General features: G+C 41.3%; 3 protein-coding genes and 1 long non-coding RNA gene across 5 annotated transcripts in view; 3 read left to right on the plus strand and 1 right to left on the minus strand.

Moving 5' to 3' along the window:
* Positions 1–3,091: 3,091 nt before the first annotated feature.
* Positions 3,092–33,138, plus strand: slc41a1 (solute carrier family 41 member 1). Its single transcript, XM_085455699.1, has 11 exons — positions 3,092–3,398; positions 4,864–5,994; positions 12,310–12,417; positions 18,938–19,009; positions 22,300–22,444; positions 24,321–24,467; positions 25,397–25,544; positions 26,083–26,162; positions 26,494–26,628; positions 28,171–28,319; positions 28,464–33,138. Exons 2-11 carry the CDS (start codon positions 5,509–5,511, stop codon positions 28,647–28,649), a joined length of 1,656 nt encoding a protein of 551 aa, XP_085311825.1. The 5' UTR covers positions 3,092–3,398; positions 4,864–5,508; the 3' UTR covers positions 28,650–33,138.
* Positions 33,139–34,356: 1,218 nt separating this feature from the next.
* LOC146708844 (EF-hand and coiled-coil domain-containing protein 1) lies at positions 34,357–41,138 on the minus strand. 2 transcript variants are annotated; one of them, XM_085455698.1, is made up of 9 exons: positions 40,205–41,138; positions 38,226–38,667; positions 37,988–38,122; positions 37,539–37,609; positions 37,100–37,241; positions 36,158–36,245; positions 35,610–35,723; positions 35,094–35,163; positions 34,357–34,989 (listed from the first exon to the last, which is right to left on the minus strand). In XM_085455698.1, the coding sequence occupies exons 1-9, from the start codon at positions 40,809–40,811 to the stop codon at positions 34,973–34,975; spliced, it is 1,686 nt and encodes a 561-aa protein (XP_085311824.1). In that variant the 5' UTR covers positions 40,812–41,138; the 3' UTR covers positions 34,357–34,972. The 2 variants fall into 2 exon arrangements, with proteins under 2 accessions (XP_085311824.1, XP_085311822.1); XM_085455696.1 differs by having other exon boundaries at positions 34,357–35,163.
* On the plus strand, positions 36,470–38,338 carry LOC146708845 (uncharacterized). The gene is made up of 3 exons (XR_014920382.1): positions 36,470–36,518; positions 37,531–37,656; positions 38,002–38,338. It is a non-coding gene; the product is annotated as an uncharacterized LOC146708845 (long non-coding RNA).
* Positions 41,139–58,507: 17,369 nt separating the features above from the next.
* etnk2 (ethanolamine kinase 2) overlaps positions 58,508–72,089 on the plus strand; it is an 18,837-nt gene continuing 5,255 nt past the window's right edge. Inside the window, exons 1-5 of the mRNA XM_085455700.1 lie at positions 58,508–59,007; positions 63,881–64,018; positions 64,106–64,227; positions 64,694–64,834; positions 68,291–68,433. Coding sequence (XP_085311826.1) covers positions 58,861–59,007; positions 63,881–64,018; positions 64,106–64,227; positions 64,694–64,834; positions 68,291–68,433 — 691 coding nt within the window. The 5' untranslated portion in view covers positions 58,508–58,860. The remainder of the gene's footprint in view (positions 59,008–63,880; positions 64,019–64,105; positions 64,228–64,693; positions 64,835–68,290; positions 68,434–72,089) is intronic.

The following is a 72,089-nucleotide window of genomic DNA, read 5'->3' on the forward strand; positions in this document are numbered from 1 at the left end:
CGGAGATCTCTGTCCAGAAGAGCGCAGTCCTGGGAACAGCTAAGATACTGCGCAGGACCCTCAAGCTCCCAGGCCTCTGGTAGAGGACCCGAGCTTGAAGGATAAACCGCCCGCAGGGGCGTGCTGGGTGTTAAAAAAAAATATATATATATATATATATATATATATATACACACAGTAAAACTGCGCTAGGTTAATATAACAGAAACAAGAACTGGGACATTTGTTGTCTTATCTGTTTTCTGATGATTCTGAGGAGAAAAAAATGAGCATTTTTGTGAAACCGTGACCAGAAACATACAAAATGTCCTGTATTTCAAAAGAGTTCTTTGACATTTTAATTTTCCTGTTTTCATCACCAGATTGTGGACAATGGCAATGGTGTATAATATTGGTAATCAAGGGAAATGATCGTGAAGGACCTTCCAGTTTTATGAAATCTACTGAGTAACTGCAATATTTTCATGGACTGGCCTTCCCTTAAAAAAAACCCAACCTCCTCAGGATGGCAGTGAACATCGCTCCGAAACCAGTCAGCATTAATGGTGCCTACACAGAAGTGCAGGTTACTCGTGGAATCTGCATTAATGTGCTTCTCTAAAATAAACTGTATTCTCCATGGAATTCATGTAAACTGAAACTAATGCCTTTAAGTTTAAGTTAATTTCAGATAAAAACATAAATGCTGGAAAAACTCAGTGACAGCAACAGAGGAGTGGGTCCACCTACAACGCAGATTGCAACACGCGCACCAGTCATAGCAGAGACATCAAAAAATGTCAGTGTGTATGTTGCATGTACACATTAAAGCACTAGCAATGAATAGATGAAAAATGCAGAAAATAGTAATGTGAATTGTGCTTAAATGCAATTTCTGCAGCTGCCTTATTTACACTGGCACAATATTGTGGTGCAAACTGTAAAAAGTGATCTGTTCCAGGAAGCCGCTCTGCCAAGTTATCTGAAAACCCCTCATATCTAGATCACAGAGCTGTTCCTAGTTGCACTGATTTGCTTCCTGGAAACCCCCACCCCGCCTTTAGACATCTTAAGATAATGCTCAGTAATTTCAGTCAGTTTTTTATCTTTCATATCCAGAACAAAAGCAAATAGTCATTCATGTAAACAAGGTTAAATTCAGCTTTGAGCCATGAAAGGTGACAACATCTGGCCTTTTACAGACAAAAGTAAAACAAAGCAACAACAAATGACTTAATAAAATCTTAATAACATCTTTAAGTTTAAGAAAGAATTCCTGCAAGAGCTGTAAGACTAATGTCGCTCATGTATTTGTGCACTAAGTCCAAAACTAATCACACATCCTGACGCTCATGGAAAACAATATGCAATCAGTATGCATGAATGAATAAAATTGTAATTGCCAAATTGCTACAGCATGAGTAATCTGACCGCAGAGTGAAAGTGCAGCTTCCTGTTCACCTGCAAACCTGCGTAAGTACACATCCACTGGATGTTTCTGCTGTGTGCAAACAGGCTCAGCTCAGAGGGGCAGGGTGTGGATGAATTGCAGCTTTTGCCTGCTGGGTGATCCTGGTGCTGCTGAGCTGAACTCCTGCTGTAAAGCAACAGGCAAACAGCACAACAAAGCTGCTGCTTCTCCGGGGACATTATTAGAGATGTTGTTCTACAGGAACATCAGGAAGAGGCAGATAACATAAACACACATCCACACATACTGTACAAGCACTTGTTTTGTTTTTTGTTTTTTTCTTAAAGTGTATTGGTATTTCTGTAGTACATAGCATTTCAAAAACTAACAAAAACTAATAACAGTAGCAAAACAGTGCAATTAATCCTTATAAGTAGAAAAAATGCCTCCAAAGTGAGTGTAGTTTAAACGGGCAAACTAGTGTAATCCTGTTAGTACAATAGCAGCTTTCAGTTTATTGTTTTGGTGTTGAGGAGCTACAGCTTTATGTTTCCTTTCTGTGTTGCAACACTTATAAACAGCAGCTGCTGCCTTCAACAACAAGCCTGCTGTACACTACCTTCTGAATGACAGGAGGAAAGCAGAACCATTAAACATTATTTCTTAACATTTTAACTTTGTTGAACTGGCAGGTCTGTGTACTGACAAGAGACCAAAAAGGTTATCTGATATAAATTTACATTTCAGGTCACAAACCTATTAGAGCAGTTTGGCTTCTTCTAATGGGGATTAGTGTTACATAAAAGAGGCCCAAAGATGGAGCCTTGCGGAACTCCACAGGTGAGCTTAGAAACTTTGTTCAACACATCTCTGTTTCAGGGCTGTGGACCAAAGGCACAAATCTTGAAAGGACACTTGTTTTTCTTGAGACCTAAGATCTTTTTTTCCTTTTTATTAGGCTATCAGTCATGTGTGTAGATAGTTCATTACATGTGAATCTTTTCAGAATGTACATTCGTCCTCCCCACCATCACCAAGTGCTTGCTGATAACAGTGAAATTGTTGGGGTTCTCTCTCTAATGTTACACTGTTGTTGTGAAGTGATACATTAATATAACTGAACCGAAGCCCACTTGAAATGAAATTGGCCCACAAATAAAATGAGTTGTCTACATTTTTTTTGTTTTGTTTTACTCATTACAGGTTTTAAAATAAATATTGTAGTAGTATCATAATAATGATGCAGTACTCTGTCTATTTTTAAATAATGTGGGGTTTTGTGTCACCTTTACACATTTTACAGCCATATCAGTTCTAACCGTTCCTGCTTTAGGTCACATTGGTGACATTTCAAAACTTTCACTTATGCAAGCTGTCCTTTCCATGGTGGTGGATCAGTGACTAAATTTGCCCCAGATTGGTCAGACTCATACAGACCGTACTCATACCTCTGCCAGCCCATTCATTGAGAAATCAAGCTCTACTGTTAAACTAAAACTGCAGTAGTAAATTAGTGGCTTGTGGAAGAGACTGGCACGGCATGGGCACACACTGGGTAGAGGTTGTGGGGGGCTTGTGCGCAATGGAAACCAGAGGGGTGGAAGGTCGGTAATGGAGGGGAGGGAGGTAAAGGTGGGGCGGGGGTCTATATCGACTATCCAGATTGTGGAGGGAGGGCCCGCCTAGTGGCTTCCTGGCCCCCTGCACCGTGCGGGTGTATTATAGATGCGCATCCAGGCAGCCGGGCGGCACTGCATGTTTACAATGTAACAGGCAGACTGGAGCCGCACAGAGGGCAGGGCTTAACCATTAACTAACATTAACCATTAAATCAGCTGTGCAGAGCCGGTACCGCACATAAGGCGTGCGTACCGGCTTCCACGCCTCACAAGCCTGAGCGCGTTAACAAGAGGTGGAGGATAAATTCAGCCGGGCACACGGAGTCCCTGTACTCATACAGATCATCACTCCGGTCTGTCCTCACACCGAGGACCACTGGCACTCAGAGGTAAGCACCCGTGAGCTTTTTTATGTATGTATTTATTTTTACATTACTTATTTTAATGTGCACATTTCTACCGGGATGTGTCATTCGAGACTCAAACTGCAAAGCCGCAACTTGTACCTCAGCTATGGTGATGGTGAAGAATGATTACTTTTTTTCTCTTTTTTAGGGGGGTGGGGGGGGACACAATTTTTCACGAGTTTAACACTCGTGGTTACAGTGGCAGTGACATGGGCTCCAGCCCGGCGATGGAACAGAGAGCCCTCTGCCCTCGTTTAAATGAGAAGCAGAACAGAATAGCAGGGCTCGTCTATTCAGCCCTGACCAGGGGAGCACTAATTTACGCCTTTGCCATGTTGGGTTCGGGTGGTGTTGGTCCTGACTACTAAGCAGAGGATTGTTTGAGCCGGGAAAGTCCGTGCGGATGTCGCAACTTGCAGTCAGAGGAAAGCTGCTTCAAGTCAGCAGCAGCAACACTGGAAGGTAAAAGAAAGGCCTTCAGAGTAAAAGCTGCTTTATTATGTGAAGTAAAAACGGGTGGACCGTGACCTGATCTCACCAAGGATCGCGTCATAGATTGGTGATGGTATTTTTTCAACAGGCTTCATCACCACACTGAGTTGAATAATACAGCAGTTTATGTCAGTAGCTGACATTACTGTTTTAATTAAAGCAGCACTGAATGCTTTGCTTTACCTGCTGCTTACTTCTGTTGATACAAGTAGTTCATGTCGGTGTGAATGACTAACCATGTGTGTCCACGCTCGGTACTTGACTGCAGTGAGGTTGTTTCTGATGTGTGAAGGGGACCTCTGTTGTGTTACTGTTTGCTACACTCCTGTCTGCTGCAGTGAGTTTAAGAGTTGGGGGGTTTAAGCTGACGGCACTCTGGGCTCACGGGTAAAGTGAGGGGTGTTTTTTACTTTGAAAATTGTGACAGTGGTCGTTGTTGCGCTGCTGTGGTTGGAAGCTGTGCTTGCAGAGGATGTGCGCAGCGCCTCTGTTAATGGTGGAATATTTTTAGCCACCGGGAGGAAATTTGGCGCTGGATGAAACTGTTTTTAAACTCACTGTTGGGATCTGCTCAGCACTGCTGTAATGGAGGGGAGAGCAAACAATTGTCTGGGGCTATACTAATCTATTAGTAGGGCTGACGGGGCATTTGTGGTACCCACGGTGAAGTTAGTGCCTAACAGTGATTTTCTGTCCTCTTTATTTATTTTAACATCTGAATATGACGAGCTGCAACATCCAAGCCTAAACACCACCGCACAGTGTCTCTGTCCTCTCACCAGTTAGATCTGAATGTTGGTTTGTAACTTTTTGGAATTTTTGATTTATGAATATTTTGATCAGGGCAGTAAAAGCTGCCCTGCTACTTAGAGATTTTTGGAAATAGATGTGGGGTACTGCTGGAAAATGATTTTATTTAAGACTGAATAATTAATGATATTCATTCTTTCCCCAGGTGACGGTCCACTCTGGTTGGAGAGATACTTTTCCACTGTTGGTAATTCAATCCTCATACTGAGACCTTTAAATATCACATTTGAAAACTGTCCAGCGGCCACGTGGTGTAAAGTGAGACGTTTGGAGCCCTGTGCAGCGACCAGTCTCACATGGACAGCAGACTGACAGCATGACCGGTGCCACTGCAGGTCTCTGATTTACATATTTTTCCAGCTTGTACTGAACTGCAAAGGACTGTTTGCAGCTGACTGCAGGGGATTTCTGTGGTGAGTCCCCTCCCTGTTGTTTTCTATCCTTTTCTATGTTGAACCAGTATGTCTTCTGTTTTTTGCCGGCCTAACCTGAGCACCTTGCAGTGAATGGAGAACATACTGGTTCTGCTCCCGAAGCACCGACAGGAACACAGGCTTTGCAGACGCACGGCTGCATGTGCCTCGCTGCAGGTTTTTTCTGGCAGAGTGTTTTTCTCCCAGTCTTTATGACCGACCTCCACACCTTGTCGGCCTCTTTAATGGGATAAATCAGTTGGACTGATCAGGTTCAAAACCAGATCCGGTGGTCAGTTCTGACTTTCCCATAAAACCGTTAGGCTGAGGCACGCTGACCTTTTCTTATCAAGCCCACTGTCTTCAAAGGCTTCCGCATGGTACTTTGGTCGAAAGAACAAGAAAAGCTCCCCGACATCGACATGTCTTCTGGGGCCATTGAGATGAAGAAGGAGGGAGGCCCCCTCACTTCGGCCTTCCTCAACTCCAACTGCACCGTCCACCCGGTGATCCTGACAAAGGGCCCCGAAGAAGTGAGCCCGGTGACCGGGGATGAGTTTGAGCTCACCGAGGTCACATCTTTCCCCGAGCGAGTGAATGAGACTGGGGAGAACGACGAGAGGTCGGAGATTGTGGTGGCCATGGACTGTCGGGCCAATGCCAAAGGTCAGCGAGAGGAGGATGCGCTCCTGGAGAATGCAAGCCAGAGCAACGAGAGTGATGACACCAGCACCGATCAGAGCCCCGAACCAACAGCACCCCTCAAGGAGACCTCCTTTTCCATCGGACTGCAGGTGGTCTTCCCCTTCTTGCTGGCCGGGTTCGGGACGGTGGCAGCAGGGATGGTGCTAGACATCGTCCAGGTGAGTGAGATTTCTTACACAATGTAATTGGCAACTCAGAATAAAGAACTCAGGCTGGTTAATCCTGTGTTGTCTACTCTTTAAAAAGTTTTTGTTTTGTTTTTTGCATTGACAGGGGTTCGGCTGTTGGAACTTGCAAAAAGTCTGGTGTCAATGCACAACCCCAACTTTTCCTCGCAGGCATTTACATTTCATTTCACAGCTGTTTTTCTAAGCAGATCCACTGCACCAAGCAGGCCATGTGTAGTCACACTTACGGGATAGGCTCGTGAAACATTTGAATGATCTAGTGCACCGAGGCCGGTTTGCCTTGGCGTGTGTCAGTCATCGTGCTGGTGGCCTATCTGGTTGCCTGTCTTTGGGGATGTGTGTATGGGGCAGTTATCAGACACCATGGGGGTATTTACATAACATTTTCTCCTCAGCGGCTGGGCTGACTGTCCCTGTGGCTGGCGCATACTGGTACACACTGGTGTGTCTTCTAACGAGTCATCACACACACACACACACACACACCTCTTTTCAAAATCTCACATAAAGTACAAGAAACAATAGACGGTATTTGCATAGCAGTGCATAGCCAGGGAGCTATATGATCCACTTGGCCTTTAAAGGAGAATAGGACTTGATTTCCTGATGAGTCACTGCCTTTGCTCTGAGAGGATCCAAGTGTGCTCTGTAGAAATGTTATATATTTATTTGAAGTCCGCTTGGAATGCAGATAAAGCCGGCCATGTCAGTCCGCCAGGTCTGGGCAAACTGTGTGCACATACGCTGATGCCAACATGGTGGACCCCAGAAACTCAGAACAGACAGGAGGGGGGAGGCGGGGGAATAAGTTTACTTTCTTTGAGCACCTGAAATGGCAGCGTACTACAGCTGAGCTAGAGTCGGAGTAAAAACAAAATACAATTCAGCGCCAAGGCCTCTATTGCCATGTGGTTAGGTATCCTCGCTAAACCAGGAATGCAGAGGTTTGAGGTCAAAAAAGTTTTCATGCTGCCTCAACTTAGGCACCATGCTGCTGCGTTCTCTTTAATTTCCAAAACACTCAGTGCACCATTCTTTCAGAGGTGTGACTGGAAACAAGCTCACACAGAAGGTAGAGGGCCGTATCCCTCCCTGCTGGTCTAGCACTCTTGTACCTGAGAGTAAATAGCTGAAAGAAATGGCTGCAGTAAGATGCGAGGCTTCTTACTGCAGTTCCATTGAGGTCGGCTGAGCATCCAGCAGGTCGTCTGGCTGCCTAATTCCCCCCGTGACACCATGAAACGCTAACTCAGCTAATCCCCCCTGTCCTTGCAGGAAGGTAGTTGTCTAACTCGATCTTACTCTCTCTCTCTCTCCCGTTGGGACTGCAGTTGATCCTTGGCTATAAGTGAGCATAACTTTCTGAGGTCACGTGCTTAGGGTTAGGTCGAGCCCCAATACCTAATGTATATGAAGCTGATGAAAAGGTAGATGTAGTTTCTCGTGTTGGAAAACTCTATTTTTTTTTTTTTTGTCTCCTGATTGCCAAAACGTGAATAGAACAAGTTTTAACTTGATGCTAAAACACGAGGCAGGTCTGTTTTCTTGCTGCACTGATCTTTATTTGTCTCGCTAAATAAGGAGCTAATTTATGCAGACAAGTAAAGCACAGATCTTTATTTGATTATCAGATGAGATAAAGTGATCCAGGAGAACTTAACTAGCTCTCCTGAGTTCAGAAGTTTCTCTCTATGGATAAAATTCAAAGTCATTTGGGTCTTGCTGTTCTTGTGTTTCTTGGATTGTTCTCAAATTAGACAGAATTATTTGTTTGTTCTTTTGGTTCATTTGTTTACCCCTTATTTCTCCTGGAGGTTAGAATAAAAAGGTCAGGACTCAGTAATCTCCAGTTCCAAAGATGATATGTTGGTTATGAGACAAAGAAAGCACTATAGCCAGTAGCAAGCTTTTCTTCTGGGATGCCTGAACCTTTAGTTAATGTGTCTGCCTGGCCTGAGTTTAAAAGCTGTGGTTTGGACACTTGTGTACTCGACTTTCTGTGTCACTTTCTATATTGGCTCTTTGACCTCTTAAATCCTGGTCACTTTGACCATCTACCACACACGCACAGAGTTTTCTGGCCTTTTTCCCTCACAAGGTTGGCCCAGAAAGGATTGTCCAACTGGTATAGAGGAGTGAGACGTCTGCATAGTTGTGCTTAGTGACTTGGCAGGCAAATGACCTAAAACTGTCAGTCTCTCATTGGCAGGGCCGGGAACCCAGGACTGACCTGCTCAGTTGGACTGAAGGTTACGTGTGGTTTGGAAAGGTCACGCAGTGCTAGTTTTCTTGGGGATGTCGGAGTCCAAGGCCAAATGGGTGATTTTTGTTATTTTGAAACACACGCACACTTACTCACAGTCACATAAGATTTCATCATTTGTGCAATCAATCTACAAACAAAAAGCTGAAAAAAGACAAAAGCAAATATGCGTGTCCAGTGTTGTATGTTATGATAATCATCCGCGTGTGTTTGTCTGCCTCAGAGTTAGCCGTCTGGCCTGGTGTGTGGTGTCTGTAGACTGAAACACCAAAAAAGAGGAAAAAGAATAGAACACAGCTTCAGCCTCAAAGACACACGGTCTAAAAATACAGCAACCGGTAAACAGGAAATCATAGTCCACACAAAGGTTTAACTGTGGCCAAGCCTTCACTACCCACCAGATACCATTTTGGTCCAACCACATCCACGTGCTTGGTTTTCACTCAGGAGTCACTTTCAAACCAGAACGTGGGCTTAATTCCCTCAAACTGCATTGTCTCTTCAGCTTCTAGCTTCATACCCAGACTTTGGTTTCCATAGCTTAATCAGACACTACTTAAATTCACACCACAGTATGCTATTTTTCCATGTTTTCCAGAATTTGTCTGAACAAAATCACCAAAATCTTAAAAATCACAATTTAATAACCCCATGTAAGGATAAGTTTCTAAACTTCTGCCCTCCCTATTGCAGTGACTGACTGCTTGTTATGAGTAGTTGTTTTATTTTGGTGACTTCTGCTTGTAACGTTGATGACGTGACGGTCATTAACAATGTTATCACCTCGCAGCTCTTAAAACGTGACCATATCTCAGATAGCTGCTTGGTTAGGATGTGAGTGATAGGGATGGACAGGATTAGTGGGTTAGAGTGCCTTTGTGTTGCCCCATGCTCTGATTAATCTTTCACAGTGTGAAAGATCCTGAGGAACCTTTGATCCTAGGCTGCCCCCTCATCACAGAGTTCAGGCTTTCCACCCCAGCCCTTCTTATCTGGTCCCAAACAATTCAGTTCAGTTCAGTTTTATTGATATGGCACCATATCCCAACATTACCAGCCTCAAGTCACTTTGTATCATAAGGCAAAGCCTCCACAATAGTAGATAGAAAACCCCAGCAATCATACAAGCCTGTATGAGCAGCAAACTCCCTTCATAACAGGAAGAAACCTCCAGCAGAACCAGGCTCAGGCCTGCGAACGCATTATCTAGGTTGCCGACTTGAACTGTGGGGACAGTGTTTGATTTTCCTTATAAATTCATAGAAATCTAAAAAGAGGTAAATTACCATGTGACGATAGCTGATGGTTTTGAGATGGAGTTTTGACTTTCTTTAGCTCCCCACTTGGACTCTTTCCATTCATGCAGCCAAAACCTGCTCGGTAAAACTACATATAGACTACAGATTCCTCTGGTAGCTTGCCCTACATATTCTTCTTATCTAAATGCAGATATTAGTTTATACAGATAAACTAGACCCTGACTGTACCATCCATGCTGCAGCAACAGAAAAATGAAACAGACACCACCTGCTGTAGTGTCTGTGACGCTGCTGGAGTTGCGTTGACATTGCATGCCATCGGGGTTCGGCGTCCCGCTCAACACAGCAAGTGCAATTATCACAAATAAAATAAAAGGTCACGTTTCTCAACTGGGCATCCTGACCCTTGCGGGGCTTGCATACCAGAGCTCCTATAGGTCTGTACACAGAGGTACTGCAGTTCTCCAGTCGAGTTCTTAGAAGCGAGGAGGGAGGGTTTGTTTGGCTCCGAGCCAGCGTTCCATGGAGACAACAACATATATCACCACAGGGGAGGCAAAGAGGAAGATAGGCCAGTGAGACAGAAGGAAAGCTTGAAAACATACAGCTATGAAAGAAGAGAGAAGTGCTCACAAGGCTGTCGGGTTGGCAGAGGGCAGTGAGCCAAGCTGAGAGGCTGGTTGTTGGAAACGAGCTCTGCTTGGCTTAACGACAGCTAAAGGGATAGGCAGAAAGAGTTCAACCACCACCTCTAAAGACAACACGAGTGTAGCCGACACTCCTTATCAGTGCTGTACATCTGGTGGGAGCAACCTAGCAAGCACACACATTAGACCTCTGTGTGAGAAATGCAGGCCAGCAGTGTTGTCTTGTAGCTTCAGCATCTGTTTTCCCCTCTTTCTTTTCTGCTCGGTGCCAGCCTCAGTGAATATTGATTCCGCTCGGGTTAGACTGGACTGTAAGTGCTGGGGGCCAGTGGGACCGGCACCTATGATAAGCACTTTGACTGGAGATAAATCGATGGCCTTAGCTTCAGCAATAGCTTTGTTTCTGGCCACAGTAGACCGCAAATCTGCTATCGCTGCACGAAGTCTAATGGAGGGAGAAGTTCACAGAGGGAGTTACAGGGAACCCACCTCTCGAGGACTGGCCAGCAGCCAGGGACCAGGTTATCGAAGGTCAGGCCTAATAATACTAGCTGTAAATGTAATTTCAGACCATCTACTGGATACACAGCTGAGCAGTCTTGTTCCCTTACTTGTTCCCTTATTTGTGGCTCTGTCCAGCTAGGCCACTACCTTCAAAGCTGATTTAGATAGATGAGCTGCTGGCTGACTTTCTCGGAGTAGTGTGTAAAATGTAGCTTTTTTTATGCTGCGGTAAGAGCTGAGCAAGCAAGCGCACCCCTGGCAATGAATGATCAGATGCTGAAGCACTAAAGTAGGCAAGAGTAATATCAAACTATTTTTTCTATGGTACATGATGCATTGGGCTTTGGCTTTACTCTATTAATTCAGTCGGATGTTTTGTACACTCATGCTGTGTTATGTGTCACAGAGGGTCCCCATGAGGAGGGCAGAGCACTGAGAAATATTTTGCTTTTCCTTATTTTCTATCGTATGCATACTATATAATAGATTACAGTGGTGGATGCTCATATTAAACATGGGCAAAGTTTCAGATAATCAGAGTACCATATGTACAAGTAATCCTATAAGCCATAACAAAGTTCAGGTTTAGCATTTGCTTGATGATATCAATGAGATTGGGTATCTTTAACCAATGAGAAGAGAGTTGGCTTAGGTGTGAGGGAGCTAAAACGACTTGTTTCAGACATTGAACTGGAAATTAACATAATGCTTTGTCTTTAAGAGTTGCTAATCATCTAGTTCACTTGGCTTCTAAATATTCAGTCCCATCTATCTTACTGATGCTGTTTAGCTGTGCCGTATTTCCATTTGTGTGGCACTGGATGGGGAAACGGCCGTGTGGAGAACAAGATCTGGTTCCGCCCATCAAAAACTATTCAGTTCAATTCGGTTTTATTTATATAGCGCCAAATCACAACAACAGTCGCCTCAAGGTGCTTTATATTGCACAGTAGATCGTACAATAATAGATGCAGAGAAAAACCCAACAATTATATGACCCCCTATGAGTAAGCACTTTGGTGACAGTGGGAAGGAAAAACTCCCTTTTAACAGGAAGAAACCTCCGGCAGAACCAGGCTGAGGGAGGGGCGGGGCCATCTGCTGCGACCGGTTGGGGTGAAAGAATACCGAGATTGCAGTCTGCTTTTATTCTGGAATATCTTGTACAGTACAGATTTCGATATAAATATAAATGTGTATAGTATTATGATTACACAGAGACATGAGACGGTCCCTGTGTTTACACTACAGGAGATGGTGGGTAAAGGTGATAGAGAAGGAAAACAGAATGCAAGCTAAAGTAGGAGAGTGATCAATCATTTCAGCTTTAGGTTTTACTGCCCTTGTTCTTGTTAAGAGGGAGCTGGCATGATACATAGTGTGAAAGGTCTATAGAGGCAGATTTTCTGCTCTTTAATGCAGGAGTGGTTTCACCTCTAAATCAATATTAAAGGTTGCACAGACCCAGAGACAGTCTGCTCCGAACTGCAGCTAACCTCTATCTATGCGGGTGACAGCATTCTGTGTGGCTGTGAACCAGTTTCAGTATGGCAGAGTGTGCGCTCTGTTAATGTTGTGGTGCTGATAATAATGTTTTGCTATGTCATTGCAGCACTGGACGGTGTTCACCGATGTGTCTGAGGTGTTCATCCTAGTTCCTGCACTGCTGGGGCTTAAAGGCAACTTGGAGATGACGCTGGCCTCCAGACTTTCTACAGCGGTAAGAAACTTGTCAGACTACTAGCCTGTTACAGGTTACACGTCTTCCATGACCTTTTATCTTATATTGAAAGGCTGTCCTAGCAGTGATGAGTAACTGAGGTATAAATTTTGGATTTGTTTACTTTAAGTTGCATTGAATTTTCTTTAATAGTTTTTCAATCTATTGCCAGACCTATGGTCACTGTCAGACCCCTCAAAGCTGATTGTGCGTAGGTTCAGAGGTTATATTGCCTATGTGACATAGGTTTCAGACAAACTGATTCCTCACATTCCTCACTAAATATTTCCACTGACCCCATCTAGCTTGTTCACCTGGGTTAGCAGGTTGTTTAAAGGTGAATGGAAGTTTTTTTTTTACCTCTGCCTGAAGACGTGAACTCCAAATATCAAGTAATTTGAACTAAAAGTGTTTTCCTTTGATCTAGTAGCTAAAATTGATTGAATTCTCAGAATATGCTGGTATAGCTCAACCCAGTGTCACATCACTGTTGGAGCTGGGAGATAATTTAAGAGCTTTCTTGCATAATGCGACATGAACTTTCTGTCATATTGGACTTCATAAAACCACCAGTTGTGAGGGAAAAATGAGTATTTCCAATTGTCTGAGGAGTTATTGCTGGAGGTTGCTGCCTTTCGCTAGGTGAAATTAAGCTGAAGGCAAATGGTCTTCATTTCCTGTTTGTGTCGCAATTTTCACAGAGTCAGTACTAGAGATGGCACGATACCACTTTTTTATGACCGATACCGATATCATAAATTTGGATATCTGCCGATACCGATATGAATCCGATATAGTGTTTTTTTTAAATCAATAAAACAGTTTTTTTTTAATATCTTGCTGCTTTTTGTATAAGTTCATACTCAAGTTAAAAAAAACAAAACACTAAAGCCATTCTGTTATACCTGTATGTAAAAAATACACTGCACCCAAAATATTTCATAGTTCAGCAATACTGATCAATCTAATAAACTTAAACCTACACCATCCTCCCTATTCTGGTATTTTAAAGAGTACTTAGCAGAAATATTAAGCAACCTAACTAATAGGGTTCTAAAACTCCCAGCAAAACAATAAATAAATAAAACAAAATAGGGAACCACCCACCCTCCACCTCATGATGCTTAATTGACATAATCAACTATAATTTGATGCAGTGTGAAAAACAAATACACAGAAATCAGTTATTTTTCAAGAATAATTAAATAGATTCAACATCTTTCTTCAACAGAATTGCAGACTGCACAGATCGTATCTTCCCAAAGGAAAAAGTACTATAGCTTACTAGGGTATATTGGACTTAATAGTTACTATATAGTTACTATATAGGGCAGCACGGTGGTTAGCACTGTTGCCTCACAGCAAGAAGGTCCTGAGTTCAATTCCACCATCAGGCCGGGGTCTTTCTGTGTGGAGTTTGCATGTTCTCCCCGTGTTTGCGTGGGTTCTCTCCGGGCCCTATCGGCCCCCCTGGCTAAACTTGCTTGATCCGCCCCTGCACAGTTACCAGCCGTCAGCTACGTAGAAAAGGATCCTGGTGTAGAATGTAAATAAATTCTAACAACAGCTTATCAAGCTTAAACGTGCTGCTGTTGTTCAGCCGCTGGTTTCCTCTTTCTGGCGCGAAGTGAGCGATAAACAAACAAGAGAGACGGACTCGCGACAGAAAAGCTGATCATTGATCAGTTTCGATTGAAGTAGCAGCAGGAGAGGGAGGGAGAGAGAAGAGGCAGTTGCTCCATATATCGGTTGTTAAGCTTAACGCTGGAATGCTTTACAAACATTCAGAGATGAATTTACACACTTGCTTTACTTCTCTCTGGGATAACTTCCTTGGAGATGAAATGCCGGATTGCTAGCGAGGCTACAAATACACACAGCCGCTCTATCACGTGACCCGTACTGCTGGATGTGCTACGGTTATGAGCCGAGTTACGCCATGTCGCAAGTTTTGTGAGGTGCTTTTTTGATATTTAATGGATCGGATTACATTTTTTTTATTTTTCTCCAATATCCGATCCAGTAATTTACGTCAGTATCGGACCGATACCGATACGTAATATCGGATCGGTCCATCTCTAGTCAGTACCACGGAAATCGATAGCAACTGTAAGAAGTTTTCACCAACCGGTCAGGAATACACACTGATTGTTCTGCAACCACTTTCCAACTGGTTGCAGAACACTTATTTGCTCCTTGTAACCAGCAGTTGCTGGAGGGTGATGGGCTGCTCTCTAGGCCTGTGTGACTGCTACTTTATTTGCTCGACAGTTAACGTCACATTGTTAGGAGTCACATAACATGAAACCTTAATAACATATTGTCATATAACATTTGGTTAACTATTAGCTGCTTATAGTGTTTCACAGATACCAAAGTTCTTAGTAGCTCGAATTTCAGCTAGTTACCCATCTAGCCATTCATAGCCAAATGTATACAGTCACATGCTTTTGTTTGTGAAGGTGCAGTGATTCTATGACTGCAGTTTGATACTAGAGGCAATTCTTACGGCTTTGCTATCTGTGAGCTAACAATACCATTTCACATTGTACATAGCTAGCAGGGTCGATGACCTGACAGCACAGGTAACCAGGGGTTAGCAACAAAACTTACATTTTTTTAATTAGTCCAGTAGTGCTCTTAATTGCACCAATCCTCACATTCTTTCCACTAGCCTGTGTGAAACCAGTGACTCCTCATCCGTGCTGCAAAAAAAAGTCATATGTTTGCAAATTTGTTCTGGAAAATTGCTCCAGTGTACCAACTCATTCTGCTCCAAGCTAAAGGTAAATCTTTAAATCTTGTTTATGTCATCACCTCCTAAATACACCAGTTGGTTTAACCTGTGAATTGGTGGCTACAGCAAAGGTTTCAGATGCAGAATTGAATGTTGAATATGATTTTCAGGTGCACTACTTAAAACTGCACTTTGCAGAGGTTTTATATATTTATAATTTCCATATTTTCTCAGTAAGAGCCCAACGATAGAGGAAAACAAACGGGAAAAGTTGAATATTTGAGGAAACACCGTTGATGCTGATTTAAGGTTCAAACTTCAACAGATTTTTGTAATGATTTGCTTTACTTTCTATTTTATTTCTGTTTTAATTCAGAGCCCAGTGTATAATGGTTAATAACTGTCAGATTGGGAAGTGGAAGTAGTAATGATTTGTCAGAGCTTCAGCACTGATTGAACCAACGTTGTGTAGTTCGATTGGCTGTATTCAAAGGAATGAAAACACAAAATGCATTAGTCATAATAACGTTACATGCATCTACGTGGAAATATGGAAATAAATAAAACAGACTTTTGCATCAATTCTTTCTTTAGTCTGCAAAGTTTTCACTTTTCTCACAACCATCTTCACAAAGTAGGCCCGACCCTGGTGCTTGTCCTGAGACATTACTGTTAGCTCTCTGCTGGCTGGCCTCAGCAGGACCACGTTTCTTTCCACGCCGCCGCTAATTATGAGCAGATTAAGACCACTGTAAGTTTCCTAATGCGCTTATAACTGAAAAAAATCATGTAATCCCCAGTACTGGCTGGCTGTCGGAGTTTTCAGTTCACATGACTGTGGTTCCTTTTTGATTTTTTTCCCCTTGGACTTTTTTAACCTATTTACTGAGGCGTTTAAGGAATGAGGAAATAAGCAGCTGTTTTCTCAGTTCTGTTGAATATAATTGGGCCTAATTGATTATGTATGATTGTTGATGGATTGCCAGCACCACCTGCATTGCAAAGAAAGTTGGGAAAAATAGCAAAGTGTTATCAGAGATTACAATGGCAACAACAGTCGCTGTTTCCCTGTATACTCAACTCATGTATGTTCAGGATTCAGAGCTGGAAACTGCAGACTTGCTCTGTATTTATTAAATAAGAGTGAATGCCAGCAGCTGAAAAACATGGTGCTGCTTTTGAATTTTAGGATATCCATGTTATGTCATCTATGAATCACTTTAACAACATCTCTCTGATGATCCCAACGCCATTAATCCAGCCTCCTACACACACACACACACACACACACACACACACACACACACACACAGAGCTAAGGATTTGGCATCATTATCACACATCATCACATAACGCCAGGCTATGTTTCTGAGAATTTCTGTGTGTCGTCTGTGTACTCAGTTTACATGTTGTTCTAAAGGGAAATGTGGTTAGGAAATTCAAAAGCCTTTTTATTGCATCAAGATATATTCTTTGAAACTGAGGCTCTTATATTACGCTCCAAGGTTTTAAAGAAAGTCATATGTGGAGTTGCACAGCTGTTTGGCTCAGTATTATCCGTTTCCCTTAAACCTTCTTATCAGCATTCGTGGCAATCTTCCCACTCTGAGTGACAGCACGGCTGTCGTAGCAGCAGGTGTGCACGCACATACTTACTGATGGGCGTGGCGTGACTCTAATGCTTTGTATCTGGCAGATGCACGAGTTATATTGACGTACATTGCTGCACACTTGATTGTCATGTAAGACTAGTTGTTTTAGTGCCAGATTAACTGGATGCTGCTAGACTACGTGAAATGTAAGAGGATGAGTAATGCTTCACACGTACGCACTGAGGCATAGAGACCATCCTGCTGTTTCTCAATGCTGTTTTGTTTTGTTTTTTCATTTAAATACTTTGGTATGTGGGTTTGCCTTTGATAGGCAGAGCGGGTGAATTCCAGTCTGTGTTTTGTTAGGTCAAATAATCTAGCAGCCACAAACACGAGAGTTGTTCCGGTGTTTGGAACTTTTAGTTGCCTGATCTCAACCAAAAGTTGTGAGGTGTTTTGTGGATCATTAGCCAAAGACAGACACCAATCGCGCAAATGCTTTTGATAAAACAGTGCTTTGTTGTCTGCAACACCAGAATAACACCACCAGCCACTGGACAATGCTATTTTCTGTTAAAAAACATTTTGAGTAGCTCTTCGAAAATGTTCTTTTTTTAGATTTATTACAGCTAGCGTCTATTTAAATCTCCGAGCTCTGATTTGTTCTCACAAGTTCGCACTCGGGACACAAAGAAAGTAGAACAGATTGCACTTATAAAGGAAATACCTGACAACTCTAACAACTAGAGGTGGGAATCACCATACATCCCACGATATGATATTATTGCAATTTTTTAAAATATTTTGCTATATTCAAATTCTGTACATAAAGGTAAACTTTATCAATATTCATTTTATCTAATATCAAAGTCTCACACTCAGTCTTTCTCTCATTTCAGTTTTATTGTTGACAAACTGAACGGTTTGTATTACAGTCTAGTCCAACTTAACTGAATGCAACCATCTGGTACAATTATAGTTATTCTGAACTATGCAATTTATGAAAACTATGCAGCCCCTTCAGCAACTGAAGAATTTGAAAGTAAAATAAAACAAAATATAATTTTACATTAAATAAAAAAGTTTTAAACTTAATTAAAATAAAACATGTCTTAAATTAAAATAAGTAAACTGTCATGTTTATTGCTGCCAAAAAAAAAAGTTAAACACATTTGGACAGTGAAGGAATGTCAGGATTCTTGCTCAGAAAAAGGATCAACATGCTCTGAAGTCAGAGTTCCAGTCCACAAAAACTTTTGTAACAAAATATCGATTTCTGCTGTCCCTGTATCGATACATTATTAGCAAACAAAATATCACGATGCTACACAGTATCGATTTTTTTCCCCCACCCCTACTAACAACCCTAAAAGTTAATCAGTCAGTTAGAAGAGCATACACAGGCGCTTTGTGAAGCTATGTTGTCTGAATCAAACCACCACAATACCAACCACACACACGCCTACTGGTGAAAGCATCTCTATGGGTTCGGCTGTGGATCTTCACCAATCATTTAACTATATTCATGTAGAAACGTTAGTACAAGTTCAGGGAAAATCACTTTAACGAGTGATTAACAAACACTCTAGCAGAGGATAAACGTTAGAGACAAAATTAAAGGTGAAAGCCGTATCTCACGTGGCATTACACTAAATTCACAGATTAGGTAACACAAAATATTTAAAGCTCTGGAAGCTGTCTTGAGTCATGCAGTGGGATCATGCAGTTCATACACTTTTCAATGAAGAACCAAGGATGAAGTGATATCCTCACGGGCGATTTTCATGTATCCAGCTGTCTCCCTTCCTTCTGCATATGCAAACGAGCGAGGACAAAGAGGAAGAGGAGATTGTCTGTTTGTGTCCTCTCACTGTGGATGGGCATTAGGATCATTGATCTGGGTTCACAGTAGCCCACTGTAGCCACTTGATACACAAGACCATCAGTGTGTGCGTGTGTGTGTGTTTTTAAGGGTGTGTATGTGAAAGAGCAGAGATGAGATAAGTGGAGTCGGCCGCAGGGTGGGGGATCAGATCAGAGTGTCTTTGTCCAGAGAACTGACGCCCTATTGTTCTGATGGGACCAAGAGGCAACAGACTGTGAACACTCTGTATCCCCCCACGCACCCACAAACACACACAGCTACTTACACATGGTCATGATAACGTTTTCGTTCTTATGTGTTTTTCAGGCTAATATTGGGCACATGGACACAGCCAAGGACATGTGGAAGATGATCATGGGGAACTTGGCCCTCATCCAGGTACAGGAAACACAATGAAGACTGCTGTCACGGAGCATCTTCAACCATGTTTACATCCATTAAACAGACCAGTCTCATAACGAGACCACTGAAATGCATTATAGTACTAGTGGAATCATGTCGTAATACTCAAAGCAGCAGCAAAGTTTTAAAAAATCTCAAACTGAAATCAAAATATTTTGAAACAGAATATAAAAGATGGGTTTAAAATTAGGTCAGTGCACTGCCTTAACAGCTTAACATTCATCAGGTCCCTGCTGAACCACTTCGCGGTAGGACTAGGATTAGCTTGCATTTTAGCTACATGCTAAACAAGCACCAAAACTAGCTGTAACTTTTAAAATCAACCCTTTTGCATGCACCTAAACTAAGTTGTAGGATTACCACTGACTAATGCCATGCAGGAAAAAAAAATCTATATAAGCATCTAGATGAGAACAGGTCACAGGTGACTGGTAGATGTTAACAGGTTAAGCTTGCAGTGTTTCTGATGGCCACCAGGGGGTAGATTTCTCTGCTTGAAGGTCAAAAAAAAATTTATTTATTTTTTTATTATTATTATTTATTTATTTTTAAGAACTTTATTTACAAACAACAGTATAACATACAAGGCACCATCATTAATCTGAATATGTAATATCCTCGGTTGAGCATTATAGTAAGAAAAAACAAAACAAAACAAAAACCAATAAACACAAAGCCAAAAGAGTTAGCACAAAAAGAAAGAACAGTCATTGAAGAATTTGAGCCAAAGGCAAAAAATAACATGAACAAAAAAGGGCAGTCATGATTATAAAATAGGGAGGTTTCTTTTTTAACATAGATTAAACTCGTTAAATAAAACAACAAGTTTATGAGCTTTCTTGTTATTCACAAGTTTCAGCGATTTAGCCCAGAGTTTAAAGTCATTCAGCCATCTGTTTATACATGGTTTAGCTTTAAAGTATCTGCATTTGTGAATAAAAAATTTTCCCATTAACAAAAACGTCCTAATCAACAAGTCAAAATCTGCATTCTCAGCAAGTATTCCAAATTTTATTACTGTCACCGTCAAGTTTGAAAGTCAAATTATTTGGGAGTTCAGAGGAAAAAGGCTCCTAGGTACTTTGCTCTGCTACCTCAGTAAACCCTTTTCTGATGTGTTTATGGTCCCTATCACTGATTTAAAGCCTTACTGTATAAAGCAAGATGATCGTTTTGTAAATTGTGGTCCCCATAATACAGTCTGTCCTTTAACCCTCTCAGGCTCAAATTAAGTTTTTGTTGCTAATGCACAAAAGAATACCTGCAGTGGTACGTCTGAGTAAAAAAAACCTCATAAAATATGTATGTGGGGTAATCAGGTTGTTAGCTTTTACTTGTTGCCAATCTGCATCGTCTGCCGTGAGAGGGTTAGCCCAAATGTACAGTGTTTCACATTTATGTCGCATTTCAGGAAGCCAGTTACCAGCCTGTCTGGAAAAGCTTGTTGCACGAGTTATTGCACACAGTAAACACACTGACCAGTCACTACAGAGCACAGTAACATTTGTAAAAGAGATAGGGGCTGACCTCACGTTCAAAAGGATCGAGACAGAACAGACATGTCAGTCGAGTATGGTCTATTTTGTGCTTGATTTACTTGCTCTCACTGCAGCCAAGCTGCATGTACTCGGCTCTTTATATTAGTTTGCAGTGTGTTTTATTTATTGTACACAAACAAAGGCATGAAAATCTCTTTATTGCTTAAAGTCTTTGTTTGGTCTCTCTTGACACAGACCCCGACCCTAGTAGTTTGCAGTGATGTGAGCTTATAGTTATATAATACCTGGTGAGTCCTTGTTCCTGGAACACTAAGCCAGTGTTGGCCGATGCTGTCACAACTTTCTATCTAGGGTTATCTTGCACTCACACTGGGTCACAGTGGTGCTCTCTGAAGGCGGTTACACTGGAAACTGCTTCATATGATTCTGAGAACTCACACTGAAACAGATAGCGAGTGTGCACCATAGCCGCCGTGACATTACTCATTGATTTGTGAACTCCACACTCAAGCCTCCACTTTACCTTTATGGCAGTCACTATCTTTTTTTTTTTTTTTTTGGAGCCAGAAGTGACCATATTTAGACAAGAGGGAGGCATGCTACGCTAACAATAATACTAGCATTGTGAAGATACCACCTTTAGCAGCAAAAACTTCAGGTAACTGTTTTCTGTGTAAATTTAACAGTCTGTCACGAACCATTCTTCCTTACAGTCTTTGTCACGTTTCTCTTAAGGTCCCACCACAGCATCCAGTCAGGTTGAGCTCTGACTGGGTTCTTTTCAGCCGTTCTCTTGAAGATATGTTGGCTTGCTTGGGATGATTTTCCTGTTGCAAGACCCGGTTTTTGACCAAGTTTTATCTGGTGGACAGACAGATAGATTTCCCAGATATAGCAATGTGTATTGTTGCTAAACATGTCCGCTTTTGTCTGCTCTGTCCAAAGCACATTGCGTTGTGTGGTTTGTTTGGATGCAGGTTTGCAACTCTAAGCCACGCTGCCATTTTCTTTTTAGAGAGAAGATGCTTTGTCCTGGCAACTTTCCCAGACAAGCCATACTTATTTAGTCTTTTTTCAATTGTACCGTCACGAGCTGTAACATTTAACATGCAAACTGAGGCCTTCTAGAGCTTCTTGCTGTTTCTTCGAGCCCTGCACGGTCTGACCTTGGGATGAATTTGCAGGAACGTCCACTCCTGGGAAGGTTATAACTTTGTGTTAACATACATGTGAATGCCCCAAACCAGCAAACAGCCAGAGATTCTGTTTATATGGAGGTACATTTCACATTTGCTGATGGTCAGTTAATCAAGTCCATTCTGTTGGCAGTATTTGGCTGCTAGTTATTCTCTTAATTCCTATGGAAGAGTGATCTTAGATTTTCACAGACTACATAGTCCTGTGTAGTCTGTGAAAACTTTCTTTTTTTGATAACTGTACTTATTGTTCTGTAAGAATAGTAATAATACACACCTTCCTTCCCACGCAGTCCTTGGTTGAATTAGAAAGATGGTAGATAATGGACCAGCCCTTCAACAGTATTTGATGATGGTGATGATGATAAGAATCCCTCCTTGACTTTGAGAAGCAGCCTGTAATGTTACTGTATGTATCAAGAAGATGAGGTCAAAAATTGTATATGGACTGACTGAAATATGCTTATATGGGCCATAATAATATCATTCATCAGGAGTTTACATGTTAGCTGTGAGTCATAGCAACAAGAACTATCTTATGGTAAATCTGTATATGTGTGTTTTCACCCAGGTCCAAGCCACAGTAGTGGGGTTCCTGGCCTCCATAGCTGCTGTGATCTTTGGCTGGATCCCAGAGGGACACTTCAAGCTGGGCCATGCAGTGCTGTTGTGTGCCTCTAGTGTGGCCACCGCCTTCATCGCTTCTCTGCTGCTAGGTATGGTCACCAGTTGGGAAGTGAGGGGTGTTCACAGTGCTACTCATCAGTCACGTTGGGATTTTATGTAACTCTCAGTGCTAATTTGCCATCATTAGCAAGTCTTTTTCACTCAAGTGCTGTTTAAGCTCTTGATAGTTACAACTAGAAGAAGAAGAAGCTACATTTAGCGGCCTCTTTGTTCACAAGTGGTCACCACAGCAGGTAGCTCCACGAGTTTGATTTGACAGATTTCTTTAGTACCTGATGCCCTTCGTGGCACCACCGTAAGGCACATGTGCCTCCTTCTTGAACCTCAGCTCTTTATTTGATAGGCAAACGTGTGAACCACTCTATAGGGTGGCTATACAGTAGCTCAGCTTGTCATCTACTGATCAGAAGGTTGGCGGTTCGATCTGTGGCTCCTCCAGTCTGCATGCCAAGTATCTTTGGGCAAGATGCTAACCCCAAATTGCTCTCCGATGTGTTCATCGGAGTATGAATGGTAGTTAGGAAGCACTAAGAAACTTAGAAGACAATGCTGGTGTGAATGTGGCATGTTGTATACAGCGCTTTGAGTACTCCGGGAGAGTAGAAAAGCACTATATGAGAATCAGTCCATATACCATAGTTATCTACACAAAAAGGAGTTGATAAATAAGTTAACCTCATTTTGCTATCAGTTAGATAAGATGTCTTTAGTGTTAGCCCCTTTAGTAGTAGTTTATGGTACTTTTTATGTTATTTTCTTTAATATGATGTGCCAAAAGTTCACAAAAAATATTGCCTTTGGCTAAGGTGTATAATATGGTACATGCATTAGTAAAGTGCAATGAAAACATGCTTTGCAAATAAATTGTGTGTAAATAAGCATCCACAGAAGAAATAAGAATCTCTTATCTCTAATCAATGAAATGCCTTAAACTAAAATAAAACTAAAGTATTAGTTATCTGGATAATTCTAATAGATTGAACTGGTCAATGTTTTGCTGGCCTTTGTAGTATGTAGGATTAAATGTGTAATATTTGGATGTAGCTGCTATAATAGTCCCAACATGCTATCATGGCTCAGTGTGTTAGCATGCTATATGCAGATTAGTACTAAACACAAAGTGTGAAATGGAAAACATTTGAAAATTTTGGTGAGATCAACATTTAAGTGACAAACATGACAGTTCATCCTGAGGTATCTATACCCAGGTACATGGAAGTCGTATCCATATTTGTTATATCTGAACAAAAACCTTTAATATGTCCAACCTCATAGGTCACCAGGGTTCATTCTGTGTGCACCACAAATCTCCATCTAGCAAATATAAGAGCATTTCAGTAAAACCCACAAACTTTAAAGTAGCACCAGCTGAAAAGTTGGGTGATAGGTTTCGGTAGGTTTCTTACTCTGGGGACAGCGGATGTCAGTTGTTGTTGAGAACTTTCAGTCTGAACCACAGTGGTGGACTGATCACACATTCCTGGAACCACGCTGACAACATCAGATTGCTTTATAGGTGCAGTCGTCATGTTTTTACTGGCTTTCATCAGCTCAACAACTACGTTTGAGTGAAGCTGTTTTCGAAACTGTTTTTCAGACAAAACCATTTTTTGTTGCTGTTTTGTTTTTGCTATAAACCAACATGAGCTGTCTGTGGTTGCTGTAGGAAAGAACCTTAAACATTTTAGATATGCGGAAACATTGTGCTGGCTCTTACTCCCACATGCTGTTTGTAACCAGGCTTTGTATTTGCCAAAGTCAGTTCCTTTAAGGGAAATAAAAGAATCCCAATTGAGCAATCAAGCATCAAAATAACTCTTTTTGTTTTTTTAAGTGAGTACTGTTGGACAGTTAAGAGCATTGTTGCCTTCTGTGTTGTGATGCCTCTGATCTAAAATCTCACAGGTCTCATCATGATCGGCGTGATTGTTGCATCCAGAAAAGTCGGCATCAACCCTGACAATGTGGCCACGCCAATCGCTGCTAGCCTAGGAGATCTGATCACCCTGTCCCTGCTGGCAGGCATCTCAACAGGACTCTACAAAGAGCTAGGTAACGGAAATGACGAGCATACCCACAGATCTTTTTGCTTTTTCCATTTGAAAACAGGTGTGCGATCCATTATTTTACCTGGATGTGCTCAATTAGGTGGTTTGAATAGTGGATACTTGCCGTCTCAAATTCTCGCATGTCTTAAACTGAGCCTCTGATTCGCAACTGAAGGTAACTCCCAAATTCCGACAGAATCATTTCAACATTATTTTGATAGTTGGTAGATCCATCAAACAGCTTCCAGAGTCTTCTTTACCTTTGAAGTTATTAAAGAAAAGGGAGCGGCATGAGTAGAATGTATGAAATGTTGCTCTGCTTTTGGTAAATAAGGATGAAAGCCGCCCACACCTACTCTCGCTGTGTTCCGGGGCAAGAAACTCCACAGCTGTGTGGCTGTATTGTTAGCGCTGTGATAGCATCTTCACCGGCAGCACACCCAGCTCCATCGAGCTCCCTGCTGTTCCATCATTTGCACACCACAGACAGTGACAAACACTGACACGCAGAGTGTGGAGTAATCCTGTAGCTCTTTAGTCTGTCAGAGAATCTACAGACTTTATAGTCTTACTCACTGCTGCTTGTTGAGCTTATTTGGGATATTTTGGCTTAGACACTCACAAACACGGCTGGTGTCTGGGTGTTGTAACCAGCCCGTGTACTTAATGTGCTGTTTGTGGTGCTTTGTAATCTCCTGCATTTGTTAGTCAAGCTGCAGTACTGCCTTCTGCAGGAAAGGCCATGATTTAACGGCAATCCAAATGAAAACAGTCAAAATTTGCCAGTGTGTGATTTATGTTGCGTTTCAGCCACGTCCAAGGTGGTTTTTTTATAGAATTCTCAGAAAATGAAAAAATGAAAAATTTGTTATGTCAAAATATGACAAAGATGTTCCTGCTAAAGCATCAATATCTTTTTTTCCCCCCATTCAGAGTACAATGATTATGCCAACCCTCTAGTGTGTGCAGTTTTTGTGGCGATGTGCCCACTATGGGTGCTGATAGCCAGGAAGATCCCATCCACCAGAGAGGTCCTTTACTGCGGCTGGGAGCCAGTCATCATCGCCATGGCCATCAGCAGGTAGGATGTGCTTGCTTATGTGGATTTTTAACTCACAGTGCTGCCTTTGTTTTTCTCAGTTACTATTGCTGTATTCACTGATGATGTCACAGAGCCTACCAACAACCTAGGCTCCACACCATCCTAGACCCCGATCCTCAGAACAGGAGAAAACCCAATGAGGCATCTTTTTGCACACGCAGGAGTCTCCCCCTGCTGGCCATGAGGAAGCCTCTAGTTAGGGTGCTTAGGTTTTCTTTTCAGGCTCAGGGCTGAATCCATCAGAATATATTAAATTAATAAATAAAACTTTAAATATGTTTTTGAGTACATTTACAGTCAGTTTTATTTATACAGTGCTAAATCACAACGAGGGTTTCCTCAAGATTCCTCCAATGTGTTCCACGGGATAACGGATTATAATGTATACGAGATTACAGATGGGTCCTTAAGTGTTTTAAATGTCTGATTGTAGTTCTCTCTCTTACCCATGTTTTTGTATGGTAAATAGCAGTATGTTCACTTTTTGTTCACTTTTTTGCTTGTGTGTGTCTTTCAGTGTCGGTGGTCTGATCCTCGACAAAACTGTCACCAACCCAAACTTTGCTGGCATGGCTGTCTTCACTCCAGTCATCAATGGTGAGCAGTCAGAGAACAAAAGTGTACAAAAGAGGTGGAAATAACAACCCTCAATATGCCAACTAGTAAAACAACAAATGCAGAGAAATCTGTTGGAACCAATTAAATTGTGTATTTAGAGCTGTTGCTGTGCTCACCCATCTGTGTCATGTAACAGTGACACACTGACTAATGCCTGCCAGAGGAAGCATATGTGCACTGCGGTAATACTAACCGATGGAGCTGGCCTTTAGCCGTGCTCTTGCACGGCTAAAGGCCAGCTCCACAATACTCGACTGGAGAAATGTTTTTGTTAGTACTGAGGTTGATTTGTCATGTTTTCATGTGCCAGGTGTGGGAGGTAACCTGGTAGCAGTTCAGGCAAGTCGAATCTCCACCTATCTACACATGAACGGTATACCCATGGGGGATCCCAACCCAGCCCCCAGGAAGTGTCCCACACCCTGCACTTCCTTCTTTGGTTCCAGTAAGTTATCAGGCAGCAGTGGAATAAATGTTCCACTGTCCCCGCCCACTCTTTATCTCATACAAACAGTTTTTTCCATACGGAGGGTGTATTACAAGTGAGACTACTGGCTATATTGAGCTTAAAGTGTTTTCTGTGTGATAAGAGCCACTCTTTTTTACATTATGCTGACAATGTAACCTGGGCGGGAGCAGGCTATACGCAGAGTTTAGTTTAAAGTCAGGTGGAGGTGCTGCGATTTTACTGATTCTTTTATTTGCAGCGTATTTTAAAAGCAATACTGATTCTTTGTTGGGGAAGTGTAGAAGTTGTTAAGCCCTACCTTAGTAAAAATCACTGAATGAAGTGCAAACCGTGTGTTGCATTGTCACAGGAATGTGCATGTATTCATTTGGTTATAGAGAAAATATATAAAATGATTTTAGATTTTATTCTAATGTGCGGTTAAGTCTTATTTACACCGCTGAGATTGCAGCTACTAAAATAGAAAACACACACCAGGAATCAATCAATCAATAACGTTATTTCACTTTCATCTGCTCACACACTAAAGTAATCTTTAATCTTTAAATGGGTCCAGTTTAAAGTTTCACAGGTCTATCCGCTCAGAAATAACCAGCAGCACAGACAGTGCAGTCAGCCATAAAACAATTGTTAATCATCAGTTTAACATTTATCTGCAGCAATGACTTCATAGATTTTACTAGATCTTACTCATGTAGGTGGCACTCATGGGGATATTTGTGCAAAACAAGAGTAAAACCTGTAAAATGCATGTTTTCATATGGACACACACGGAGCTTGAAGCAGAAAACCCGGCTTAACAGAGACAGCTGATTACCACTGTTGTGATACCCGTCATCTACAACTTGGGCTCGAGGTTTTATCAAGCCAGCAAATACAAAGAAATCCTAACTGTGTTGGACTTCTTCATAGTTTATCCTTCAAGCCAGCTCGTGCAGGGCCCAGTTTGATGTTACTATTTGATATCAGGAAATCCATTAAATAATTATAATGAGGTGCATCATGACTGCAATTAAACAACAATGAGTTTAAAAATACTGCAGACATAAAATGACCACCAAAAAATTTTAAGTAACTTAAAGTCAAAATAATGACAACAAAGAGGCAAAACAGAGGAAAGGTCGAAAAAACCCACAAAGCAACAACAGACAAAGTGAGAAAGCACGAACAGCGAGACAAAATAACTACAAACATTTAACAAACAAAGAAAACGGCAAAGCCTCAACAAAGGGAAAACAACCACGAAGTCACAAATTGACAACAGAGACAGAAAACAACAACAGAGACAAAACAACCACAACAGTGTGTCAAAGAACCATTAAAAGACAAACCAACTATGAAAAACAAAACTATTTTAAAGAATTTCAAAGAAAACAAGTACAAAAATAACCTTAATGACACAGCCTTGTTGGCATGTCCTGTTCCTGCTTCACAGGAGAGTCTTTTCCAGTGTTGTCCAGCGTTTTCCATCATGCTATCGCCTCGTATGTAACTCATGTTCGTCTCTCTCCATTCCAGCTGTGAACTCCCGTTCAGCCCGTGTACTTTTCCTGCTGGTTGCCCCAGGGCACCTCGTCTTCCTCTACACCATCAACTCCCTGAGGGGGGGACACACCACCCTCACACCCATCTTCATTACCTTCTACCTGTTTGCTGCACTACTGCAGGTACAGATATGTTTGTACATCATTTTACAACATTGTAAGGGTGTCGTTGAGGAATTCCGAAATATTGATACTTGCGTCTTGGTTATGACATACAAATATTATGTAAAAATCATTGTTCACTAAATCTGGCTATGCTTTCTTCAGGTCATGATCCTCCTCTACCTGGCAGACTGGATGGTCCACTGGATGTGGGGTCGGGGCATGGACCCTGACAACTTTTCCATCCCGTACCTGACCGCCCTGGGTGACCTGCTGGGGACTGGCTTCCTAGCCCTGTGCTTCCACTTGCGCTGGTTCATCGGGGACAGAGACACTAACGTGGGCAACTGAATGCATGCACAGATACACACACACACACACACACACACACATAAAAACAACTTAAATCCTTACTGTATCCTTGCACGCTCGAGCAGTGACGAACATCACTCGCATTGTCTGAACACTGAAACTGGACATCTACAACGAAAGGGCTAAACTCCTGTCAGGCTCTGACTGACGGTGCATATAGTGCACGTAGCATTTCATCTTCAGGATATCAGGACACTGTTGCTCAGCAGCAGCCCACAAATCCACCTTAGAGAAAATGGAATGTCTTCACCTCAACTACGCAACAAAACCCCACCAGTGATGGATTCATTACTCCACCGTTATTTTACTTAATGAGTCCTGCCACTTTTGTTATCATACCATTGACAATGATTGTTATTGTTCAAAAAGATGCATTTGATAGCTGATATATGAATGGATATTTGTTCTATGTGCACGGCCAGTCCTCATTATTTTCAATGGGAACATTCGCCGTCTTGTTTTTAAAAACATTTAACACTTGAAACCTTGACAGAAAAAAGACAGCAAAAAGAAAAAACATCCAAACAAGCCTAGAATGCATAATCACCAAGTGCTACTTCACGTATATAGAATGATAATTATATGAGATCTAATGGAAAATCTGATTTACTAGAACCTATAGGACTGTCCTCCTAGTAGGGAGCTCTTTTAGGGGGTTTCACTATAGGAGACTGGACCACCAACTAGCTAAATCTCTTTTTAACATTGTTTCCATGGGTGGATGGCTTCATTTGAGTCAGGGTATGAAAATGAAGACGTGAGGCTTTGTTTTCCGTAGCTGCTCACGCCCATTTCTGGCATTTAAAATAAGGACTACCAGACCTGAGGGGAGTCCAGCACTTCAGACAGTCACTATAACAATGGACTCGTCTCTTAGTTTTAACATGATGTGTTGGAAATCACATAATTAGTTTATTTAGCCGTGCTGTCCTCACAGGTTACACTGCTTCCATTGTTGGCCAACTGTGCTCATAAAACATCCTTATTCACAGAAAAAACAAGCAAATACACTTAAGAAAAAATAAATATGTGTGTAATGGCTGTGTGACTGTCAGTCAGGAGTGTATCAAAACTCGACTCCCTCTGAGCTTGAGCTCCACTTGTGGTGCCAAGAAGTCAGCAAAGGTCGAACTGTACCCTGAGCGGTTCCAGGTGAGAACAGCACCAGTGCCCCTGTATGTAAGCTTCTGCCAACTTTCTACTGAACAAACAAAACGGTTGTTGCTGTGTATCCCAAGCCAGGCTTTCAGTAAGTGACAAGAGGCTCAACACGCTGTAGTGCACTGGAACAAGCCTGCAGAGTTGGGACAGAGTCTGAAAGTGTGTTAAGTTGTCTTAGCCAGGCCGCCAGGTTATGCTGACTCGTGTTCAGTCTGGCACCAGATGAAAGGTAATGATGGCAGATATTTTGTGTGAATATTTGGCCGTACTAAATGTTTGGTTCCCACAGAGCAATTAGGCCACGTTAGGGTAGTGAATTAAGAGACAGCTCAAGGAACTGCGTCAGGTCATAGGAGGATATGGGGAAGAATTTTAGTCAATTCAGATTCATGCAAATGTCAACATAATTTTCCAAATTCTTTGTAATTCTAAATTCGTCTGCCTGAAAACCCGGTGAGACTACACAATGAAGTCCCACATGTAGCAGTTAAATCTCCTGCAGAATTGCAATAATCAGGTGCAGCAAATTTGAGTTCTAACCCTTGACCCAGATAGAGTCATAGCTCACTAACCAGCAATAACCCTCTGCTACTATAAATTGCTGAATAAAAATGTGGTTTGGAGATTTCTGTAGTATAGAATAGTAACAGTAGAACTGGTTTTGTACACTGATACGGCCATTGTGGAGTTTCCTGTGCTCCTTGTTCTTGGGCAAATTTCACCAGGAGACCTGGTTTTGTCCTTCCATTGAAATACATGCATACAGTTAGGTTAATACCCCCCGAGAAAAAAAAAAAAAGAGTAATTCAAGACAAAAAAAAAAGAGTTTAACACTACAATAAGTTAATTAATTAACTTATTGTCATGATGCTAAAAGTTCACTAAGCCATCTAAGCTGTCAGTTAGCAATTGTTAGCTTAGTTTAAAAGAAAGAAAGTTCAGATTCTTTCAGACTCTCAAAAGCTTCCTATGTCAGTAATAAGTGACAGGAAATGATGGAAAGAGACCGTGGATGACATGTGAGGTCATAAGGCTGCATGTATGTACACTAACCTTAACCCCATCTCTGGGAACTTTTACCCCTTTCCAAGAACCTGTTTACTTACTGTCAGGAATTATGTTTATTACTATTAGTTATTAGTATATAGGACAGAGTCACAAAGCAGATAGCTGTTTTATGAAAGTATAGCTTGTAGCTTTCCTACAAATATAGGATTTGGGTGTGAAATCACATTGCCAATAGGAAACTGCTTTTTAACAAATCCCAGAACGTTGATTCTGTTGATCTGGACGTAGTGTTTTCAGATCAACGGCGACTTCTTCAGCCTCAGCTGACTGCAGGTTTCTCCGGTCTTGTAAACAGTATATTTGCACTGACTAACTCCTTTGTAACATAGTAGCTCTGTTTCTTTTGATTTGACTGCATTGGTTTGCAAAATGCCAAACTCTTCCACCTTTTTTTTCTCGAGTACAGACTAATGTTACCATTCTACTGCTTGGTGTGATTGAGCACCGAGGCAGAATTCATTATTAGTTGTTACTTTTCCCCAGTTATGCCAAAGTGTGTATTTTCCCTTTTGTTTTTGAAATGATGTCTGATAATAAGGGAGGAAAGTGTTTCATAGGAGTAACTGAATACTATTTAACCACATTTTAATCATCATTGACATAATGAGATAACTTTAGCGTGTGCCCCACATCCACACAACTGATCTGCCATCAGCTAACTCTGTATTCAAGGGCTCGCAGGTGAGGAGGAGAATGAAACGGGAAGTGGTGAGCCATGTTGACAGACTGTATCGAGTGCCGGTGTCAGTCCAGGAGAAACCTGCATGTGATGCTTGACTTAACTGTTTCCAAAGGGGGCCAGCAGAATGCATGTGCAGGGAACATGGTGTGAATGTGCAAAACTTGATTATTGTATCTGTTTAAAATCTTTGATCTCATGATGTTTTTTAAAGTGTCAATTATGTTAAAATTGTGATTTTTTTTTTCTTTGTTTTCCTTTAATTCTTTGCCTCCTTTCTTCTTAACGCTTCATCATTATAGTTTTTTGTCATGAATTTGATCAAACAACCACTGTAAACACTGTCTCCAAGCTGGTCAAATGCAACATTGTACTGTAATCTGCAAAACCGCCTCCAGAGGGCACTGCAGGGATTCTCCTAACTGTATATCTCCTGTGTGTGTCCTCTGGATTCACATCCTCAGCTGGAGTGACATCATTGGTTTTGTCTGCTTTTCTACAGTATTTAACTTGTAAGAGTTGCACCCCTCCACTCAGTCTGTACCCTCCACTCTCTTACTGACCAGGTGCCAGCATTCTGCCTCGACGTCAATGGAAAGTTGTGAATACTTCAAAAATGGGGCATGTAATGCTTTATTTATTTTTAGAAACACACAAAGCAAATTGTACATACTATATTTATTCTATATATAAGGTTGTTTATTTTTAATTTTGGCTCAGTATCACGGTCACCATGTCTTCGTTCTATTCTTTACTGAAGGCCAGTAGAGCTTTTTTGCACTCTCTGCGATAGAATTGCAGTGAGGCTAATGACTAGCACAGTGCCTAATATCTGTCCTTACACACCTCACACACACGCTCACGCGCCCTATCTCGCGCAGGGAAAGCATACTTATGAGACATAGAATGGCCTTAACCTATCAGAGCCAAGCTCTATTCAGAATAACTAATCAGGAACTAGGTTCACCACAGAGTAGTGTCTGTTTATTTAGCTCTGATTTTGAAAAACAAAAAAACAACTGTACAATATGTTGATTATGTGTAATGTAATAATGATTTTATATGACGCTGCAGTGGAGATCAGTTCTTGTTCAGTTCGGAAGCTGGTAGACCCCCCAGCAAGTTGCTTTACACGGCATCTGGGAAGTCTGGGATTAGAAATAAAGAGTCCAACACACCTAAAGAAAACACAGAGTTCTCTGGTTCTTTGTCTTCTTATGAATCCAGATGTATCCTTCCCTCTATCTTACATATCCAGCCTTTAAAACCCCCCACCCACCTGCTGCCTTGTTAACCTCAGTGCTTCGAATTGTTGAACCCCTGAACTCACAGGGAACCACGCTGACCCCCAGACTGCCATCGCTGACTTTAAATATCAGCTTTTGACTCTTAATGTCAAAATTATTTTAAACACATGGACAGTCTTACTGGGTCTGAGGTCTTTGTGTTCTCTGTGTGTTCCTTTTGTAAAAGCCTCCCTCTGTGAGGCAGGAGGAAGGCTTTCTTCCTGCAGGTCTTTGTAAATTGCTGGAAATAAATAAACTATATTATTTCATACCATCCCTGTGTGTGTGTGTGTGTGTGTGTGTGTGTGTGTGTGTGTGTGTGTGTGTGTGTGTGTGTGTGTGTGTGTGTGTGTGTGTGTGTGTGTGTGTGTGTGTGCGCGTTTTTGCCCAATTCATTGTCAATATAATGGTTGCTAAACTTGGCCAAAGATCTATTTAAATTGCATAATTTTATTTTACACACTGATGTGTATCTTTATATTTTTAGCAGTTATTAATATTGCAGCATATCATTTAGTACAGTTAATTAGCCATCAAGGAACATGCATTTATTTTATACTTGCTTCAGGAGGTATTCAGACCTCCTACATCTCTCCAATTTTTGCAGACATTTGTTTTGAAACGGCTAAAACTGACATTTTTCCACATTAATCCAAACTACACTGCCTACAATGATAATGTTACACAGTTCTCCTTAACAAAAACATTTAGACTCTTTGCTGCAGTAAATTGTGGTGCTATATTTACTCTTGATCTGTTATTAGAACTGGACTGATTGGACAGTGTAGAATGAAGCTCTTTTATATAGAAGAAGAAGAATTTACAAAACCTAAGCCATAAAGACCAATGATGTCTGCAGGTGCTATCCATAAAACTGTGACAAATCACACATCAGATCAGGCTCTCAAATGTTTCTAAAGCTTTCAGCGTACCAGGAAGCACAGTTCATCAATAATTGTGAACAGTAATTGTGTTTAAACCAACAGTACTCGCGCTTTGCCTGAAACGTAACTAAGCAAGTAGGGAAGCGACCACAGAGAGTTAAGATGACTCTAACAGACATTTAGAAGTTCTCTGCAGTGTCCGGAGAACATGCCATCTCAGCTGCACTACATTGCTTTGAGCTTTACCTTGAGGTAAGAGGCTGCCTGACAGCTCTCTGGTAGTTTGGCAAGCAGCATTTAAAACATCTGGAAGTCTGTTGGTGCATAAACTCTTTAGCCATAACTTCAAGCATTATTTCTGTCCAGCTGCTACCTAAAACATCTGAACAATGACACACGGCATCACGTGATGATGGTACTTCCTAGCAGCACATATGAGGAGGCTGATCAGACGTAAACGGTGAATGAAGGCTGCCAAATAGAGGGATGTTCTTTGAATAACACCTCGTGTGTGCTGACACAACCTGAGATATGACCTGATATTCTCCGACTATCCTCAAATCATCCAAATAAAGCTTAGACTCAAAGCGGATACATTAGAAGAGACACAAGGATAGCAGTGCAGTTTAATGGGGGTTTTCAGTGTTATCTGATTAGAAGGAAACCTGGAAAACATTAGCTTTTCAAAAAATAAAGGTATTTGGATATATTTTAACACAACTTAATGAGACAATAATTACACAAGAATCACTGAAGTACAATATATTCCACCAAACGTGTCTAGTAGACGTTTGCTATACTAGTAAATGAAAGCTGGATGAACTGGTCTCTTTGAAGAGTCTCTTGGATGTGCTTTTCTTTTCAGCTTGAGTGTGTTTCAGATCAGATGGCCTTGGAATTTCTGTCTTCACAGAAATGGAAGAAAAGTCCAGTAAAAACAAATAATCATTCAACCTAAACAGATGCGGAATAAAACACTAGCAGACTAAATTACATAAATTATTTCATTATTAAATACTTTAAAAATTACATGGTGCAAACAAGCTAATCATGCAATACAGCACATGTGTTACAGCTGACTCAGCAGGAGATGAGCAGTGGGTTGACACTGCTAGTTTGATATCCTGAGGGTAGAAGCAGGAGTTTCTCTCTGTCTCTCCTCCTCCTCCGTCATCCTTTCTCCTCCATCTTTGAGCAGTTGTGGATCAGTGGACGGAGAGAGAATCAGCGACCTGCAGGATCTGGGACGGTCCCGGAGAAAGGGGAATAAAAGCTATTGAAAAAGTAACAAAAATGAAGAAATAAGAGCATTTGGATAAAACTGGATAGCTCAGAGCAGACGCACCAGCTCCACCCCTGCTGCACACATCCAAAGTATCCATCACCATCTTCCCCAGCCCCCTGCTGGACATGTTCTAGAAGAAAAAACAAACGTTTTCACTCATTGTAAGACTACTGCTAAGCCAAAACAGCATGATGTCATACCAGTGCTTAGCACAGTATACTGGCACATTGATTACACCCTGGTCTGAATCACTTAAATGTTAAGTAATCACAGATTCCTGATTTTTTTGTGTGTAATTTTAAACAGAATAAACACGAGTTAATGACAGGCTCGTTTTGTTGGGGTGGAAGCGTAGTAATGTTATATATGAGGTCCAAAATCCTACTTCAAATGAACTTAATTACACAGTGAATATAATATTTATATATAAACTATTATATACATTTTTATGAGCAGCACCTCTGTCAGCAGAGGCTTTTTAACGCATCACAAATACACATATAAAATGTAAGCAACAGAAAATGAAATGGAGGAACCACTAGATGGCGCTGATGAGGTGTAACAATGCACGAATACCTTGTTACGTAGCTGCAGCAGCAACGCGAGCGAATCAGTGAGTTTGCCCTCCAACAAAGACAGACGTGTTTTCGCATTTTCCTCTTGTGTCCTCTCCTCCTCTTCCTCAGGACTCTAGTGAACACGAAATGCATGCGCCCATTACAATCCTGTTCAAACTGGGTGGGTTTAAAAACAAAAAAAGCTCAGTGCTTCCAGGTGCATTTTTTTATAAGCTAAAGACCTCAAAGTCAGAGGATCCTCTATGAGCAGCACTTGGCGACAGTGAGAATTAAAAAGTCCCTTTTAAGAGGAAGAGACATCCAGGCTCAAGGAGCTAGATGAGTATGAGCCAGCTGAAAAGGATGTGTCAGGACATTCAAGACTTATATTGATAAGAAGATATTCTCCAACATTAAAGTGTATTTATAGCAACAACAACAAAAAATCTAGAAATGTCAAAAATTATGATTTATAAGAAAAAACGGTGGAAAAGACAATCTTTTGTTAATACATTTCTGACACTTTATATGTCAAACTGACAAAAAGCAAGAGCATCTTTTCCTCACCGCTTGTTTAAAGCCTCCCTGCGGCCGCTCTTGGTTTGGTCCTTTCTGACAGAAGTGCCCCCTGTTGTCTTTAGAAGTGCTGCTGAAACTGAAAATTTCAAATTTTCAATTTTGATTCATCATTTAATAAAAGTTGTTTACAATAATTTTCAGTCCAGTTCTTGTGTAACCTGGCATACTTCAGCCTTTTCTCCCTCTTTCTCTTCCTTAAGAAAGGCTTCTTGAAACCCACCCTACCACTTAGACCACTGGAGATGCTTCAGCAAAAAGCAGATGGATGAGCTGAAGGACCAGATGCATACATGGATGGATTTTTTCCTATTCCTCAAGAATATGTTCAGAGACTGTTCATCTGCTCTAGGTTTGTAGGCTTCCCACCTCTTCGTTTGCCCTCTACTTCTCCAGTTTTCTCAGTTTTTTAAGGACCCAATGCACACCACACTGAGATATCCAAAGTTTAATCCAGCCAAAGAAACAGGCTGTGGAGGAGCAGCTCACCTACTTATGGGAATGTTTGTGGTTCAATCCCTATCTGCTCCAGTCTGCATGTTAACTATCTTTTGGCAAGTTACTACCCCCAAGCTGCTCTCCGATGCATCCATCAGAGCATGAATGTGTGTGAATGTTTGATAAAAAGCACTTGCATAGGAAAAAGTGCTTGTGTGAACCAGTCCATTTACCATTAGTGTTGTCTGTGTAGAGAGTGAATGTTAAGATATGTGTTTGAGCTTATTGGTGCAAAGTAAAAAGTACACATCTTTGGTGACTTCGGTTGCCTAACCCTAAACATAAACCAATCATTTTTGTGTCGTGAAAACTGTTTTTTGAATTCTTCAACAGTAGAACAGATGTGAGAAAGCCAGCTGTATTTTGTTTTTGCTATCAATTTGTCAGATTAACATTAGAGAAAATGCCAAGTATGAACACAAGATGTTAGCTAACCCTTTGCTACAGCCGTGCATTCGTCCAATGTGCCTCTTCACCTCCATCAGGCAGCGCTGTTCTTCCTCTCTCATCCTACTGTCCTCCTCCTCTTCATCAGATGCAGCTCTTCCCTCCACTGCCCTCTGTAGACACTCAGCATCTGCAGACAGAGCAACTGCATAGTTCAGTCATCAAAGACAGCTTAGGGCCCAAGACTGCAGAATACTGACGATTTCTCTTCTGTGGCAACTGTTAAAGGAATAAGGTTTTGGTTTCTTTGTGACCGGTTTCACATAGCGACAGCAAACAACCTCCCACAATTACAGAATACATACTTTTCCATAGCGACCAGTGATGTCCATAGAGTTACTGAGCAGTCTCTAGGCCTGTTTAAGTGGAGCCTCAATAAGACCACACTAACACTCTCATACTGATCTGTGTTTTTTCAGTTACTCACCTGTTTTGCTGCAAGTGTCTTCGGGGTGGTTCTGTTGACTTCCAGGGCTGAGGACACACGTGCAGCTGGTTCTGAGGGTGGTAAAAGGCAGAGGCCATACCTTAAATGCCTTTTTAAGGTAAATGTTTTTTTTGTTTTGTTTTTACCAATTACATTTCAAATTTAATAGCATAGCAATAACTAAGTGATGCATGTACCATAATAATCAGAACTGTCCATTTTATTGCTATGCTCAGGTTTTGCATAACTAAGTTAAGTTGCTTATTAAATGTTATTTTCTAGGGGTTGCGTAAGGTCTCCTAGACACAAACTTGTGTGCAGCTTAACCTGGGCACCCTGTGGCATCAAGTTTCAAATCAGCAGAGTACACAAGCAAATGATGTGTAAATAGATGCACAAACACACCCATGTACTGAATTCCTTCACCTGCTCATGACCACACATGGTACCTGTATCTGTGCAGCTCAGTCTCAAGCTGGGTGATCCTGGACTGGAGTTGGGGCACAGACCGGGCCTGCTCCTGGATCAGCCGAACCTGCTGCAGCCCCGAGCTCAGAGCCTCCCTGGCCTCCTCTGCCCGCTTCCTGATGGAGATCACCAAAGATCATCTCACTAGTCTCCTACATCCACTCAAATATCATCCAGCAAGCTTTTAAAAACCTTCCACTGATGAATAGTAACTCCAACCTGATCTGAGTGTTCTCCTTCCTCAGTGCAGCCTCCACCCCCTGCAACTTGCGCACCTCCTGGTACGCCCACTGCAGCTCCTCCTCCAGATGCTTATTGAATCTGATGGCCTCCTCCAGCTGCCCATCACGTGAGGAGCGGATCAGCTTCAGCTCCCTTAGAAGTGGGTCTCTGATATCTCGTTTCCTTGCCACTCTCCTTGCTGAGTCTCCTGCAGCACTGCTTAACTGTCCTTTAATTCTTTGAGTTGGAACTAGTTTTCCCTGGATAAATGTGATGGAAGTCTTAGGCTTTGAAACCGTAGGGTTGTAGCAGGATGCAGAAGGGAGGGTGCTGCTCCTCTCCTGTCGGAGCGCCACCTCCAGGGCCAGGCAGCGGGCATCGCTCCCCTGCAGCGCTGAGCGGAGGTCCTCCACCAGCTCCCTTAGAGCTGCCACCTCATCTGGAGAAGAAGAAAGAGGAACAAGTGAAGTGAAACCAGATCATGTGCATAATAATATATCCATAGTTTTACATTAATAACCTTTATAGGTGAACTTTAAAAGTGAAATGCGTGTATTTTCATTTTATTTTCATTTTATTTCATTTTATTTTATTTTCATTTTATTTCATTTTATTTCATTTTATTTTCATTTTATTTCATTTTATTTCATTTTATTTTATTTTATTTTATTATTTTATTTATTTTATTTCATTTTGGGCGATCGTGGCTCAAGAGTTGGGAGTTCGCCTTGCAATCGGAAGGTTGCCGGTTTGAGCCCGGCTTGGACAGTCTCGGTTGTTGTGTCCTTGGGCAAGACACTTCACCTGTTGCCTACTGGTGGTGGTCAGAGGGCCCAGTGGTGCCAGTGTCCGGCAGCCTCGCCTCTGTCAGTGCGCCCCAGGGTGGCTGTGGCTACAATGTAGCTGCCATCACCAGTGTGTGAATGGGTGGATGACTGGATATGTAAAGCGCTTTGGGGTCCTTAGGGACTAGTAAAGCGCTATATAAATACAGGCCATTTACCATTTATTCTGCTGCATATTTCTTTTCATTAGATTTCAGTGATTTTACTTTTTACTCCACTATACCTGTCTGGCAAAAACACTAAATATGTAGAAGATTTTAAATGAAGATATAAACATGATAACTATTAAGACAGATTCTCTTCATCCTTTTAGATACTCAGCATCTAGTTTGAGCTGCTTGTCATGTTTTATATGCCGATAAGTGGATGACAGTTCTACTAAACTACTACTGAATTTCCCGGAGAAACCCACCCGAGGGATTAATAAAGTTTCATCTAATCTAATCTAAACTTCTCTCATAATTTCATTTTTATAACAGTTTGAGACACAAAGAAGCTGAATGTTCCAAAACTTTATCAAAAACATAAAGAGAAGAATGAAAAAAACATCCCAATGGATAAATGCTTTCTTCTTATCTACAACAGTGATGACATCTTCTGTCTTGTGGAGCCAGTACCTCAGATTAAGAACAGATTACAGAACATAAACCATGTCTCCTACGCTAACTAAAGCCTGATTTATAATATGAACATTGTAATAATGTTACAGAGTTTTTGTGTGCAAGGTGACAATTAAGATCAGTGGAGGAAACCCTGAATGAAGCTGCAAATTAAACTTTCTTTAGTAAAACATATAAAAAGATAACAATTTTAAAACGCTTGTGCCCAAAAGCCCAGTTTGCCCGCCGCCATGACAGCTGTTACCGGGCTCTTCTAGATGTCAAGTCTAAATAAGAGTCTTTGATAGTGTAATAATACATTTTGTATTAGCCTGGGATTATGCTGCACTAACAATTGGTATATGAAGTAGTGATATTATAGTGTTTGGTTGTATATAATTATAAGGTCATCCTGCACAATTTAATAAAGGTGAGACAGCAGAGCACATTCTAAACAGGGATTTGAAATGTTCTGGCTTCCATCATCGAGCTATTAAAATGCACATATAAGACAGACCTCCTTCTCCAGTACCTGGTTCACGGTGCTCTGAGGTCCGATCTTTCACAGATGTGTTGACTGATCCATTCTGGTCCTTTGTCAGATCAAAACTGACACACTTTCTCCGCCTAACTCGTGGCCACCGAAGCCGGATCTGTTTCTCTACCAGCTCTGTATCCTCGCTAACGGGCAGACGCAAGGCACACTCCCCGGTACCTCTACGCGCACTGCGCACACGGAAATACCCACAGAGCCGTGAGTGAAATTCTTTGAAAGAGAGCTGGCTGGGAAGCCCAGAGCATATATCTCTAAACTCTTCATCTTCCTCTTCTCGTTCTCCAGCTCCCGCTGTTTCCTTTACGGTCGCAGTTTTCTTTCCTACCTCAGCTCTGTTCAGTCCCAGAACGGCACAGAGCGCAGTGAAATCTTTCGCCGACACAGTATCGTCCCGGCTGGGGAAGGCCAGGTGGTGGAAGACTTCTTGCAGATATTGGTCTATTCCAGTGGCCAAAACAACGATTTCGTTCTCCACTCCAGGATCGGAGCAGTGGTGATGTGCCAGGGCGCTCCGGAGCCACTCGCTTTTACGCGCTGCACGCGGTGAGGGCTGTACGCGCTGCATGGCCGGTGAAGTGCACATAAATTAAAAGATATTATCAAACGGAAGCAGACTGGAGAAATTAGCACTGGATGAGATCTAAAAACGTGTGAGGCTAAGACGATTTACGGGTTGGTGTGCCCCTGCGCATTTCCCTGAAAACCCTCACTTTACATTCCTCACAGCGACGCATCAAGTCAAGATCTGATCCCCGCCGGTAAGGGGAAAAAAGTACTAAGGGAGGGCTCCACCCTTCTGTGTGCATACAGTGACCGCATGAGCGTGCGTGTGAGTGCGTTAATACGTGTTTTTAACCGCTTACTGCGAAGCATTCCGGGTGTTTGATGCCTGTCATGAAAGTGGATCAAATGTCAGGTAGAAGAAATCTCAACAAAGAGCAAAAGATTTCCATATATGAATCTGTTGCACGTTTTTCAGTTAAATTGTGATCTGCAGGGTATTTTGTGACAACAACGCGTCCAGAATGAGTCATGGCGGGTTTCTCTTCTGCATCGGTCTCACTGGGCTGCCTGTTAAAGACGAGTAACCTGACTCCTTTTGGATCTTCTGTCCACTGATCTCACAAACATACCTTCCTTTAGAAGTCAAATGTGAATTTGTTTCTGGGAAGCTGAGCAACGTCAACCGGAAATACCTTCCCACACCCTGACCTCACCACTTATCACCCACCTGACAGCCAAAACAAAGAGGGCTTCTTGAGTTTACTTACCTGGGCATGACTGCACCACAAAGCGCAGATTCCACATTAATCACACTCCTCTGCTGCACTTACATGGCACACAGAAAAGAAATCAGTTCTTCAGAACTAGTGCCAAAACAATTTGTAAACCAACATTAATGCGTTTGACATTTAGGAAGTTTATCAGTCAGAAAAGCAAAAAAGCTTCTCAGCTGTGGTCACTGAGTTCTGTGTTTGGTTAGTTACTCACAAAGACTCATCTAAAGATGTCCTGTTTGGCTCCGAAGGCTTCCCAATAAATGTTGCCCTTTGTTTACACAAACGCAGCAATTAAAGCAAAGACAAAAGCAGTGCGTTTCCATGCAAGCACAGTCAGACAGACATTATTTCAACATACGTTGTACTCAGTACTCTTTGCTGCTCGACACAGACACAGATAAAGCTGTGTTAAAAGACTTCTGATGGAGCCGACTTTGTGTTTGTGAACATTTTATTGACTCAACAGAAGCCCTTCCCCTTTTACCTCTTCAAACTACAATATGATCCATTCAGGATGGAAGCTGTTGTCATGTTCTCAGTACATTTAATCCTTACATAGATATTCAGGAGTCACTGGTGTAGAGACACATTTGCCATTATGCAATCTAACATAACAGGCCTGCCATAGCATCTGTCATTAGGAAACTCATAATGCCAAGTTGTGGTACTTTTATAACAGATATTTTTGCTCATGGTTTACCACTAAAGGTTGGGCTGTACTAGAGTGCATTTCATGTTTCACACACAATCTGGCAATGTGACCAAACGAGAACATTATGAGCCGCTTTTAACTGAAACCTTTTTCAGCCGCTTAGCAAAGCAATGCAAATGCATCCTGCATTTTGGCTATCACCTCATCTCTACCTTTGGCTTTCAGACATAACAGGGATTTTAATCTATTCTCTAACTCTCAACAAGACAGTAAATAAGTATACTGTTAAAGTGAAAGTCAACAGAAATGAGTTTTGTTGACATTGCAGGAGAGGATTGAGACTCGTGAACGCAAATACCTTTTATGCATAACAGGAACGAAGAATACTCGGATACTTAAAGAAGGATATTTCTAAATGAATCATCACGCCTAGACCATTTAAGATAAAGACCAGTACTTTTTCTCATTTGCAAATCACACACTAACGTACGGGCTAGTTGGTGTGTTAATAGAACTTATAAAAGCTCACACAAGAAAATCCCAGATATTGTTTAGTCTGTTTTGGTTTCCAGCTGTAATCTGAAAATGCTTGACTGACAGTGCTCGGCAGTGACTCATCGGAGGCTTTTACCCTGGAAAGGTGTTCTGTTTCAGTCAGTGCTATTTAAAGGCAAAAATAAAAAGTGTCCAGAAAATATAAAAGACAATTATCCCCTGAGGCCACAGGCACAAACATGTGGAGGCATGCAGGATAATAGAAGCCAATTTAAGTCCTTTGATTGTGTCTCAGAAACATTGTTTTTCCTTCCAAGGCAGTCAAGGTTGGGGCATGCACTACTGATATGGAAACAGGCACATATTACTTTTATTTGGGAGACAATGTTGGAGAAACAAGGCTGAGATGGTTTGGGCACGTACAGATGACGGATAGTGATATTAGACAAAGGATGCTGAACATGGAACTGCCAGGCAGAAACTGAAGGGTAAGACGACTGAAGGACAACATGAAGAGGGTTAATCTGCTGTGGTGACCCCTAAAGCAGCTGAAAGAAGAATGTCAAGTTTAATGCACATTACTTTTACACACCACACATGTACTTTTACAGTGGAAAAAGCAAAGTCAGTAAAGGTACTATATACCATATCTCGTTAGGTAAACCCCAAATTTGAACTCCAAGCCTGAACTATAGATGCAAAGCTTTGCTGTAGATACTAACTAACAGCACAGCTTCAGATAAAGAAAAACTAGTCACTAAAGTTAGCACTGGAGCAAGATACCTATTGAGTCAAAGAATAATAATAATTTAAAAAAAACCAACAAAAAAAAACCCAACTTCATCTTCTTATTTTTCACTAGTTTTATATCTATAAACCTAAAATGTGAAGTTTATGAAATCTTCACAACAAGCTAAAGGCCCTTAGCTGGTTTAGCAGACCGGCAGCTATAATCTCTTTGTTGGCTGGCAGACCTCCATCACAGAGTTAAATGTATTAAACTGTAAATAATGTATTTTATTGCTGTTGCTAAATAGTAACAGTTTGTCATACATTTAATCAAAAGCTATAAACAATAAATAATAATACAACTAAAGTTGTTGTTTTCTGATTACCTAACTGTCTACGGTTATAATAACTCTAAATAAGCAGATTTTCAGAAACTAGACAATGTTGCATTCAAATCAGGTGTCACAGATTTAGAGGATACTTTATTAGGAACATGTCTTCAAGTGCTCATTAAGACAAATGTCAGCTAATCACATGGCAGCTCACTGCATTTAGTGATGTAGATATAGTCAAGATAACTTGCTGGAATTAAGTTAAGGATGGGTAAGAAAGGGACTTTAAACATGAAGTGGTTGTTGATGCCAGGCTGGCATTTTATCCACACGTGCTTTTCTAGGGCTTGCTGCAAATTGTATAAAAAAGAAAAGAATATCCGCCAAGTGCCAGATCTGTGGGCCAAAAAACCTCGTTGATGGAAGTTTTTAAAGTTTTCAGTGACTTAAACAAACTTTGTGGATCTTGAAACTTGAAACACATTATAATTCATTTTGCACAGTGATGCACGTGTGATGCATGATGGTAACAAACTGAGGCAAACGTTAAACAGCACCGATTTTATTTATGGAATAGAAATAAATGAATTGGTTATTAGTAACCTGGTTGCTAATAACCCATTCTGGTTATTAGCTACACTAGTTACACTAGTTACACTACTTAGTTCAACTGAAAGGAAAAAAGAACACTATATGCAGAAATGACTTTTTATGTGTGTTTAATAATCAGCTTAAAGGGGACCATAAAAGGGGGGTTTTAAGGGTGGGCCTTAACCCTGAGTAAACACTATTTAAATGTAAATGCATGAATGCTCTTCTCTCATGAAAAGTATATGTTAAAGTGAGCTCATATTGCACTATGCTACAAACAAAAAGCCCACACACAGAGTGTGAAAGTGTCCTTTGGTGCTAGTATTACATTTAATTGTTAGCTGTCAGCTCAAACCTGTGGCCACGCATCCAACGAGAAAAAAACAGACAACTTGTCATGAGGATTTTCACAGAGACAACTCAAGTTGTGTTGTGTGAGAAACTCACGCATTGTTTTTGTTTAATTAAATCTCGTGTTTCTCCATCAAAGATGCTTCAAAAAAAAATATGAGAAGGAGCTTAAATAAATTGCATAATAGGTGTTTTGATAGAGCTAAATGCTGCATGTGTGTGTGTTTGTGTGGGGTAATTAGTAGTTAATATGAGACAGCAGGACCCCCCCTTGAGTCCTGCTGTCATCCTGCCCCCCTCTGACAGACAGTCCTCCAGCTGCTGCCTGCTCGGGGTGAAAGGACCTGATCTGAAAATGAAAGGATGGGAAGAAACAACAAGAGGCTATAAATAAAGGGGAGGTGGAGATCTAAAATCGTGTGTGTGTGTGTGTGTGTGTGTGCGTGTGTGTGTGTGTGTGCGTGTGCGTGCGTGCGTGTGTTCGTGCGCTCATGCATGCAAACCCAAGTGTCCTGTTGTTCACCTTGGAGAGGAGGAGTGAGGCACTATCAGTATTGATTGCAGTTGGGTTAAGGCTTAGCGTTGCACTCCCATATGTTCTTCCAAGGGTCAACTAAAAGCCAAATAGAACCACAGACTCCTAACACACACACACACACACACACACACACACACACACACACACACACACACACACTCATCACCTTTTTTTAAAGTAGTGACACTGACAGATATTTTATGCCAGATTCACTGAGGGACTCGAACTGGTTTACCCTGCAGTTGTGCTGAGGTCTCTGAATGCGGGGGGAGCTATTGTTTGTCCACTCACTTTTTCACTGATGATGCACAGCTTCTGTGTTTCAGGACTGTGACACATGTCAGGGACTAAAATGTGGGTCGCACAATGTTACCACAGTGTCACCTGTGGCTGTAAAAAGTGCAGGTTCAGATGCTGGATAAAGGAAATAGATAATGTGGCAAAGCAAGTAAAGACTTCAGCTGTAAAACTGACTAAACCCTAACCTCCTGTAGCAAAACCTCTACACTAAAGGGAAAATCCCTTTCGCAGTTTGTAAGTGAAAAATACAACAACAAAAAAAACCTTTGAAAAGAATCTGTGATTTAGCTTTCCTTTTGTTTGAACTTCCTGATTCCATTGTCAGGCATTTTTATAATAAAAGAATAGCAACCTGACAGATGCATGTGTTGGCATTCCCCTCTGTTCTGACATCATGAAGCTGAGTTTCGATCCTGAATCAGGGTTGTCATGTGGATGCTCAAATGGATTATGTAACCATTTTGAGTTCTTCATTAGAATTTAACCATTCTGCAACATTTTTCCTGGAAGGTGGGTGTTTGGTCTCCGGCAATGTTAAGGTGTAAAACCAAGGACCTGAATTTACCCAACAAAACACCGCACTCTTATTCACTTCATGTCCACGACTTAGCTTCGCAGGCGTATAACATCTGCCTCTTTTCCACTAGTACCTTCTCAGCTCAGCTTTTTGCAGTTTTCACTAGGTGGTATTACCTGGAGTACTTTTTAGTACATACTCATCCAGGGTTCCAAAGGAGCTGAGTCAATCCAAAAATGTGATGTCAGCTGACTACATGACACAAGTTGACCAAATAGAGATGTCAGTCGATGAGTCGTGAGAATGACTCCAGAAAATTCAAAACTGCCACCCAAATCTGCCAAACCAAGACCGAGCAGCAGGTGTACCGTCGCCTCGTCGTCCTCCATTGTTGTGTTGTGTTGTGTTTGTGTCACATGCATACGATGTCACAGACTTTGCTATAACAAGCCCCTGCACACTGAGGTGATACTCAACTGTAATCAGTGTTGGGGAGTAACGGAATACATGTACCGCCGTTACATATTTAAAATACAAAACATGAGTAACTGTATTCCGTTACAGTTACCGTTTAAAAGGGTGGTATTCAGAATACAGTTACTTTGTTGAAATAAATGGATTACACGGCGGTACTTCCCTGTTTCACTTTGTTGCGGGTCAGGACTGTTTGGGTTTTGTTTGACAGCTACGTTCTGTTGTTCCAGGCGGCAGCGTTACGGTTGCCATGGTTACAGGGCGACGCTCTCTCTCTCTCTGAATCAAATGGTTTGATTACCTCTTCAGCATGCCATTGTGTTTGGCAAAGGCCTGATAACAAGCCATTCATTTGATTCAGCTGTGTTGGAGTAGGGATGCATCTAAAAGCTGCAGGATAGTAGCTCTCGAGGACTGGGATTGGGCAGCCCTGCTCTAAAGAATGTAGCATCATGGGCAGTGTAGTCCGTGCTGCAGGGAGAATGGACTGCCATACACGTTATGGGTCTGTGAGCGCGAGGAGGGAGAAAAAAGGGGAGTGGAAAGGTACGAGTTGTCATCGAGGAAAAACGGGAGCTGGAAGCATGTAAATATACCATAATAATAACCACTGCAGCCAAGAAGACAGCCTGACGAGCCCAGTTGTAAGTAAGCTATTAAGACTCGACTGTACACCGTGTTCGTGTTTTCCTCCGAAAACAATAAGTTCCGTTGGAGCAGCCTTTCAACGCCTCTCTCTGTCTCTCGCAAGAAAAGTTGACCCACACAACAAAGTAAAGCTATTTTTCGGCTACGAGCCGACAGGGACCCCGCCGTATTAGTCAGAGGTCCCTTTACTACAGTTCGGAGTCGTGGACTTTCAGTAATAGTAATAAATCACACAGCAATAGTACATTCACGTAGTCGTAAAAAGCATGATAATATATTAAGTAATCCAAAGTATTCAGAATACGTTACTGTCATTGAGTAACGTAACGGAATACGTTACAGAATACATTTTGGGGCATGTATTCTGTATTCTGTAATGGAATACATTTTAAAAGTAACCTTCCCAACACTGACCGTAATGGAAAACGACCAAATGTTGAGTCGAGCTGAAGGATCAGAACTCACTCAGCTCACTTTGACAAATGAGCTGCTTGATTTGTCAGCACAGTTTTTACGTTTCTATGCAGTATGCAAAGTCACACGATGTCTCTGTGGGTGTTAATTTGATAGCCAAATGCTATTAAAAAAATACGGCCTATGCAGTCTGACTGCTTGTATATGATCAAGGATCTTCTATCACTGATGACTACACTGGATTTGAATCTTTGTACATGTGCACTTGAACAGCCATATTGTGTGAGACATAACAGGTAACTTTAATTTATGACAGAACAAATGAGCTTTTGTCAGCTCAGAACGCTTTGATGATCTCGACTGTGTGTGCTCAGGTGTGGCCATCTAAAGGATGCAGAGTGGGACAATTGTTGACCTAAATCTGACAAAATAATCAACTCTAGAGAGTCAAGGAGACTTTATATGAGGCAGCTGACATGACTTTTAGAGAGCAGAGAGATAAAAAGGGAGGAATGAGCAAAATGGGTAAAAGTATAGACAGAAAAGGACAAAATGGCTAAAGAAAGAACGGGCGAAAAGTTTACAGTGTATCAATACAAGAGACGCACAAAGAACTGATTCAAACAGCTGTACAGCTCTGACAACAAAAGTTGTTTTTTTTAACTAAGTTTTAAAATAGTTTCAGATTTTTACTAAAATAAATAGGTGGGAATAATGCAAGAAGTGTCTTTCACAGAGACAAACATGTGAGCTTCCTATCTTATTTAAGCTAGCTGGTTTTGTATTAAAGCACATGGAACATACTCTATACTATCTATACAGCAACAAATACAAGAAAGAGAAAATTACTAAGAAAAGTAATTTGTTACACTATTCATTACTTTTGCATTACTCCATAAAAGGCCTGAAACACATTTTCACATAATTACCAGTTAACAATAAAAACCTGAGGCTGCCACACACACTAACACAAATCCCCATCCTAATGAGGACACACATGATCTTTCTTAGTGTTTGCACGTGAAAACAAACTTAAAAAGCAGCCCAAAGAGACCAAAGAGATCACTACAGTGACTCTGCTGTGGAAACATCAACAGGTACAAGTGGAGGATGCAATCCTGACTACTCATCACTGACTCTGCTGAAGATCAGGCTAGGGTTGGTGTCCATTTGATTTTAATGTCACTCTGGGTTCTTGGCTAGCTTTGTGTTAGCATACTGTCTGTGCAGATGCTTGCAAAGAGCTAAAGTTGTGTTAGCGGGATAGTGCAGTTCTTTCTGTCCTGGCAGCAGTCTGCAGTTTATCATCGTGCACTTGTGCTTTTGTGTAATTACAATAAATTTTGTGTCCTCAAAAGCTGCAGACCACACCACCTTTTCTCCAACATCACACAAAGTGAAATCAGCTGGTTGCAGCACAAGTGGAACAGGAAGGAAAAAAGCATGTGTTTGATGTTTTTGTCCCTCTTTCTTCTCCACCCAGCATACAAATAACTGAAGACCATTTGTAATGCAAGTAATGACATTATTGTAACTGTAATGTAATTACTGAATTTAGTCAAGTATGCTGTTACATTACTGCATCACTAAAAACGGAATGTGATTACAGTAACATGTTATGCTGGAATGTGTTACACCTAACACGTAGCAACTTTAAATGTTGTAACGTGTCCTGGAATTGTTGTCATTTTTCTGCCTTTGAGCTAGCAAGCATCATTTGTAGAATATAGTCAACAGTTATTAATAGTTATTAATAAAATTCATGTTTAAATGCAGTCGGTTGTGTTTATATGTGTACAGTGTTTTTAAACCTTAAGCAAACCAGCTATTTTAACAAGTTAAATGGGCACAATACTCACCAAAGTGTCACTGTTCATATAAACATTTATAGTGAACATCGAGAGATACAAAAAAAAATCCTTTTTTTTTCAGTCCAGTAACTGTCAAACTGTCCAGATGGTCGGACATCCTTGAACGACTTTGCACATAATTTGTTACAGATCATAAAGTGCTGGCATTTTTCCTCCATTCAAAGACGGTCAGTTTTGAAGCCAATCCACTTCCTTTGTGGGTGTGAACAAAGGTTATGAAGTTGATTGTAGAAGGATGTGGATTAGCTTTAAAACACCCCTCATGTGGACTAGCCCCTCTTCCCAAACAGCCCCCTTTCATTGCGACCATGCAGTCCGTGATAGATGAGGACAATGTCAACAAGAGCCTCAACATGAGAAATTGGGTTCGACAAGAAGCAGGCCTGGAGATTGCTCTCTCAGCGGTGATGGGATTTATCTTGTGTCTCTGTGTTACTTTGTAAACAGCAGTGTGCAAACATTTCCCCATTCTTGAGATATCAAAGGAGTGGCGGTCTATACCTTTAAGCTGTCCCACCTGTGTGCAAGGTCATGGCAGATATAGAACACACACATACACACTCAGGCACACAATTTACCAACCACATTCCTAAGTGCCCGTGATGAGAAGTTTAGAGGGAGCAGATAAGGCATGTGGCTACAGGTAGAGCTGCTGCTCTGAGCTTCTACATTCCCACTGAAAGGACAGTGTCTGGGTGTGACTGCAAATCATCCCACTGTCTTGTACAACTCCAAGGCTTAGTCATTTGTAAACATAAAGTTTGCTCATAATTCTGGGTGTTAACACATTTTTACATGCGTTCCTTTTCGATTGCACATTCTTGCTTGATCTGACGTTCCCAATTAAGTCAGGTTTACTCACCATTATTTAGGTATATGAAATTTAAGAAAGTGCTTTTGACAGAGATGTCAGCTAGGTCAGTCCTTAACTTGAGAATTTAATCTTGTCAAAATCAAAATTACCACTGTGAGCAAACCAAATAATAGAAGTGTTGTTTCCTGTGTGGCTGTTAGCTGTCACTTCAGTGTAATCCTCGTCCACCCCATTCACTTCACAGTTTTCATCAGAACCAGCCATCAAACTGATCACCATAATCCTTCTTCAAACTAGTGTTTGACTGTGCAAAAAAGGCTGTACTCCACAAAATAAAAGATTTATAGTATACTACAGTCAGATGTGTTCCTATTTAATCACCAGTCACCCCAATATCTCACCCCAGCTGAGAAACAGCTTCATCCCAGAAGCTGTGAGACTTCTCAATGCATAATGGGCATGAACTGTTGTTGTAGCACCTTAATCACTACTGACACTTACTGACACGTCACTTTATCAGTGCTGGTCATCATGCCCTTTTGCTGCTAAAGTATTTATACTTGCATTTCTATATCTACACTCCATACTGGTACTCAGGTTTATTTGTATTATTTTATTACTTGTTATTCTGTGTTTCTGGTTATTTTTGTTTGGTGTTTTAGTTTTTTATTCTGGTTCTTTTCGCTCGCGGACCGTGTGTACATATTTTGTTCCACCTCATGTAAACGTGATGCGAATGACAATAAAGCTTCCTTGAATGCTTGAATAGAATCATCCAGTTTACAGTTTCTTACTGTAAAATGTTTAAAGTACTGAAAGCTTTATGAGACTGGTTGAAATGATAAAAGTTTCCACAATGATTTATAAAATTCAGTTTTGTTATGACCAGGGCCCTGTGCTTCGTACGTCGCTTACTACATCCAAGATCAAATGAAACATCCAAGACCAAATCATCGCGCTAACTCTGAGCTCGCTATTCCGGTTCCCCGAACACACCTGTTGTTGACGATTAGTATAGCTGGATGAAGTAATGTGAGATCACTGGGTGGCCCAACAGGGGCTACGCATCGATAGTAGAAACATTGATCGGCAACCCTTTGATTGGTCGGCGAAAATGTCGAAGGAGCGCGCTCGGTATTTTTCGGCAGCAGAGCAAGAACTCTTGAGTGAGGGATTTCAGGAGTTTCAGAGTTTAATTAAAACGCAAGGGAACACTGCAAAGGCTGCAAAAGCAAGGAGAGAGGGCTGGCAGAAAGTTGCTGACAAATCAAACTCGTAAGTAATTCAATAATAATAATAATAATGGATTGGATTTATATAGCGCTTTTCAAGGCACCCAAAGCGCTTTACAATGCCACTATTCATTCACTCTCACATTCACACACTGGTGGAGGCAGCTACGGTTGTAGCCACAGCTGCCCTGGGGCAGACTGACAGAAGCCAGGCTGCCATATTGCGCCATCGGCCCCTCTGGCCAACACCAGTAGGCGGTAGGGTAGATTTATCATATCACACCATATTATCCAATATTATATTACATTATATTATATTATAATATGTTATATTATATCCCCTTTCACATTAGAGCCACAACAGGACCCACTAGAACATGGGAACAAGTAATAGTGAAATATAAGAATATTCTACAGAATGGTAATATTTATCACTTATATTGCTTGTCGTCTCTTGGAAAGAGACCCTGGAATAATCTGTTTGTTTATAACAGCAACCAAGAAAAGGGCAGAGCAAAAAAAAAGACAGGTGGTGGTCCTGCACCCCCTCGTCAACAAGTTGGTTAAGTGAATAATACCCTCACGGGAAAATCGATATCTCTCTATGAGCACACTGTCGCGCTGAGCTAAAGGATCCTGTCTGTCCCGCAATATACGCTGAATTCTGAGGACTCTCCTTATCAATCTTGCACCTTCCGCAATGGGTTGCTCGCGTATACGGACAGGACATGGCTGCGACAGGCTTCCCAAATCCACCTTCGCTTTTATAGCCGTGGTCTCTCATCTTGATTACACGAAGTAATTTACAATTGCTACTCTGAAATATGAATTACATCTGTAATAATCACATACATGTAATAGAATGTTAATAGTACATTTCCCTTTTTTAGGAAATGACCTGTGTGTATCTGTGTGACATCAATAAAAGGATCAAGTGCTGCATTATCTTTAGTTACATTGATGTTATTTATTTATGGTGAAACAGTGGTGGAATATCGCTGTTGCTTTCGTATGAATGACGCGGACATACCTGCGTGGCCGCGATCTAATCCTGTTTACATAAAGTAAGCCTGCTCCCCAGCAGGTTTACGCTTACGGCTCTGTTGCTATGACAGCAAGTCCCGGATGGGCTTCGGGGAACCGAACGATCCAGGATCACGCGAAATCGTCAACAATCAAATCCAGCTAACTCACTTAGCGAGGTACGAAGAACAGGCCCCAGCACATAGACCACAGCAAAAACAACAACAACTGAGTCAGTTACTGGGGAGTTTGAATGGTGTTTCTATCAGGCAGAAACACAAAGTAGGAGCAAAAAGGATTAAAAGTTTCATACACGTTGGATTCGGTCCATTTGATGGGATTGTGGCAAAGAGGAAGTGCACTGCATTGGCACTTCAGTATTAGCTTCATTCAGAGGTTGCTGCTGGATTACAAATAGAGGGAGACTCTCTGTTAAGGTCCCCATCGCTGCACTATATCTGTTAATACCTAATACTTCTATGATGTAACGTTAACTTTAAACATCTCAAACAACCCATAACAGCATCTTTATTAAGGAACCTTTGACACTAAAGAGCTGGATAAAAACAATAGCAGACACTAGTAGATCGTGGCTCAAGAGTTGGCAGTTCATCTTGTAATCGGAAGGTTGCTGGTTCGAGCCCCAGCTCGGACAATCTCAGTCATTGTGTCCTTGGGCAAGACACTTCACCTACTGCCTACTGGTGTTGGTCAGAGGGGCTGATGACGCGATATGGCAGCCTCACTTCTGTCAGTCTGACCCAGGGCAGCTGTGGCTACAACAGTGAGTGAATAGTGGAATTGTAAAGCACTTTGAGGGTCTCAAAAAGTGCTATATAAATGCAATCCATTATTATAAGGGGAAAACGCACATTAAATAGTTCTGTAGGCAGGACAGTTTTACATAGTAAATATCAACATAAAATAAACAGAACATACATTTGCATCTTTGTCTCAGACACACAAAAAAACTTGATGAATCCCTTTAAGGTTAGTGAAGTAAATAAAAGCTTTAAAAAATGTTTTGTGTTGGTCCATATTCTGCCTCAAAACAGCAAATAATACAAATGAGAATCCCCAAACTTCCTGTGGACTTGTTTCTACTTTCTGGTTAAAAAAAAAAACTTCAGCTATACATGTAACAAGTCTGGGCAAATTTAATCTTGGCTGTTTAGCTCACTGTGCTGTGGCTTTTGTTGGCACTTTATGAAACTGGATGCATATGGATGTTAATGAGACCTGCATACAGTAAGTCTGGGGTATACTGAATACTAAAGACTTGACATACTAACTACATACTAGAAAAAGAATGATGAAATTCTGTAATTCCAAAATTACAAGTGGCGGTCTTCACTGGGGAAGCTTTTTTTAGTTCTTTTTATTTTGCTCTAAGCACACAGGAATGGCTAAGCCAGTTGTTTAGATTAGAAGTCTCACCGTAAGATCAATGTTACCTGACAGCGAGGCTTGTAACAGAAGGAGACTGAGACCTATAGAATAGAATATTAGAATATTCTTTATTGTCATTGTCACAGGTACAATGAAATTGAAAGATGTCTCTGGTCAGTGCAACATCACAAAAATGCATCAAGTAAGAGGATCTTTGGTCTGAAGTGGATCTGCACTCCTTATGAAGGGCTTTGGAAACTCTTCAGAAGCAGCAGTGTACCCAGGAGATCAAAGTTTTCGTTCTTTGGTTACGGTTTCCCCTGCTTATATTTATCACTATACTGCCACCATGTGGCTGAGAAATGGCAGTGTCAGAGTGGAGGCTTTGTGCTCTCTTCATTTTGGTGGGACGTTTGTGCATTTATTCAGTCAAACTGTACAGTACAACTCAGACAAGTAAATTCACAGTGTTTTACAGAGAGATAGAAGGAGCGATTTAAAACCGATAATAGAAATATAAACAGACATAAGAAGTGACGAGCTGTTTCAAAGTGACAAAGTGGGTGAGAACACTACTTATCCATATTCTTAGTTAACATTCTTGATTTGATTTAACCATATTTCACATGTAATCTGCAATAGGCAAACATCTACTATCCCGGGTTTGTTTATGTTTTGCACTTTTACAGATTATATAATATAACATCTTGGTTTAAATCAATTCCTACAAGTTTGTTAAGTTAACATGTTCTTTATTTCAACTGTTAATTTGTTTAAACTTACCTTACCTACCTGTCTTCCAGAAACAAAAGGAGGAAATGTAGTTTTACTTCCTGCTTTATAGTTTCTTGGTTAATCCGAGGTCACAGGAAGAGACCAAGTGCAGAAGGGGAAGAATTCTTGTAATTTAATAAAGTTGATTTTAGAGTGTTTATGGAGAAATTGATTTATTGTTGTAATATGTATTGATTACACCAGTAACCAGTTATGTTGCCAGTAAAGAGTAGCAGTAGAGGTTTGAGTATGATAATGTTCATCTTACCTACTGAATGGAATAGGCCAGAGGAGAAATTGTTTGGTTAAGTGGACTATTTAAGCAGAAGAATTCAGGTGTTTGGGGAGAAAGGACCAGGTCAGTGTAGCTGTGTCGAGTCGAGTCGAGTCGAGTATTTATTTTTTGGTCACAAACACTGGACAGCATCAGTCTCCTGCACTTCGTTGGCCTCTTAAGTCAGGTCTTACCACACTCACAGATGTCCATGTTTATATGGTAAAATAAAAGTACCTTCACTTTGCTTTGTTCTAATTCTGGGCACACAGAGAACACCTGTCACTGCTGATCTGAGAGTGCTGCATGTTTTGTAAGGCACAAGTAGATTTGAAAACGCAACTGAGTGATAATGATTTGTCACTTAAAAATTATTATGCATACCGGTACATTTTAAACAACTTTGTTGGACTTATCTGGACATTTAACAAGAATATCATATTTTTACACCAACAAAATTAAATTTTTGTGTGATTTTCATACATGGCTGCTTTTATATTTCACATTTATGTAGATACACTTTATAGAACTTATTTAATGTATTTTTTACTGTGTTGTTCACCCTGTTCTGTTTTTGATATGTCAGTCTAACATGCATTCTTTAGTCTTAGTACAAATTATTACTCCTAATATAATGATAATAAAAATAATGCTCTCGGTGTGGTTGTGGTATTTTGAATTTAGCTGCAGAATAATCACATCAAAACCAAAGTATCATAAACCTGTATTTTATTCACAGTATGATACAGAAAATATATTAAATGTTTAAAGAGAGTCATTTTATTATTTCATTAAAAACTTTTGAGTTCATTTTGAATGTGAATGCAGAAAGATATCTTTAAAAACATATGGATGCTGCAATGGTATGAATTTCAAAATTCATACCTACATCACCTTGTTCTTCAACTTATTGCATTCACAAGATTTTTAAAAACACTTCACCTCTGACCTTGATCTTAAGGCCGAGGTCACTGAGATGTGATGTCATCCAAGATTTTAGTAGATAGAGTTTGAAACTCAGGTGTCGCTGGCCTACCCGTCCGGCAGGGTCCTGACAATACCCCATCTGTCTTTTATGGCTGACAGTAAAAAGGGTTAGTTTTGAGAGCAACTTTTAATTTAGTTTTAGCCATATCTTTTGACTGAAGCGTCATTTAGTTATTGTCAGAATTTAGACATCTGAATTCATGTGATTACTAAATATCATAAGATTATTTTTGACTAAATCTAAAATGATACAGTTTCCTGGGCATGTCTTACTGCCATGGTTCTTGGTGTTGGACCCAGTGTTTTGAATTATTGATTTGGTTTCTGGTTTATAGGGTTCACATTTTGGCATATTTGGTTCTATTCCTTGTTCCTCTCTGCTTTAGAGTTAATTCCTCACTCAGTGTTTATCATCATGTTTAGTCACCTGCATTAGCTTCATTTGTGTGTCTGTGTATCACGTTAAACTCTCAGTTTGCGTGTGTTCCTTGTCCGATCCTCGTTTATGCACTGTAAAATCGAATTAGCTGATAAAACTTTAAAAAATTATACAGACTCATTGGCTCAAAAAACAAAGTAAAGCTTGCTTACAATAATTAAGTTAGGACATCTTACTCATTCTGATGCTGTGTGTCTCCGGGAGTCAAGGTTTCAGTCTGTTTACTCCTCCCGTACGCCATGACTGCAGATAAAGCTTTTTTTTCATTTATTTCTGCCTCCTGACTTCTGCATTTGGGTCGACTCTCTGCCTACCGCACAGTGGTCCATCACACATGCTAACTGGAGCTCATCTCTCCAGAAATTTTTCAAGCCATTTTTATATTTTGATGAAAGTGTCGGTCCATTTCATTTGTCTTCATGCTGTGACCCAGTATTTGTGTTTCAACATCTGGAATTATATTCTTTGATTACTGATCTTCGTGTTTTTGAGTTTTTTATTTAGTTCTCTCTCCCTTAACGTTTATCTCAGCCTGCAGTTAGTCTCTGTTCCCGTGTTTTCCCTGTTCTTTATATCCCTGTGTGCCACATCTAGTGCTTTTGTATTTCTTCTGTTCCAGAGTCTGTCGTGTTTCCATTTCAAGTCGTGATGTCATTCTTCCTGTTTTATTTTGATAGTCCTTGCCTTATGTCAGTGTATTCTGATTTTCTTTCTTTTCCCCCTGTGTGCCCCTCTGTGTATCTGTGAACCCTTGTTTCCCCTCCTTGTGTTTTATTCCACGTTTTCCCCAGTCCGTTATGTCCGTGCTCTCTCTCCTCCTGTCTGAACCTCTGTGTACTTCCTGTTTTACTTTGACAGTCTCTTGTCAGTATGTGTCATGTTGTGTTCACTCCTGCCCTGCCTTGTTACAATTATCTGTGTCAGCTGTGTTCCCCATGTGCTCCCACTTCCCTCGTTTACCCTCTGTGCATTTATGTCCACGTCTCCCTCAGTTCAGTGTTGCGTTCTCCCTCGTGCTGTGTGAGATTCTCCCTGTGTTTCCTGGTGAGCTTTATCTTTAGTTTTTCCCCAGTTGTATTACTCGTGATCTGTCTTTCCAGCAATAAAGCTGTGCTTTCTGAGTTTATTCCCCGTGTCCCCGTGAGTTTGCGTTTGGGTCCTCTCCTGCCTGCCACACAGCCTAATCATGACAGACACATGCCTTTGTTTTTATTTTGTTATTATCTTGTTTTTTGTCAGGAAGGGAAAAAAAGATCATTGGCTAAAAAGCAAGTGGTACTAAAAAGAAACAGGTCGAGAAACATTTGGCAACTAATTAGATTAGTTGGCAACAACTCTGTAACATTGCTAATGCAAACAGGCCAAGACTGACATAATCCCTACATCAAATATCTGAATGTAAGTGAGGTGTTTTTGAATTAAAGTTCTCTTTAAAGTTATGTACAAACTGTAGAAATGGGTTAGCATCACTTTCCTTTCCAGACTATATGACCCAAAGGTGCATTGTATTATTATTTTCATTACTAAGATTATATTACAAGTGTTTGGGTAATTAATTGTGCATTTTTAATTCAGGTGTGGTTGCATGTTTCAGTATTCTCATTCTGATTCTGATGGCAAAGAAAATAGCCTACAGTGTAAGACATTTAAAATAATGACAAAATAATATTTTCATATCATTATTTGGATGATCTGATATCCTCGTGTTGGTGTTGTTCCCAGACCATCATGAAAATGTTGTTCCAGGTTCAACATTGCAAGTGACCAATCACATTGTTGTGACATTATTCTTTTGCGCGCCAAGCCATTCGTGCATTTATGAAATTCCAATGTTGCAAGGACAATGTCAGCCCTTCTCCTTTTAGCATGCTCCATGATAACAAGCGCGTCTGTGTCAGATGTGAAACTCCAAAAGGAAGACTAAATATCTATAAATCATAAATCACACCAACGCTCGAACCACCTGCTAAAACAGCGAGGCTTCAGACGTCATTAGTGACGTCACTCGCCCTTAAAGAAGCAAGCCTCGGCACGCGCTTGATAAAAGCCTTCCTGGATTTCTCGACGGCGCAGCGCGTCCCATCACTAATTCCAGGCTTCACTTTCAAAATTAATTTTTCCATTTTATCAGCTATCATTCGGCTGAACCCGGCACTGCTCGGGCATCTTCGGAAGTAATGGGCGTGCTCGAATGCAGTGCGTCTCAACCGGCGGTACAATCGGATGATCCCGGGCGGGCGGAGCCAATTAGGAGGAAATGGTACAGTTGGCTGACTCCTAAGAAAACCGGCGACGACCATCAGTACCCGGCAGTTTCATCGTACATCTGTACCGCTTTCAACTCAACGTTACAGCAGCGTGTTAAATCTCTTGAGCCAGTCTTAGGTCACTCACAAAAACCACACCAACACTTACTTCTAAACCAAGCGGCACTCGTATGGTGCAAATTTTTTTTAGAAATTTACGCCAAGGGCTTGGAAATTAACGTTTCAGAGAAATTGCTGCAGGATGGAGACGCAAATACATGTACCCGTGGGCTCGCCGGTAATTAGAAAAATCCCAGTTTTCGTGGACGAGCGCAACGTAACGGAGGGAGCGATGAAGCTCATTAAAGAGCTGAGACCGGCGTGGGACTCGAGCGACGTCAAGACCAAGGTAACGTTAGCCGCAAAGCTAGCTGTACTGATTATGCTAGGCTAGGAAAGGATTGACAGCTTTGCAGCATCACCGGCAAGCTAGTAGGAGGGTCGTGGCAACCTGACATGTCGCCTAGCTGAATAAATTTTATTGCACCGCCTATAGTTGACTATTTCTATTTTCTTTACCAACTAAGAAGTTTAAATTGGTTTTGCTTTAGAGAAAATTTACATTTATAGGTTACCGTAGCTATCAAGGTGTTCTAATTAATTAGCAAACTTGCACCAGGATGTCCCAAAGCTTGGTACGCTTCTTATCTGTAGTGTATGCCCAAAGTGCACATCGCGTAGGGCACTTAAAGACGGTGTGAAAGCTGGTATAAGTCGCGCTGTCATCTTGGTGTTGGAGGACAGCTGATGGTGGCGCGATGGTCAGTTTGATAGAGGAACACGGTGATTGGTAATAATTACTAGTTCAAAGGGACAGACTGTGTTACAGCAGGTCCCTGAGCTTTGTGTTCATTATAGCCTGCAGCTGATTGTTGTGTCTCGTTTCTTCCCAAATACATGTGTGTGAATCCTAATGATATTAGACACACTAGATTTTGGACTTCAATGGAGTGTACATGTTGGAGGCCAAGATATACAGTCTCTTCTTTTAAACCGTTTAAATGTTTTCTTAAAAAATAGTACTAAAGAAGTGTAAGTGTGTGTGTGTGTGTGTGTGTGTGTGTGTGTGTGTGTGTGTTTTTTTTAATAAACAAAGAACCGTTGGGAAAAAACATCTTCCAGTTTTACTATGTCCACTACAGAGGATATAGCAAATAGGCTGAGTCTCCGGATAATATTGTTGTTGTTCCCATTTTATACAAGTAAAATAAAAAACTTTTTTTTCCAAGTGTTTTAAAGTCTTTCGTCTCTTTGAACATTTCCTCAGCTACAAAAGCAGAGATTAAACATCAGCCCCAGTCATATGTATCTTATCACTGATGGGCATTAGCAAGCCAACATGTCTCTCTAGCTTTCAGGTGATGTCAGATTACTGGGACACGCCCACCTGAATGGCAAAAACAGTACTGCTTGCCCTCCAGCAATCATTTGAACTTTGAGTTTAATTTAGCGTAATAGTTACTGTGCTACTAGATGTGCTAATCAGCATTTATTTATAGCTGCTGTAGATCGGGCACCAACACGTGAGCACACCTCTGCCAACCCTGCCTTACAGGTCAAATCCCACCAATCATTGCTTCTCACCAGCAGCCCAGGCTGTTAGTGGCAGCTCATTTAAACTGTAAAAATGATTTACCTGACAATGGAAAAATACTTTACTGTTATGTCATAACATTAATGTCACAAATTATTACTACTGGAATTTTAGTGACCCTGCACTGTAAAAGTCTAAGTCAGCAAACCGTAAGATTTACATGTGGTAGTTTGAAAACTTTTATCCTTTTATCCATACAAAAGCCATCTACTGTTATGGTATGTGGGCTGATGGTGATGCCAGCCATCTGAGAATACAAATTCAGATGCAGGCAGACAGGACATTGTTGGTTCTTTTAAAGGGGAAAGAATTCAATTCAATTCAATTTTATTTATATAGCGCCAAATCACAACATAAGTCGCCTCAAGGCGCTTCATAGATACAGAGAAAAACCCAACAATCATATGACCCCCTATGAGGAAGCACTTTGGCAACAGTGGGAAGGAAAAACTCCCTTTTAACAGGAAGAAACCTCCGGCAGAACCAGGCAGAATGAGATCGCAGATGCATGCTTTGCAAATGAGCTTTCTCCGAACTGTAGATAAGCTCTCCATTAGCATAGGAAGAGGAATTGAGTCATTTGGGAGGGGTTCAGAGCAGAGCCGCTGTTCCTCCACATCGAAAGGAGTCAGTTGAGGTATTGCCTTCTGGGTAAGGTGTTTCAGTTGGGTACGTCCTACCTGGAGGAGGCATGGGGCAGACCAAGGACACGCTGGAGAGATTCTGTCTCTCGGCTGGCCTGGAAACACCCCAATAAGTCCCCGGATAAACTGGAGGGCTCGCTGGTTGGTGAGAGGGAGATCTGGGCTCCCTGCTTAGCCTGGTGCCCCTGCATCCCATTATCAGATACTGGACGATTTATTCATTCGTTATGTTAGAGCTGAACTTTTATTGAGTAGTTGTCATGAATTTTTAAACAGTGGAAATCATTTTGTCTTGATGGAGTGATCAGGCCTGAGAGTCAACAGGAGAAAAATTGTATGAATTGTATTGATCTTAATTTTTAGCAGGTTTAACTTTTTTTTTTTTTTTTAGTACCTTATTTGTTTATTTTTATTGTTTTTGAATACATCTATAATTCCCTTTTTTTCGGACCCTCATGCTCCTGTAACAAGTGAATTTCCCTACTGTGGGATTAAAATCTATATCTAATATTTGCAAATTAATCCCCAGTTTAATGCAAAGTTAAAAGGTTGGAAGTAAAGCCTTGATGTTGATTTACAAAGTTGAAGGAAACTCTTATATGGAATTCATCGTCATAGGCCTACCTCAGGTTTGTGCTTTTGCTTATACTTTGATGTGGGACGATAATAACAATGTGCTTTAATAATATAGGCCATGAGCTAAACATCCACCCCTATAACAACGTCATGACATATTGTACCATTGGGTATGTAGACAATGGTGCGTATCAGCACCTTTATTCATTGTAATATAATAACAGTTGGTGGCAGATGTGGTTCCAAGAAGTCTTTTTTTAAAAGATTTCCCTAGAAGTGTGGTGGTGTTAGGTAATCCACAGAGACTTGACTCATCAGGGAAAGAAAAATGCATAATTGATTCCAGGTAAAAGGATCTAGTAACTGTTGTGTCGTAGCTGGGTCAAAGTTTTTGGAGCAGTGAGCGCTACAGAACTGTTAAAAGTCCTCAGTGGCACAGTCTAAGCCCAGCTGCTTCAGCCCTGTATTTACATCCTGGTTACTCCTCTCCCTGGGCCTTGCACAACAGCCACCTGCAGCTGAGGATGTGACCGTGTTTATCTCGACTTTTCCAGGCCAGACTGGCAAAACTTCTCTCAACGACTACCACTCTGACAGTAGATTTATACACCTGCACTGCTAACAGGAAGACCTGACCGGCCCTGCCACCTGGACAGGGAGATTTTTATTGTCTATTGCCAAACATCCACACACTTCCTGAAAATGGCAGAGTGCCTGCAGCGACAGAGAAATGGTCTCCTCTTACAAGTTTCACATAACGAGGACTCAAAGATTCACGTCAATCAAAGGAAACCTGTTCCAGCCTGTACAGTGAGGTCACCCTACAGGGAGCTGGTTATTGGTAGTGGGGTGGTTGAGGGGGGGATGCCACCATCAATGTCCCATGCAAGCAGTATATGGCAGAATGTTTACCTCTGTCTGGGTCCAAGCTTATCGCTGTCTGTCGATGTATTGATCGTAGGTCTTAGCAGCGTATTGTGTGGCGGGCAGAAGGGATCAGTCACGTTTTGGCAAAGGCGTGTATGCTTGTGTATGAATAGTCATAACAGGGATGTCTGTCGCCCATCTTTGTGGTGAGCCACGTGTGGAATGCCAGATATGCGTGAGTGAGCGTCTGGTCCTTGGGGGGGAGATGCAGGCAGTGTGTATGTTGTTATTGTGTCCGCTGCAGCGGGACGGACCGGCCCACCACTGTCCACTGGAGCCACGCTGTCACTCCGATTTTTTTGTTTTTTAAGGCCAAGTTTCAAACACACAAGGCTTTTTGCTAACTTTTCATTTTAGAAAAAGCATTTGACTCAGCTTGTTGACAGCATCACTCTTTAAGACTGATCAGGCGACGTGCAAGAAGTCTTCACCAGTGATATGAAGGAACACTCAGGGTGTTTTTACACCTACGCTGTTTAGTCCGTTTTAATTGAACTCTGGTTCGTTTTCCCAACTGGTGCGGTTTGTTTGTGTGGATGTGAACATAGTAACTGCACTCACATGTGGACCAAAACAACCACACCAAGAACCAACAGTCCAAAGTCCAAACGAACTCCAGAGAGGTTCATTTACAGTTCGTTTACAATGTGAACGTGAGCCGATATGAAACAAATACTGGGTGTACATTACAAGCTTAAAAAACATCCTGTAGCCAGATAGAGAACATCACCAGTTAACCTTTGGACTGTGGGAGGAAATCAGAATACATGGGGAGCACCCACGCAGGCACTAGCAGAATATGCAAGGTCCACACAGTTGATGGATTTGAACCCTGGACCTTCTTGCTGTGACGTGACAGTTGTAACTACTGCACCACCGTACCGTCCAGGATGATATGATCAAGATAAAAATGTTTCCTCTTAGGCTAAAGGGAGTAACTCAGTATAATGTTGGTATGTCATCATCGTCATCAGCGTAAGGGGACAAGTGGGCTTGGTGGATGCCACACAAACACTCAACCACTTGTCGAGAACATGGTGGCAGATGACTCTATCTGAGGACTGTATCTGTGTAGACCGCTGCAGAGGGCTGTTGAACCACTACACTCTGTAGTGTGCATTCATTTTTGATGAGTTTTATGCCCTACTGTAATATCCCTCTCCATGTCACTGTCCATACACTGCTCTTGCTAACACAGACTGACCATGCCCTGTTCTCATGTTCTTGTACAACTATTATTCAAACAAAATCTTAGTAAGATGACTTAAAAACCACTTCAACATTTAGCTCAAGTCTTCTGTGAACCCTGCGGAGGCGTTCTGACATATTCATCTCATGTAGGTCAAAGCTGTATGGTGTCTTCAGGGTTGATGTTGACTTAGAGGTAACTAATAGCTTTCAGGAAAACAGTCCTGAAGCACCATGGCGCTGTACAATCAGAGGCTCTGTTTGAGACGAGATGTGGTTTCATCTTTTTCCAGCTCTTCACCGATGGAACCACCAACAAGCTAGTGGGCTGCTACGTGGACGACAGTCCAAATGACGTAGTCCTGGTCCGAGTATATGGAAACAAAACAGAGCTGATTGTGGACCGAGACAATGAGCTTAAGAGCTTTCAGGTAGTGTTGCCGCGTTGCAGAGTCCTAAATTAATTAACGTAAGCAGTTGTTTGTCCTACCTCATTGTCATCTTTTTGTGTCTCCTAGGTGCTGCATGCTAATGGTTGTGCTCCTCGCCTCTACTGCACCTTTCTAAATGGCATCTGCTATGAGTTCATGCAGGGAGATGCACTTGGAACGCAGGATGTCAGAGATCCTACTCTGCTCAGGTGTGAATTTGTCACAGCAATGTTTGAATGGGTTTTTTGAGTTTACTCAAAGATGGTGAAAATTTTAACATCAGTGCTTTTCTGCCTCATACAACAAAGATTAGACACATGGAGAAATGCACAGGACACACAAAAAAAGAACTGTATAATGAAGAAAACGGACAATTCCACAAGGTTCTGAGCTGAAACGCAACATTTAGAGGGAATGCTTTATCTGGTAACACAATGTTTTGACTGTGAAACAGTCTTCCCATTGTGGACGTCAGCTCTGTGTAGTGGACATTATGTATTTTCTTGTTTTAATTCAACTATCTCCAGGAACTCTGTAACCAAAATTTGTCCTTGTAGATAAATGAAGTAGGACACTCTGCCACTGTACTGTGGGGATTCTTTACAACTAGATACTAATGGTCTGTAGTTGAAATCTTGCCACGACTGTAACCTTGTTCTGTCTGTCTCCGCTTAGGCTGATAGCCAGGGAAATGGCTCGTATCCACGCCATCCATGCACACAACGGCTGCATCCCCAAACCCAACCTCTGGATCAAGATGCGGAAATATTTCTCACTTGTAGCCACAGAATTCACAGAGCAAGCCTCCAACATCAGGTGAGCTCCTGCTTATCTACTTTCAAAGCTCAAAGTTAAGGTTATCATTATCACCGTGATAATGATGCAAATAGTCCATAAAGCCCAGCATGAGTTTCCTGTTAAATGAGAACATAAGCTGTTTGCATAGAGCCTGAAATATTCTGCAAGTTCTCCGTGATGAAGCAGTGGGGTAGTTGGGCTTTCTTTGCATAAAAAATGACAGAGATAACTGCAAAAAGCGTACGACTGTATCCTGTGCGGTTCATGTATTGATGTCCAAATATAAACTTTAACATTATTTCTGGGTTTGAAGGCTAACAAATGTTCCTGTTGGCACAGCACTGTCCATTTGAGAATGCGTTAGCAATTAAGACTGTCACGCAGCTGAAATACTCGGCACTGACTCAAGTTCTCTTTTTTTTTTTCCAGGTTTGTTTAAAAAGCACGTAGGACTAAATAAGCAATACACCTTAGCTAGTCTCAGTAGAAGAGAGTTAGGTGCTCTGCTGCAAATACAAGGTCTCCTGTTCCATTGCAAGCACACATACTGCAAAGTCGCATGATTTGACAGCATATGGGATATAGCCCAAATCAAGTCTGTAGAGAGAAGTAAACATGTGCTAAGGTCAGACGCCGGGCAGAATTAACCAATGACACAATAATGTTATTGCTATGCTAATTAGCTCATTACAACAATGGAGCAAGCTTTATATTTCTACTGAAATATGTCAAAGCAGCATGGAGACAGTAAACTTTTTAATCTTATCTTTGTGTTTTATATGAGTAAAATATCGTTGACTTGTAGCTTTAGCATAAAACTGAACACTTGGCTTGCAGCATAGAAAACACCAAGATATTTGTCAGCCAAAAGATGAGATGTAATAGAGATGTAATTTCCCAGCCTTACCTAGAAGTGTGTTTAATGAAAATGTAAATTCATCTCTATATAATAAGGAGGATAGCATGGCAGAGACATGTGGAGCAGATAAAGTATACCATTTTATAACCTGGCCAGCTGCCCAGTCCCAGCTAATATCTTTGTTCTCTTCCCTGTTAGATTAAGTCCAGCATGTGGCTTATATAACTGTAACAATAATAGCAGACTGGATTAGGGAGTGTTTGGCATTCAGTGGGCCAGCAGATGTTTGCTTAGCCCGGTCTATCAGATCACTTTATCCCGTCCTTGGTAACACAGACAGCTAGAGTCCCTGGTCCTGGACAGCAGACACTTGTTGCACACTGCTATCTGAGAAGCCCTCATGTTGCGCTTCATTTTAATAGGCCGGTGTTATTTGTAGCATTTAGTCTAAATCAGAATCATTTCAGTAACATTTCCTTTGTGGATGACATGTTAGATGAGTTAAGTTTGAGTGAGTGTCAGAGAGAGAGCTAGCTAGATGGAAATCTGAGAGGAGAGGGTGCATCCTGTGTGCACACTGGTTTTCTCTGAGCTCAGACTGTCTTCAGATTGATACTGGAGTAATCCACATAAGCCCATTACATTTAACAAAGGGGTTTCTACTCAGCACTCTTAGCTTTTGCTTGGATGAGACTACCTTAGCTCTTTCTCTGCTATCTAGTAAGACCACCTTTGGACTACCATCAGATCAGACTACACAATCTTAGCTGGGCTGAACCCTTCGTGATGCGTGAAGCCTCAGTAGGTTTGTGTCATGTGCACACAGATGAGAAGAGCAAAGATTTATATAAATACTGGTGCAGGATATGCATGAATGTTAATAAGATAAGATAAGATAAGATAACCTTTATTAGTCCCACACGTGGGAAATTTGTTTTGTCACAGCAGGAAGTGGACAGTGCAAAAGTTATGAGGCAAAAATTAGAATACAATAAGAATAAATACAGTACACAACTGTACAGAATAGAATAAAATAAAATACTATATACAGTAGAATAAAATAAAATAAATATACAATAAGATAAGAATAGAATACAAATACAAATACTATATACAACTGAGTAAAAATACAACGATGACAGAAAGGATTATTGCACTTAGTATTATTGCATATGTATGGATGTGTGTGCTTGATCAGTTAAAGTCTTTATTATGGAGTCTGACAGCAGTGGGAAGGAAAGACCTGCGAAATCTCTCCGTCCCACACCGTGGGTGCCGCAGTCTCCCACTGAAGGAGCTGCTCAGTGCTGTCACAGTCTGCTGCATGGGGTGGGAGATGTTGTCCATCAGGGATGACAGCTTAGCCGCCGTTCTCCTGTCACTCACCACCTCCACTGGGTCCAGAGGGCATCCTAGAACAGAGCTGGCCCTTCGGATCACCCTGTTCAGTCTCTTCCTGTCCCCAGCAGAGATGCTGCCGCCCCAGCAGACCACGCCATAAAAGATAGCAGAAGCCACAACAGAGTCATAGAAGGTCTTCAGGAGTGGGCCCTCCACTCCAAACGACCTGAGTCTCCGCAGCAGGTACAGCCTGCTCTGCCCTTTCCTGTAGAGGGCGTCTGAGTTATGAGTCCAGTCCAGTCTATTGTTCAGATGAACACCAAGGTACCTGTAGCTGTCCACAGCCTCAATGTCCATACCCTGGATGTTCAGTGGTTGCAGTGGAGAATGCTTGTGCCTGCGGAAGTCTACCACCAGCTCCTTGGTTTTACTGGCGTTGATCTGGAGGTAGTTCAGCTGGCACCAGTCCACAAAGTCTTGGGTCAGACCTCTGTACTCCTTGTCGTCCCCATCAGTGATGAGGCCGACTATTGCAGAGTCATCAGAGAACTTCTGCAGGAAGCACTGGGTGGAATTGTGGGAGAAGTCTGCAGTGTAGATGGTGAAGAGGAACGGAGCCAGAACCGTTCCCTGTGGGGCCCCCGTACTGCAGACGACCCTGTCCGACACACAGCCCTGAGTCCTCACATACTGTGGTCGGTCGGTGAGGTAGTCCAGGATCCAGGTAGTGAGGTGATGGTCCACTCCAGAGTTCACCAGCTTGTCCTTTAGAACCGAGGGAAGAATGGTGTTGAAGGCACTGGAGAAATCAAAGAACATGATTCTCACAGTGCTTCCAGCGGTCTCCAGGTTATTATTTCAAGTACAGTGTGGAATAAATCGCAGATCAGATGTTGGTAGTCAGGTCTGAAAACTCAGGAAATGAGGTGTAATGTAGCCGTAATAACAGTGACTCCAGCACCAGGAGGGTCCACTGAGAACTTGTTTCTCTGCAACTGTGTTCCCAGGAGTCAGCAGGCCAGAGCCCCACTGAGCTTGTGTGTGCTGCCTGTGCATGTCGCACTCAGTTGTTTTCATTTCACATATGTTCCCACGTGGCATGATACCAAAATAATGAAAGGTGTTTTATTTAGGTGAAAAACGGCCAGTGAAAGTATTCCTGTGATACTTACTTAACAGGTGGACACAGTGTTGTGCGTGCAGCTATTCTGAATGGTTGTCACAACAATGTGCGCGACTACACTGACCTTCTCTCCATTTCCTTCCCTGTCCAGAATACAGCAGGAAGTTCCCAGCAAGGTGGTGCTGGAGCAGGAGATGGTTTGGATGAAGGAACATCTTTCCACACTGGGCTCACCTGTGGTGCTCTGTCACAATGACCTGCTCTGCAAGAACATCATCCACAACAGCAAAGAGGGTAAGTGTCTGAGCCTTAATCTGAGCTTCTCGTCTCACGGCTGTGATTCTATTTTACAACCAGAATGAGCAGCAGCACTTCTAACTTCACTCCCCACACTGCCCCCATTCCAGTGGATCATTGACAGCTGGGTCACTAGAAGTGAGGCATGTTATACTAACTGCCTGCACCAGCACAAAAACATCTTTTGGTGTTAACATGTAAAGGTTGGGAGTTACTAAAGTAATGCTTTATTTGCATAATATTTCCCTTTTAGTATAACTTTCTGTTTGTGCATCTATAACAACCAGCATGCACACATACAGCTCTCTAATAACATATGCTGACTTTTACAGTTGTTTCCTTTTATTCTTTAGGCAGTCTGTGCTAACATTTATAGAAATGGCCTTGGGCTTTGAGGAGTTTCAAAACAGACAGATAGTTGTCACATGTGTTCGCCAAGCTGTGGTACAAAATACTAAGAATTCTAATATTTTGTACCACAGCTTGGCTAATGCAAACAGCTGGACAAATTAGCTTGAATCCACAATAGCTGACTACGTTAGCATTAGCCATGATGCACAGTGCAGCATGCTGATAACCATCAATGACCGGAAAAAAGGATTTGTGTGCTCTACAAATGAAGAAGAAACACCCATAAACAAATATTATATGTTAGTTTGGTTTCTGGGGGGAAAAGCATTTGCCTGTTAGCAAATTAATTCAGCCGTAATGTTAGCATTCCCAATAACTAGGATTTATCTGGCGGTTACTAGGTTTTAAGGAAAACGGAAACATGATCTTTGCAACTAGAGCAGGGCGATATGGCCAAAAATATTTATCACGATATATATTTGAAAATTTGCGATAATGATATAACTGACAATATAATTGATGCGAGACAAAATACAACTCCACAACATTACTAGCGCAAAAAGACAACCTTCCATTTATTTTCACTTAAACAAGAAGCTGGTTTTTATGTACATTAAAGCTTTATAAAAATGTAACAGTGCAAATGCAAATTCCTTGCTGAAAGTTTAACCAAAAGGCATTTCCAGTAGAAATGGGCTGACATATCCTGAGCATAACCATGTATAATATCCACTGAAGTTAAAAAGAGGTGCTTTGCAACATTAAACTGCAGTGTGCAGTACGCATTTTTCGGACCATAAGGTGCACGGGATTATAAGGCACATTAAGCGAAACAAAGCAGTCAGATAAATCAAACTTTATTAAACTCATTCTTCTTGCTTCCTCCACTTCTGTACCATTGATTCATTAATGTTGAATTCTCTGGCAGCTGTTCTATTCCCATGTTGTTGCAGTATATTAATGACTAACCTCGTATTGTGGATGGATTATCTCAGTTGTTCTCCTGACTGAAGTTTGGTCCGTTTACAGCATCCTGCCATGCGATTGCATTTGTCTCTAACCATCAGGAACCTTCACGTTAACTTTTATAAGTGGAAAAGTGTTAGTGTTCGTCCTCCAGCTTCACTGTTTATGTTATGCTAACATAGCTGTGTCGCTAGCAATCACGTAGCACATCATTATATACCAACTAGCCCAACTTCAGTAAATCTCTCAGTCAAAACATGCAATATCATGCTTAGGTAACTAGCGAAACTAGCGAGCTAACTTCCGCTAGCTTGCTGCTAACTTCTAACTCTGTTAAATGTAATACATTTTGTTTTCATGGATGCCTGGAAGTTAAACTTCATAGTTACACCTGGTAAAGCAGCAATGCTGATCGTTTTATTAAAGATGAAAGAATTTAGACAGTTTTTAACTCTCAGTGCAGTGTTCGTTTGACCTGAAGAATACGGATACCAGATACCCAGCCCTACTTGTGGCTCCAGAGGTGATTTAGTAACAATATGTATGACAGTAAATGCTGCCACCAATAACTTACTAACAACATATGCACAGCTTGTTGCTTATAATCTAAGCAAAGGTTTTTTATTTCTCGAACTGATGGGGACGGAGCAGGGAGTAGTCCTTTATATGAATCCTGAGCTGAGTCTTTACATAAAGTCTGTTTTATTACAAGCAGTTGCACTATATAAACCCAAAATATATATCAGCAGACCTGACCAAGCAGCATTTTGGAAGATCCTGATGAATGCAGTGTTAATGAAACCACTGCAACTGGTGCACAAGCATAACTACACACATCACGCTCATTCATTTTTTTCCTGTTTTGCTTCTTGTTTCACGCTGCATGTGTTTCTTGATCCTACAATAGAGAACTTTTTGAATTGTAGTACAAGAGGTGCTGTTGCAAATAGGGCTGGGCCATATTATACCGTTCACGGTAATACCGGTATAATGTTAGGCAACGAAAGGAAAATGAAATATCGCGGTAGAATATGAGTAAAACGCGCATGCGCAGTGCCTTTGTTTTCATACGCACATGGCCGATTGTTGAGTGAAACAGATGAACCAGAATTGGTTTGTAAAAATGGTGCAACCTCAGTGATGTGGAACTGGTTTGGTGTTTGTCCGTCAGATACACGACGAAGCACATTTTTTTGCAGAACATGCAAACGGCCGTCGTTATTGTCGTATTTGTCGGGCTAAGATGCTCTTAAATCTGGGAGTAATCTGGGTCCTAAACTCCATAATTCTTCAGGTCAAACAAACACTGCAGCATCACTGAGCGTTAAAAACTGTCTCAATTCTTTCATCTTTAATAAAACGATCAGCATTGCTGCTTTACCAGGTGTAACTATGAAGTTTAACTTCCAGGCATCCATGAAAACAAAATTTATTACATTTAACGGAGTTAGAAGTTAGCAGGAAGCTAGCGGAAGTTAGCTCGCTAGTTTCGCTAGTTACCTAAGCATGATATAGCATGTTCTGACTGAGATTTCTAGAAAAATTCAAACGTACAGCTCTGGTATCACGTCCAACATAAATGAAGACAGGAAACTAAACAGCACTGACGTTTGTAGGGTTACTGAAGTTGGGCTAGCTGGTATATAATGATGTGCTACGTGATCGCTAGCGACACAGCTATGTTAGCATAACATAAACAGTGAAGCTGGAGGACGAACACTAACACTTTTCCACTTATAAAAGTTAACGTGAAGGTTCCTGATGGTTAGAGACAAATGCAATCGCATGGCAGGATGCTGTAAACGGACCAAACTTCAGTCAGGAGAACAACTGAGATAATCCATCCACAATACGAGGTTAGTCATTAATATACTGCAACAACATGGGAATAGAGCAGCTGCCAGAGAATTCAACATTAATGAATCAATGGTACAGAAGTGGAGGAAGCAAGAAGAATGAGTTTAATAAAGTTTGATTTATCTGACTGCTTTGTTTTGCTTAATGTGCCTTATAATCCCGTGCACCTTATGGTCTGAAAAATACGTACTGCACACTGCAGTTTAATGTTGCAAAGCACCTCTTTTTAACTTCAGTGGATATTATACATGGTTATGCTCAGGATATGTCAGCCCATTTCTACTGGAAATGCCTTTTGGTTAAACTTTCAGCAAGGAATTTGCATTTGCACTGTTACATTTTTATAAAGCTTTAATGTACATAAAAACCAGCTTCTTGTTTAAGTGAAAATAAATGGAAGGTTGTCTTTTTGCGCTAGTAATGTTGTGGAGTTGTATTTTGTCTCGCATCAATTATATCGTCAGTTATATCGTTATCGC

The sequence above is a fragment of the Copadichromis virginalis genome, linkage group LG5 (assembly GCF_057382275.1).
Source record: "Copadichromis virginalis isolate Kocher_CV1m ecotype Utaka linkage group LG5, C_Virginalis_male_GT1.1, whole genome shotgun sequence".
Lineage (NCBI taxonomy): Eukaryota > Metazoa > Chordata > Actinopteri > Cichliformes > Cichlidae > Copadichromis > Copadichromis virginalis.

Coding starts and splice junctions, on each gene's coding strand:
- slc41a1 (XM_085455699.1), top strand. CDS start 5,509: ATGGTACTTTGGTCGAAAGAACAAGAAAAGCTCCCCGACATCGACATG. Junction 5,995..12,309: donor TGGTGCTAGACATCGTCCAG/GTGAGTGAGATT, acceptor ATGTCATTGCAG/CACTGGACGGTGTTCACCGA. Junction 28,320..28,463: donor TGTTTGCTGCACTACTGCAG/GTACAGATATGT, acceptor TGCTTTCTTCAG/GTCATGATCCTCCTCTACCT.
- LOC146708844 (XM_085455696.1), bottom strand. CDS start 40,811: ATGTGCACTTCACCGGCCATGCAGCGCGTACAGCCCTCACCGCGTGCA. Junction 38,668..40,204: donor CTCAGAGCACCGTGAACCAG/GTACTGGAGAAG, acceptor CTTCTTCTCCAG/ATGAGGTGGCAGCTCTAAGG. Junction 36,246..37,099: donor ATGCACGGCTGTAGCAAAGG/GTTAGCTAACAT, acceptor TGAAATTTTCAG/TTTCAGCAGCACTTCTAAAG.